The following is a 70,754-nucleotide window of genomic DNA, read 5'->3' as shown; positions in this document are numbered from 1 at the left end:
CCCGCATTCGAGACGAGGACTGACTCCCCTGGGGAGACTCCAGAAGTACCCCAAGATCCATGTCAGCACTGGAGAGGAATCCTCAAGTTCCGGCCCCGACTCCACACAAGGTCGTAGGCCCCGGCATCGACGGGAGAGGAATCCCGAGAGGCCCCCCAGGAACTCACATGGGGACTGGCCTTTCCTGAGGCCACCAGAGCGAGTCCCCGAGGTCCCCGTCGTAAGTCGAGAGCTCCTGCCGCAACTCGAGAAAATCCAGCAGGTTTTGCCCTCCAGGCGAGATGAGGCCCATTTAAGCTGAAGCTTCTCGAGGCTAATCACATCTAACCACTGGAATTTTCAAAGGGCCCTTCACACCCTTGCTGCAACTCAAGAAGTTCCCCGACATACCCGTCTCCACTAGATAGGAAGCACGAGGGTCCCGCACACATCCAGGGGAGCCCCGTTTCCGCCTCCTAGCTCGAGATGAGGGATCCTATCCCTGTTTTGTAGGGAAAGAATTCCCGGGGTTACCGTCGCATCTCAAGAGGAGGCGCTCTCCACAGGAAAGGCGAGAGGAACTCCAGGGTCGTGCCACCATTCCACGAGTCCCCCAGATGGGTCAGTCCATTCCAGAGGAACCTCTTTTCCCTGCAAGGCCTTGACGTTCAAACCGAGGATCGACTCCCACCACGTGTGCACGTGGGACAGACCTGTGGGAAAGCCTCGTGGGAAAGCCTCGTGGGAAAGACTCGAGGGAAAACCAGAGATCCTTTGATCCACGCGGCGGCCTGCGTGACACTGCTGCTACCGCTCTGGAGGAAAGGGAAAGTGCATGCCCGCATTCGAGATGAGGACTGACTCCCCTGGGGAGACTCCAGAAGTACCCCAAGATCCATGTCAGCACTGGAGAGGAATCCTCAGGTTCCGGCCCCGACTCCACACAAGGTCTTAGGCCCCGGCATCGACGGGAGAGGAATCCCGAGAGGCCCCCGAGGAACTCGCATGGGGACTGGCCTTTCCTGAGGCCACCAGAGCGGGTCCCTGAGGTCCCCGTCTTAAGTCGAGAGCACCTGCCGCAACTCGAGAAAATCCAGGAGGTTTTGCCCTCCAGGCGAGATGAGGCCCAATTCCGCTGAGGCTTCTCGTGGCTAATCACGTCTAACCACTGGAACTTCCAAAGGGTCCTTCACACCCTTGCTGCAACTCAAGAAGTTTCCCGACATACCCGTCTCCACTCGAGAGGAAGCACGAGGTTCCCGCACACATCCAGGGGAGCCCCGTTTCCGCCGCCTAGCTCGAGATGAGGGATCCTTTCCCTGATTCATAGGGAAAGAATTCCCGGCGTTCCCGTCGCATCTCAAGAGGGGGCGCTCTCCACAGGAAAGGCGAGAGGAACTCCAAAGTCGTGCCGCCATTCCAAGAGACCCCCAGATGTGTCAGTCCATTCCAGAGGAACCTGTTTTCCCTGCACTGCCTTGACGTTCAAGCCGAGGATCGAGTCCCACCACGTGTGCACGTGGGACAGCCCTGTGGGAAAGCCTCGTGGGAAAGCCTCGTGGGAAAGACTCGAGGGAAAACCATAGATCCTTTGATCCACGCGGCGGACTGCGTGACACTGCTGCTACCGCTCTGGAGGAAAGCGCAAGTGCATGCCCGCATTCGAGACGAGGACTGACTCCCCTGGGGAGACTCCAGAAGTACCCCAAGATCCATGTCAGCACTGGAGAGAAATTCTCAGGTTCCGGCCCCGACTCCACACAAGGTCTTAGGCCCCGGCATCGACGGGAGAGGAATCCCGAGAGCCCCCTGAGGAACTCGCATGGGGACTGGCCTTTCCTGAGGCCACCAGAGCGGGTCCCTGAGGTCCCAGTCGTAAGTCGAGAGCACCTGCCGCAACTCGAGAAAATCCAGGAGGTTTTGCCCTCCAGGCGAGATGAGGCCCATTTCCGCTGAGGCTTCTCGAGGCTAATCACGTCTAACCACTGGAACTTCCAAGGGTCCTTCACAACCTTGCTGCAACTCAAGAAGTTCCCCGACATACCCGTCTCCACTCGAGAGGAAGCACGTGGGGTCCCGCACACATCCAGGGGAGCCCCGTTTCCGCCTCCTAGCTCGAGATGAGGGATCCTTTCCCTGTTTCGTAGGGAAAGAATTCCCGGCGTTCCCGTCGCATCACAAGAGGAGGCGCTCTCCACAGGAAAGGCGAGAGGAACTCCAGGGTCGTGCCACCATACCAAGAGTCCCCCAGATGTGTCAGTCCATTCCAGAGGAACCTGTTTTCCCTGCACTGCCTTGACGTTCAAGCCGAGGATTGACTCCCACCACGTGTGCACGTGGACAGCCCTGTGGGAAAGCCTCGTGGGAAAGCCTCGTGGGAAAGACTCGAGGGAAAACCAGAGATCCTTTGATCCACGCGGCGGACTGCGTGACACTGCTGCTACCGCTCTGGAGGAAAGGGAAAGTGCATGCCCGCATTCGAGACGAGGACTGACTCCCCTGGGGAGACTCCAGAAGTACCCCAAGATCCATGTCAGCACTGGAGAGGAATCCTCAGGTTCCGGCCCCGACTCCACACAAGGTCTTAGGCCCCGGCATCGACGGGAGAGGAATCCCGAGAAGCCCCCGAGGAACTCGCATGGGGACTGGCCTTTCCTGAGGCCACCAGAGCGGGTCCCTGAGGTCCCCGTCTTAAGTCGAGAGCACCTGCCGCAACTCGAGAAAATCCAGGAGGTTTTGCCCTCCAGGCGAGATGAGGCCCAATTCCGCTGAGGCTTCTCGTGGCTAATCACATCTAACCACTGGAACTTCCAAAGGGTCCTTCACACCCTTGCTGCAACTCAAGAAGTTTCCCGACATACCCGTCTCCACTCGAGAGGAAGCACGAGGTTCCCGCACACATCCAGGGGAGCCCCGTTTCCGCCGCCTAGCTCGAGATGAGGGATCCTTTCCCTGATTCATAGGGAAAGAATTCCCGGCGTTCCCGTCGCATCTCAAGAGGGGGCGCTCTCCACAGGAAAGGCGAGAGGAACTCCAAAGTCGTGCCGCCATTCCAAGAGACCCCCAGATGTGTCAGTCCATTCCAGAGGAACCTGTTTTCCCTGCACTGCCTTGACGTTCAAGCCGAGGATCGAGTCCCACCACGTGTGCACGTGGGACAGCCCTGTGGGAAAGCCTCGTGGGAAAGCCTCGTGGGAAAGACTCGAGGGAAAACCATAGATCCTTTGATCCACGCGGCGGACTGCGTGACACTGCTGCTACCGCTCTGGAGGAAAGCGCAAGTGCATGCCCGCATTCGAGACGAGGACTGACTCCCCTGGGGAGACTCCAGAAGTACCCCAAGATCCATGTCAGCACTGGAGAGAAATTCTCAGGTTCCGGCCCCGACTCCACACAAGGTCTTAGGCCCCGGCATCGACGGGAGAGGAATCCCGAGAGCCCCCTGAGGAACTCGCATGGGGACTGGCCTTTCCTGAGGCCACCAGAGCGGGTCCCTGAGGTCCCAGTCGTAAGTCGAGAGCACCTGCCGCAACTCGAGAAAATCCAGGAGGTTTTGCCCTCCAGGCGAGATGAGGCCCATTTCCGCTGAGGCTTCTCGAGGCTAATCACGTCTAACCACTGGAACTTCCAAGGGTCCTTCACAACCTTGCTGCAACTCAAGAAGTTCCCCGACATACCCGTCTCCACTCGAGAGGAAGCACGTGGGGTCCCGCACACATCCAGGGGAGCCCCGTTTCCGCCTCCTAGCTCGAGATGAGGGATCCTTTCCCTGTTTCGTAGGGAAAGAATTCCCGGCGTTCCCGTCGCATCACAAGAGGAGGCGCTCTCCACAGGAAAGGCGAGAGGAACTCCAGGGTCGTGCCACCATACCAAGAGTCCCCCAGATGTGTCAGTCCATTCCAGAGGAACCTGTTTTCCCTGCACTGCCTTGACGTTCAAGCCGAGGATTGACTCCCACCACGTGTGCACGTGGACAGCCCTGTGGGAAAGCCTCGAGGGAAAGCCTCGTGGGAAAGACTCGAGGGAAAACCAGAGATCCTTTGATCCACGCGGCGGACTGCGTGACACTGCTGCTACCGCTCTGGAGGAAAGGGAAAGTGCATGCCCGCATTCGAGACGAGGACTGACTCCCCTGGGGAGACTCCAGAAGTACCCCAAGATCCATGTCAGCACTGGAGAGGAATCCTCAGGTTCCGGCCCCGACTCCACACAAGGTCTTAGGCCCCGGCATCGACGGGAGAGGAATCCCGAGAAGCCCCCGAGGAACTCGCATGGGGACTGGCCTTTCCTGAGGCCACCAGAGCGGGTCCCTGAGGTCCCCGTCTTAAGTCGAGAGCACCTGCCGCAACTCGAGAAAATCCAGGAGGTTTTGCCCTCCAGGCGAGATGAGGCCCAATTCCGCTGAGGCTTCTCGAGGCTAATCACATCTAACCACTGGAACTTCCAAAGGGTCCTTCACACCCTTGCTGCAACTCAAGAAGTTCCCCGACATACCCGTCTCCACTCGAGAGGAAGCACGAGGTTCCCGCACACATCCAGGGGAGCCCCGTTTCCGCCTCCTAGCTCGAGATGAGTGATCCTTTCCCTGTTTCGTAGGGAAAGAATTCCCGGCGTTCCCGTCGCATCTCAAGAGGGGGCGCTCTCCACAGGAAAGGCGAGAGGAACTCCAGAGTCGTGCCGCCATTCCAAGAGACCCCCAGATGTGTCAGTCCATTCCAGAGGAACCTGTTTTCCCTGCACTGCCTTGACGTTCAAGCCGAGGATCGAGTCCCACCACGTGTGCACGTGGGACAGCCCTGTGGGAAAGCCTCGTGGGAAAGCCTCGTGGGAAAGACTCGAGGGAAAACCATAGATCCTTTGATCCACGCGGCGGACTGCGTGACACTGCTGCTACCGCTCTGGAGGAAAGCGAAAGTGCATGCCCGCATTCGAGACGAGGACTGACTCCCCTGGGGAGACTCCAGAAGTACCCCAAGATCCATGTCAGCACTGGAGAGGAATTCTCAGGTTCCGGCCCCGACTCCACACAAGGTCTTAGGCCCTGGCATCGACGGGAGAGGAATCCCGAGAGCCCCCTGAGGAACTCGCATGGGGACTGGCCTTTCCTGAGGCCACCACAGCGGGTCCCTGAGGTCCCAGTCGTAAGTCGAGAGCACCTGCCCCAACTCGAGAAAATCCAGGAGGTTTTGCCCTCCAGGCGAGATGAGGCCCATTTCCGCTGAGGCTTCTCGAGGCTAATCACGTCTAACCACTGGAACTTCCAAGGGTCCTTCACAACCTTGCTGCAACTCAAGAAGTTCCCCGACATACCCGTCTCCACTCGAGAGGAAGCACGTGGGGTCCCGCACACATCCAGGGGAGCCCCGTTTCCGCCTCCTAGCTCGAGGTGAGGGATCCTTTCACTGTTTCGTAGGGAAAGAATTCCCGGCGTTCCCATCGCATCTCAAGAGGAGGCATCTCCACAGGAAAGGCGAGAGGAACTCCAGGGTCGTGCCACCATTCCAAGAGTCCCCCAGATGTGTCAGTCCATTCCAGAGGAACCTGTTTTCCCTGCACTGCCTTGACTTTCAAGCCGAGGATCGACTCCCACCACGTGTGCACGTGGGACAGCCCTGTGGGAAAGCCTCGTGGGAAAGCCTCGTGGGAAAGACTCGAGGGAAAACCATAGATCCTTTGATCCACGCGGCGGACTGCGTGACACTGCTGCTACCGCTCTGGAGGAAAGGGAAAGTGCATGCCCGCATTCGAGACGAGGACTGACTCCCCTGGGGAGACTCCAGAAGTACCCCAAGATCCATGTCAGCACTGGAGAGGAATCCTCAGGTTCCGGCCCCGACTCCACACAAGGTCTTAGGCCCCGGCATCGACGGGAGAGGAATCCCGAGAAGCCCCCGAGGAACTCGCATGGGGACTGGCCTTTCCTGAGGCCACCAGAGCGGGTCCCTGAGGTCCCCGTCTTAAGTCGAGAGCACCTGCCGCAACTCGAGAAAATCCAGGAGGTTTTGCCCTCCAGGCGAGATGAGGCCCAATTCCGCTGAGGCTTCTCGAGGCTAATCACATCTAACCACTGGAACTTCCAAAGGGTCCTTCACACCCTTGCTGCAACTCAAGAAGTTCCCCGACATACCCGTCTCCACTCGAGAGGAAGCACGAGGTTCCCGCACACATCCAGGGGAGCCCCGTTTCCGCCTCCTAGCTCGAGATGAGGGATCCTTTCCCTGTTTCGTAGGGAAAGAATTCCCGGCGTTCCCTTCGCATCTCAAGAGGGGGCGCTCTCCACAGGAAAGGCGAGAGGAACTCCAGAGTCGTGCCGCCATTCCAAGAGACCCCCAGATGTGTCAGTCCATTCCAGAGGAACCTGTTTTCCCTGCACTGCCTTGACGTTCAAGCCGAGGATCGACTCCCACCACGTGTGCACGTGGGACAGCCCTGTGGGAAAGCCTCGTGGGAAAGCCTCGTGGGAAAGACTCGAGGGAAAACCATAGATCCTTTGATCCACGCGGCGGACTGCGTGACACTGCTGCTACCGCTCTGGAGGAAAGCGAAAGTGCATGCCCGCATTCGAGACGAGGACTGACTCCCCTGGGGAGACTCCAGAAGTACCCCAAGATCCATGTCAGCACTGGAGAGGAATTCTCAGGTTCCGGCCCCGACTCCACACAAGGTCTTAGGCCCCGGCATCGACGGGAGAGGAATCCCGAGAGCCCCCTGAGGAACTCGCATGGGGACTGGCCTTTCCTGAGGCCACCAGAGCGGGTCCCTGAGGTCCCAGTCGTAAGTCGAGAGCACCTGCCGCAACTCGAGAAAATCCAGGAGGTTTTGCCCTCCAGGCGAGATGAGGCCCATTTCCGCTGAGGCTTCTCGAGGCTAATCACATCTAACCTCTGGAACTTCCAAAGGGTCCTTCACACCCTTGCTGCAACTCAAGAAGTTCCCCGACATACACGTCTCCACTCGAGAGGAAGCACGAGGGTCCCGCACACATCCAGGGGAGCCCCGTTTCCGCCTCCTAGCTCGAGATGAGGGATCCTTTCCCTGTTTCGTAGGGAAAGAATTCCCGGCGTTCCCGTCGCATCTCAAGAGGAGGCGCTCTCCACAGGAAAGGCGAGAGGAACTCCAGGGTCCTGCCACCATTCCAAGAGTCCCCCAGATGTGTCAGTCCATTCCAGAGGAACCTGTTTTCCCTGCACTGCCTTGACGTTCAAGCTGAGGATCGACTCCCACCACGTGTGCACGTGGGACAGCCCTGTGGGAAAGCCTCTTGGGAAAGCCTCGTGGGAAAGACTCGAGGGAAAACCATAGATCCTTTGATCCACGCGGCGGAATGCGTGACACTGCTGCAACCGCTCTGGAGGAAAGCGCAAATGCATGCCCGCATTCGAGACGAGGACTGACTCCCCTGGGGAGACTCCAGAAGTACCCCAAGATCCATGTCAGCACTGGAGAGGAATCCTCAAGTTCCGGCCCCGACTCCACACAAGGTCGTAGGCCCCGGCATCGACGGGAGAGGAATCCCGAGAGGCCCCCCAGGAACTCACATGGGGACTGGCCTTTCCTGAGGCCACCAGAGCGAGTCCCCAGGTCCCCGTCGTAAGTCGAGAGCTCCTGCCGCAACTCGAGAAAATCCAGCAGGTTTTGCCCTCCAGGCGAGATGAGGCCCAATTCCGCTGAGGCTTCTCGAGGCTAATCACATCTAACCACTGGAACTTCCAAAGGGTCCTTCACACCCTTGCTGCAACTCAAGAAGATTCCCGACATACCCGTCTCCACTCGAGAGGAAGCACGAGGTTCCCGCACACATCCAGGGGAGCCCCGTTTCCGCCTCCTAGCTCGAGATGAGAGATCCTTTCCCTGTTTCGTAGGGAAAGAATTCCCGGCGTTCCCGTCGCATCTCAAGAGGGGGCGCTCTCCACAGGAAAGGCGAGAGGAACTCCAGAGTCGTGCCGCCATTCCAAGAGACCCCCAGATGTGTCAGTCCATTCCAGAGGAACCTGTTTTCCCTGCACTGCCTTGACGTTCAAGCCGAGGATCGAGTCCCACCACGTGTGCACGTGGGACAGCCCTGTGGGAAAGCCTCGTGGGAAAGCCTCGTGGGAAAGACTCGAGGGAAAACCATAGATCCTTTGATCCACGCGGCGGACTGCGTGACACTGCTGCTACCGCTCTGGAGGAAAGCGCAAGTGCATGCCCGCATTCGAGACGAGGACTGACTCCCCTGGGGAGACTCCAGAAATACCCCAAGATCCATGTCAGCACTGGAGAGAAATTCTCAGGTTCCGGCCCCGACTCCACACAAGGTCTTAGGCCCCGGCATCGACGGGAGAGGAATCCCGAGAGCCCCCTGAGGAACTCGCATGGGGACTGGCCTTTCCTGAGGCCACCAGAGCGGGTCCCTGAGGTCCCAGTCGTAAGTCGAGAGAACCTGCCGCAACTCGAGAAAATCCAGGAGGTTTTGCCCTCCAGGCGAGATGAGGCCCATTTCCGCTGAGGCTTCTCGAGGCTAATCACGTCTAACCACTGGAACTTCCAAGGGTCCTTCACAACCTTGCTGCAACTCAAGAAGTTCCCCGACATACCGGTCTCCACTCGAGAGGAAGCACGTGGGGTCCCGCACACATCCAGGGGAGCCCCGTTTCCGCCTCCTAGCTCGAGGTGAGGGATCCTTTCCCTGTTTCGTAGGGAAAGAATTCCCGGCGTTCCCGTCGCATCTCAAGAGGAGGCGCTCTCCACAGGAAAGGCGAGAGGAACTCCAGGGTCGTGCCACCATTCCAAGAGTCCCCCAGATGTGTCAGTCCATTCCAGAGGAACCTGTTTTCCCTGCACTGCCTTGACGTTCAAGCCGAGGATCGACTCCCACCACGTGTGCACGTGGGACAGCCCTGTGGGAAAGCCTCGTGGGAAAGCCTCGTGGGAAAGACTCGAGGGAAAACCATAGATCCTTTGATCCACGCGGCGGACTGCGTGACACTGCTGCTACCGCTCTGGAGGAAAGGGAAAGTGCATGCCCGCATTCGAGACGAGGACTGACTCCCCTGGGGAGACTCCAGAAGTACCCCAAGATCCATGTCAGCACTGGAGAGGAATCCTCAGGTTCCGGCCCCGACTCCACACAAGGTCTTAGGCCCCGGCATCGACGGGAGAGGAATCCCGAGAAGCCCCCGAGGAACTCGCATGGGGACTGGCCTTTCCTGAGGCCACCAGAGCGGGTCCCTAAGGTCCCCGTCTTAAGTCGAGAGCACCTACCGCAACTCGAGAAAATCCAGGAGGTTTTGCCCTCCAGGCGAGATGAGGCCCAATTCCGCTGAGGCTTCTCGAGGCTAATCACATCTAACCACTGGAACTTCCAAAGGGTCTTTCACACCCTTGCTGCAACTCAAGAAGTTCCCCGACATACCCGTCTCCACTCGAGAGGAAGCACGAGGTTCCCGCACACATCCAGGGGAGCCCCGTTTCCGCCTCCTAGCTCGAGATGAGGGATCCTTTCCCTGTTTCGTAGGGAAAGAATTCCCGGCGTTCCCGTCGCATCTCAAGAGGGGGCGCTCTCCACAGGAAAGGCGAGAGGAACTCCAGAGTCGTGCCGCCATTCCAAGAGACCCCCAGATGTGTCAGTCCATTCCAGAGGAACCTGTTTTCCCTGCACTGCCTTGACGTTCAAGCCGAGGATCGACTCCCACCACGTGTGCACGTGGGACAGCCCTGTGGGAAAGCCTCGTGGGAAAGCCTCGTGGGAAAGACTCGAGGGAAAACCATAGATCCTTTGATCCACGCGGCGGACTGCGTGACACTGCTGCTACCGCTCTGGAGGAAAGCGCAAGTGCATGCCCGCATTCGAGACGAGGACTGACTCCCCTGGGGAGACTCCAGAAGTACCCCAAGATCCATGTCAGCACTGGAGAGGAATTCTCAGGTTCCGGCCCCGACTCCACACAAGGTCTTAGGCCCCGGCATCGACGGGAGAGGAATCCCGAGAGCTCCCTGAGGAACTCGCATGGGGACTGGCCTTTCCTGAGGCCACCAGAGCGGGTCCCTGAGGTCCCAGTCGTAAGTCGAGAGCACCTGCCGCAACTCGAGAAAATCCAGGAGGTTTTGCCCTCCAGGCGAGATGAGGCCCATTTCCGCTGAGGCTTCTCGAGGCTAATCACGTCTAACCACTGGAACTTCCAAGGGTCCTTCACACCCTTGCTGCAACTCAAGAAGTTCCCCGACATACCCGTCTCCACTCGAGAGGAAGCACGTGGGGTCCCGCACACATCCAGGGGAGCCCCGTTTCCGCCTCCTAGCTCGAGGTGAGGGATCCTTTCCCTGTTTCGTAGGGAAAGAATTCCCGGCGTTCCCGTCGCATCTCAAGAGGAGGCGCTCTCCAGAGGAACGGCGAGAGGAACTCCAGGGTCGTGCCACCATTCCAAGAGTCCCCCAGATGTGTCAGTCCATTCCAGAGGAACCTGTTTTCCCTGCACTGCCTTGACGTTCAAGCCGAGGATCGACTCCCACCACGTGTGCACGTGGGACAGCCCTGTGGGAAAGCCTCGTGGGAAAGCCTCGAGGGAAAACCATAGATCCTTTGATCCACGCGGCGGACTGCGTGACACTGCTGCTACCGCTCTGGAGGAAAGCGCAAGTGCATGCCCGCATTCGAGACGAGGACTGACTCCCTTGGGGAGACTCCAGAAGTACCCCAAGATCCATGTCAGCACTGGAGAGGAATCCTCAGGTTCCGGCCCCGACTCCACACAAGGTCTTAGGCCCCGGCATCGACGGGGGAGGAATCCCGAGAGGCCCCGAGGAACTCGCATGGGGACTGGCCTTTCCTGAGGCCACCAGAGCGGGTCCCTGAGGTCCCCGTCTTAAGTCGAGAGCACCTGCCGCAACTCGAGAAAATCCAGGAGGTTTTGCCCTCCAGGTGAGATGAGGCCCATTTCCGCTGAGGCTTCTCGAGGCTAATCACATCTAACCACTGGAACTTCCAAAGGGTCCTTCACACCCTTGCTGCAACTCAAGAAGTTCCCCGATATACCCGTCTCCACTCGAGAGGAAGCACGAGGTTCCCGCACACATCCAGGGGAGCCCCGTTTCCGCCTCCTAGCTCGAGATGAGGGATCCTTTCCCTGTTTCGTAGGGAAAGAATTCCCGGCGTTCCCGTCGCATCTCAAGAGGGGGCGCTCTCCACAGGAAAGGCGAGAGGAACTCCAGAGTCCTACCGCCATTCCAAGAGACCCCCAGATGTGTCAGTCCATTCCAGAGGAACCTGTTTTCCCTGCACTGCCTTGACGTTCAAGCCGAGGATCGAGTCCCACCACGTGTGCACGTGGGACAGCCCTGTGGGAAAGCCTCGTGGGAAAGCCTCGTGGGAAAGACTCGAGGGAAAACCATAGATCCTTTGATCCACGCGGCGGACTGCGTGACACTGCTGCTACCGCTCTGGAGGAAAGCGAAAGTGCATGCCCGCATTCGAGACGAGGACTGACTCCCCTGGGGAGACTCCAGAAGTACCCCAAGATCCATGTCAGCACTGGAGAGGAATTCTCAGGTTCCGGCCCCGACTCCACACAAGGTCTTAGGCCCCGGCATCGACGGGAGAGGAATCCCGAGAGCCCCCTGAGGAACTCGCATGGGGACTGGCCTTTCCTGAGGCCACCAGAGCGGGTCCCTGAGGTCCCAGTCGTAAGTCGAGAGCACCTGCCGCAACTCGAGAAAATCCAGGAGGTTTTGCCCTCCAGGCGAGATGAGGCCCATTTCCGCTGAGGCATCTCGAGGCTAATCACGTCTAACCACTGGAACTTCCAAGGGTCCTTCACAACCTTGCTGCAACTCAAGAAGTTCCCCGACATACCCGTCTCCACTCGAGAGGAAGCACGTGGGGTCCCGCACACATCCAGGGGAGCCCCGTTTCCGCCTCCTAGCTCGAGGTGAGGGATCCTTTCCCTGTTTCGTAGGGAAAGAATTCCCGGCGTTCCCGTCGCATCTCAAGAGGAGGCGCTCTCCACAGGAAAGGCGAGAGGAACTCCAGGGTCGTGCCACCATTCCAAGAGTCCCCCAGATGTGTCAGTCCATTCCAGAGGAACCTGTTTTCCCTGCACTGCCTTGACGTTCAAGCCGAGGATCGACTCCCACCACGTGTGCACGTGGGACAGCCCTGTGGGAAAGCCTCGTGGGAAAGCCTCGTGGGAAAGACTCGAGGGAAAACCATAGATCCTTTGATCCAGGCGGCGGACTGCGTGACACTGCTGCTACCCCTCTGGAGGAAATTGCAAGTGCATGCCCGCATTCGAGACGAGGACTGACTCCCCTGGGGAGACTCCAGAAGTACCCCAAGATCCATGTCAGCACTGGAGAGGAATCCTCAGGTTCCGGCCCCGACTCCACACAAGGTCTTAGGCCCCGGCATCGAAGGGAGAGGAATCCCGAGAGGCCCCCGAGGAACTCGCATGGGGACTGGCCTTTCCTGAGGCCACCAGAGCGGGTCCCTGAGGTCCCAGTCGTAAGTTGAGAGCAACTGCCGCAACTCGAGAAAATCCAGGAGGTTTTGCCCTCCAGGCGAGATGAGGCCCATTTCCGCTGAGGCTTCTCGAGGCTAATCACATCTAACCACTGGAACTTCCAATGGGTCCTTCACACCCGTGCTGCAACTCAAGAAGTTCCCCGACATACCCGTCTCCACTCGAGAGGAAGCACGTGGGGTCATGCACACATCCAGGGGAGCACCGTTTCCGCTTCCTAGCTCGAGATGAGGGATCCTTTCCCTGTTTCGTAGGGAAAGAATTCCCGGCGTTCCCGTCGCATCTCAAGAGGAGGCGCTCTCCACAGGAAAGGCGAGAGGAACTCCAGGGTCGTGCCACCATTCCTAGAGTCCCCCAGATGTGTCAGTCCATTCCAGAGGAACCTGTTTTCCCTACACTGCCTTGACGTTCAAGCCGAGGATCGACTCCCACCACGTGTGCACGTGGGACAGCCCTGTGGGAAAGCCTCGTGGGAAAGCCTCGAGGGAAAACCATAGCTCCTTTGATCCACGCGGCGGACTGCGTGACACTGCTGCTACTGCTCTGGAGGAAAGCGCAAGTGCATGCCCGCATTCGAGACGAGGACTGACTCCCCTGGGGAGACTCCAGAAGTACCCCAAGATCCATGTCAGCACTGGAGAGGAATCCTCAGGTTCCGGCCCCGACTCCACACAAGGTCTTAGGCCCCGGCATCGACGGGAGAGGAATCCCGAGAGGCCCCCGAGGAACTCGCATGGGGACTGGCCTTTCCTGAGGCCACCAGAGCGGGTCCCTGAGGTCCCCGTCTTAAGTCGAGAGCACCTGCCGCAACTCGAGAAAATCCAGGAGGTTTTGCCCTCCAGGCGAGATGAGGCCCATTTCCGCTGAGGCTTCTCGAGGCTAATCACATCTAACCTCTGGAACTTCCAAAGGGTCCTTCACACCCTTGCTGCAACTCAAGAAGTTCCCCGATATACCCGTCTCCACTCGAGAGGAAGCACGAGGGTCCCGCACACATCCAGGGGAGCCCCGTTTCCGCCTCCTAGCTCGAGATGAGGGATCCTTTCCCTTTTTCGTAGGGAAAGAATTCCCGGCGTTCCCGTCGCATCTTAAGAGGAGGCGCTTTCCACAGGAAAGGGGAGAGGAACTCCAGGGTCGTGCCACCATTCCAAGAGTCCCCCAGATGTGTCAGTCCATTCCAGAGGAACCTGTTTTCCCTGCACTGCCTTGACGTTCAAGCCGAGGATCGACTCCCACCACGTCTGCACGTGGGACAGCCCTGTGGGAAAGCCTCGTGGGAAAGCCTCGTGGGAAAGACTCGAGGGAAAACCATAGATCCTTTGATCCACGCGGCGGACTGCGTGACACTGCTGCTACCGCTCTGGAGGAAAGCGCAAGTGCATGCCCGCATTCGAGACGAGGACTGACTCCCCTGGGGAGACTCCAGAAGTACCCCAAGATCCATGTCAGCACTGGAGAGGAATCCTCAGGTTCCGGCCCCGACTCCACACAAGGTCTTAGGCCCCGGCATCGACGGGAGAGGAATCCCGAGAGGCCCCCGAGGAACTCGCATGGGGACTGGCCTTTCCTGAGGCCACCAGAGCGGGTCCCTGAGGTCCCCGTCTTAAGTCGAGAGCACCTGCCGCAACTCGAGAAAATCCAGGAGGTTTTGCCCTCCAGGCGAGATGAGGCCCAATTCCGCTGAGGCTTCTCGAGGCTAATCACGTCTAACCACTGGAACTTCCAAGGGTCCTTCACACCCTTGCTGCAACTCAAGAAGTTCCCCGACATACCCGTCTCCACTCGAGAGGAAGCACGTGGGGTCCCGCACACATCCAGGGGAGCCCCGTTTCCGCCTCCTAGCTCGAGATGAGGGATCCTTTCCCTGTTTCGTAGGGAAAGAATTCCCGGCGTTCCCGTCGCATCTCAAGAGGAGGCGCTCTCCACAGGAAAGGCGAGAGGAACTCCAGGGTCGTGCCACCATACCAAGAGTCCCCCAGATGTGTCAGTCCATTCCAGAGGAACCTGTTTTCCCTGCACTGCCTTGACGTTCAAGCCGAGGATTGACTCCCACCACGTGTGCACGTGGACAGCCCTGTGGGAAAGCCTCGTGGGAAAGCCTCGTGGGAAAGACTCGAGGGAAAACCAGAGATCCTTTGATCCACGCGGCGGACTGCGTGACACTGCTGCTACCGCTCTGGAGGAAAGGGAAAGTGCATGCCCGCATTCGAGACGAGGACTGACTCCCCTGGGGAGACTCCAGAAGTACCCCAAGATCCATGTCAGCACTGGAGAGGAATCCTCAGGTTCCGGCCCCGACTCCACACAAGGTCTTAGGCCCCGGCATCGACGGGAGAGGAATCCCGAGAAGCCCCCGAGGAACTCGCATGGGGACTGGCCTTTCCTGAGGCCACCAGAGCGGGTCCCTGAGGTCCCCGTCTTAAGTCGAGAGCACCTGCCGCAACTCGAGAAAATCCAGGAGGTTTTGCCCTCCAGGCGAGATGAGGCCCAATTCCGCTGAGGCTTCTCGAGGCTAATCACGTCTAACCACTGGAACTTCCAAGGGTCCTTCACAACCTTGCTGCAACTCAAGAAGTTCCCCGACATACCCGTCTCCACTCGAGAGGAAGCACGTGGGGTCCCGCACACATCCAGGGGAGCCCCGTTTCCGCCTCCTAGCTCGAGGTGAGGGATCCTTTCACTGTTTCGTAGGGAAAGAATTCCCGGCGTTCCCGTCGCATCTCAAGAGGAGGCATCTCCACAGGAAAGGCGAGAGGAACTCCAGGGTCGTGCCACCATTCCAAGAGTCCCCCAGATGTGTCAGTCCATTCCAGAGGAACCTGTTTTCCCTGCACTGCCTTGACTTTCAAGCCGAGGATCGACTCCCACCACGTGTGCACGTGGGACAGCCCTGTGGGAAAGCCTCGTGGGAAAGCCTCGTGGGAAAGACTCGAGGGAAAACCATAGATCCTTTGATCCACGCGGCGGACTGCGTGACACTGCTGCTACCGCTCTGGAGGAAAGGGAAAGTGCATGCCCGCATTCGAGACGAGGACTGACTCCCCTGGGGAGACTCCAGAAGTACCCCAAGATCCATGTCAGCACTGGAGAGGAATCCTCAGGTTCCGGCCCCGACTCCACACAAGGTCTTAGGCCCCGGCATCGACGGGAGAGGAATCCCGAGAAGCCCCCGAGGAACTCGCATGGGGACTGGCCTTTCCTGAGGCCACCAGAGCGGGTCCCTGAGGTCCCCGTCTTAAGTCGAGAGCACCTGCCGCAACTCGAGAAAATCCAGGAGGTTTTGCCCTCCAGGCGAGATGAGGCCCAATTCCGCTGAGGCTTCTCGAGGCTAATCACATCTAACCACTGGAACTTCCAAAGGGTCCTTCACACCCTTGCTGCAACTCAAGAAGTTCCCCGACATACCCGTCTCCACTCGAGAGGAAGCACGAGGTTCCCGCACACATCCAGGGGAGCCCCGTTTCCGCCTCCTAGCTCGAGATGAGGGATCCTTTCCCTGTTTCGTAGGGAAAGAATTCCCGGCGTTCCCGTCGCATCTCAAGAGGGGGCGCTCTCCACAGGAAAGGCGAGAGGAACTCCAGAGTCGTGCCGCCATTCCAAGAGACCCCCAGATGTGTCAGTCCATTCCAGAGGAACCTGTTTTCCCTGCACTGCCTTGACGTTCAAGCCGAGGATCGAGTCCCACCACGTGTGCACGTGGGACAGCCCTGTGGGAAAGCCTCGTGGGAAAGCCTCGTGGGAAAGACTCGAGGGAAAACCATAGATCCTTTGATCCACGCGGCGGACTGCGTGACACTGCTGCTACCGCTCTGGAGGAAAGCGAAAGTGCATGCCCGCATTCGAGACGAGGACTGACTCCCCTGGGGAGACTCCAGAAGTACCCCAAGATCCATGTCAGCACTGGAGAGGAATTCTCAGGTTCCGGCCCCGACTCCACACAAGGTCTTATTCCCCGGCATCGACGGGAGAGGAATCCCGAGAGCCCCCTGAGGAACTCGCATGGGGACTGGCCTTTCCTGAGGCCACCAGAGCGGGTCCCTGAGGTCCCAGTCGTAAGTCGAGAGCACATGCCGCAACTCGAGAAAATCCAGGAGGTTTTGCCCTCCAGGCGAGATGAGGCCCATTTCCGCTGAGGCTTCTCGAGGCTAATCACATCTAACCTCTGGAACTTCCAAAGGGTCCTTCACACCCTTGCTGCAACTCAAGAAGTTCCCCGACATACACGTCTCCACTCGAGAGGAAGCACGAGGGTCCCGCACACATCCAGGGGAGCCCCGTTTCCGCCTCCTAGCTCGAGATGAGGGATCCTTTCCCTGTTTCGTAGGGAAAGAAGTCCCGGCGTTCCCGTCGCATCTCAAGAGGGGGCGCTCTCCACAGGAAAGGCGAGAGGAACTCCAGAGTCGTGCCGCCATTCCAAGAGACCCCCAGATGTGTCAGTCCATTCCAGAGGAACCTGTTTTCCCTGCACTGCCTTGACGTTCAAGCCGAGGATCGACTCCCACCACGTGTGCACGTGGGACAGCCCTGTGGGAAAGCCTCGTGGGAAAGCCTCGTGGGAAAGACTCGAGGGAAAACCATAGATCCTTTGATCCACGCGGCGGACTGCGTGACATTGCTCCTACCGCTCTGGAGGAAAGCGAAAGTGCATGCCCGCATTCGAGACGAGGACTGACTCCCCTGGGGAGACTCCAGAAGTACCCCAAGATCCATGTCAGCACTGGAGAGGAATTCTCAGGTTCCGGCCCCGACTCCACACAAGGTCTTAGGCCCCGGCATCGACGGGAGAGGAATCCCGAGAGCCCCCTGAGGAACTCGAATGGGGACTGGCCTTTCCTGAGGCCACCAGAGCGGGTCCCTGAGGTCCCCGTCGTAAGTCGAGAGCACCTGCCGCAACTCGAGAAAATCCAGGAGGTTTTGCCCTCCAGGCGAGATGAGGCCCATTTCCGCTGAGGCTTCTCGAGGCTAATCACGTCTAACCACTGGAAATTCCAAGGGTCCTTCACAACCTTGCTGCAACTCAAGAAGTTCCCCGACATACCCGTCTCCACTCGAGAGGAAGCACGTGGGGTCCCGCACACATCCATGGGAGCCCCGTTTCCGCCTCCTAGCTCGAGATGAGGGATCCTTTCCCTGTTTCGTAGGGAAAGAATTCCCGGCGTTCCCGTCGCATCTCAAGAGGAGGCGCTCTCCACAGGAAAGGCGAGAGGAACTCCAGGGTCGTGCCACCATACCAAGAGTCCCCCAGATGTGTCAGTCCATTCCAGAGGAACCTGTTTTCCCTGCACTGCCTTGACGTTCAAGCCGAGGATCGACTCCCACCACGTGTGCACGTGGGACAGCCCTGTGGGAAAGCCTCGTGGGAAAGCCTCGTGGGAAAGACTCGAGGGAAAACCATAGATCCTTTGATCCACGCGGCGGACTGCGTGACACTGCTGCTACCGCTCTGGAGGAAAGGGAAAGTGCATGCCCGCATTCGAGACGAGGACTGACTCCCCTGGGGAGACTCCAGAAGTACCCCAAGATCCATGTCAGCACTGGAGAGGAATCCTCAGGTTCCGGCCCCGACTCGACACAAGGACTTAGGCCCCGGCATCGACGGGAGAGGAATCCCGAGAAGCCCCCGAGAAACTCGCATGGGGACTGGCCTTTCCTGAGACCACCAGAGCGGGTCCCTGAGGTCCCCGTCTTAAGTCGAGAGCACCTGCCGCAACTCGAGAAAATCCAGGAGGTTTTGCCCTCCAGGCGAGATGAGGCCCAATTCCGCTGAGGCTTCTCGAGGCTAATCACATCTAACCACTGGAACTTACAAAGGGTCCTTCACACCCTTGCTGCAACTCAAGAAGTTCCCCGACATACCCGTCTCCACTCGAGAGGAAGCACGAGGTTCCCGCACACATCCAGGGGAGCCCCGTTTCCGCCTCCTAGCTCGAGATGAGGGATCCTTTCCCTGTTTCGTAGGGAAAGAATTCCCGGCGTTCCCGTCGCATCTCAAGAGGGGGCGCTCTCCACAGGAAAGGCGAGAGGAACTCCAGAGTCGTGCCGCCATTCCAAGAGACCCCCAGATGTGTCAGTCCATTCCAGAGGAACCTGTTTTCCCTGCACTGCCTTGACGTTCAAGCCGAGGATCGAGTCCCACCACGTGTGCACGTGGGACAGCCCTGTGGGAAAGCCTCGTGGGAAAGCCTCGTGGGAAAGACTCGAGGGAAAACCATAGATCCTTTGATCCACGCGGCGGACTGCGTGACACTGCTGCTACCGCTCTGGAGGAAAGCGAAAGTGCATGCCCGCATTCGAGACGAGGACTGACTCCCCTGGGGAGACTCCAGAAGTACCCCAAGATCCATGTCAGCACTGGAGAGGAATTCTCAGGTTCCGGCCCCGACTCCACACAAGGTCTTATTCCCCGGCATCGACGGGAGAGGAATCCCGAGAGCCCCCTGAGGAACTCGCATGGGGACTGGCCTTTCCTGAGGCCACCAGAGCGGGTCCCTGAGGTCCCAGTCGTAAGTCGAGAGCACATGCCGCAACTCGAGAAAATCCAGGAGGTTTTGCCCTCCAGGCGAGATGAGGCCCATTTCCGCTGAGGCTTCTCGAGGCTAATCACATCTAACCTCTGGAACTTCCAAAGGGTCCTTCACACCCTTGCTGCAACTCAAGAAGTTCCCCGACATACACGTCTCCACTCGAGAGGAAGCACGAGGGTCCCGCACACATCCAGGGGAGCCCCGTTTCCGCCTCCTAGCTCGAGATGAGGGATCCTTTCCCTGTTTCGTAGGGAAAGAATTCCCGGCGTTCCCGTCGCATCTCAAGAGGGGGCGCTCTCCACAGGAAAGGCGAGAGGAACTCCAGAGTCGTGCCGCCATTCCAAGAGACCCCCAGATGTGTCAGTCCATTCCAGAGGAACCTGTTTTCCCTGCACTGCCTTGACGTTCAAGCCGAGGATCGACTCCCACCACGTGTGCACGTGGGACAGCCCTGTGGGAAAGCCTCGTGGGAAAGCCTCGTGGGAAAGACTCGAGGGAAAACCATAGATCCTTTGATCCACGCGGCGGACTGCGTGACATTGCTCCTACCGCTCTGGAGGAAAGCGAAAGTGCATGCCCGCATTCGAGACGAGGACTGACTCCCCTGGGGAGACTCCAGAAGTACCCCAAGATCCATGTCAGCACTGGAGAGGAATTCTCAGGTTCCGGCCCCGACTCCACACAAGGTCTTAGGCCCCGGCATCGACGGGAGAGGAATCCCGAGAGCCCCCTGAGGAACTCGAATGGGGACTGGCCTTTCCTGAGGCCACCAGAGCGGGTCCCTGAGGTCCCCGTCGTAAGTCGAGAGCACCTGCCGCAACTCGAGAAAATCCAGGAGGTTTTGCCCTCCAGGCGAGATGAGGCCCATTTCCGCTGAGGCTTCTCGAGGCTAATCACGTCTAACCACTGGAAATTCCAAGGGTCCTTCACAACCTTGCTGCAACTCAAGAAGTTCCCCGACATACCCGTCTCCACTCGAGAGGAAGCACGTGGGGTCCCGCACACATCCATGGGAGCCCCGTTTCCGCCTCCTAGCTCGTGATGAGGGATCCTTTCCCTGTTTCGTAGGGAAAGAATTCCCGGCGTTCCCGTCGCATCTCAAGAGGAGGCGCTCTCCACAGGAAAGGCGAGAGGAACTCCAGGGTCGTGCCACCATACCAAGAGTCCCCCAGATGTGTCAGTCCATTCCAGAGGAACCTGTTTTCCCTGCACTGCCTTGACGTTCAAGCCGAGGATCGACTCCCACCACGTGTGCACGTGGGACAGCCCTGTGGGAAAGCCTCGTGGGAAAGCCTCGTGGGAAAGACTCGAGGGAAAACCATAGATCCTTTGATCCACGCGGCGGACTGCGTGACACTGCTGCTACCGCTCTGGAGGAAAGGGAAAGTGCATGCCCGCATTCGAGACGAGGACTGACTCCCCTGGGGAGACTCCAGAAGTACCCCAAGATCCATGTCAGCACTGGAGAGGAATCCTCAGGTTCCGGCCCCGACTCGACACAAGGACTTAGGCCCCGGCATCGACGGGAGAGGAATCCCGAGAAGCCCCCGAGAAACTCGCATGGGGACTGGCCTTTCCTGAGACCACCAGAGCGGGTCCCTGAGGTCCCCGTCTTAAGTCGAGAGCACCTGCCGCAACTCGAGAAAATCCAGGAGGTTTTGCCCTCCAGGCGAGATGAGGCCCAATTCCGCTGAGGCTTCTCGAGGCTAATCACATCTAACCACTGGAACTTACAAAGGGTCCTTCACACCCTTGCTGCAACTCAAGAAGTTCCCCGACATACCCGTCTCCACTCGAGAGGAAGCACGAGGTTCCCGCACACATCCAGGGGAGCCCCGTTTCCGCCTCCTAGCTCGAGATGAGGGATCCTTTCCCTGTTTCGTAGGGAAAGAATTCCCGGCGTTCCCGTCGCATCTCAAGAGGGGGCGCTCTCCACAGGAAAGGCGAGAGGAACTCCAGAGTCGTGCCGCCATTCCAAGAGACCCCCAGATGTGTCAGTCCATTCCAGAGGAACCTGTTTTCCCTGCACTGCCTTGACGTTCAAGCCGCGGATCGAGTCCCACCACGTGTGCACGTGGGACAGCCCTGTGGGAAAGCCTCGTGGGAAAGCCTCGTGGGAAAGACTCGAGGGAAAACCATAGATCCTTTGATCCACGCGGCGGACTGCGTGACACTGCTGCTACCGCTCTGGAGGAAAGCGAAAGTGCATGCCCGCATTCGAGACGAGGACTGACTCCCCTGGGGAGACTCCAGAAGTACCCCAAGATCCATGTCAGCACTGGAGAGGAATTCTCAGGTTCCGGCCCCGACTCCACACAAGGTCTTAGGCCCTGGCATCGACGGGAGAGGAATCCCGAGAGCCCCCTGAGGAACTCGCATGGGGACTGGCCTTTCCTGAGGCCACCAGAGCGGGTCCCTGAGGTCCCAGTCGTAAGTCGAGAGCACCTGCCGCAACTCGAGAAAATCCAGGAGGTTTTGCCCTCCAGGCGAGATGAGGCCCATTTCCGCTGAGGCTTCTCGAGGCTAATCACGTCTAACCACTGGAACTTCCAAGGGTCCTTCACAACCTTGCTGCAACTCAAGAAGTTCCCCGACATACCCGTCTCCACTCGAGAGGAAGCACGTGGGGTCCCGCACACATCCAGGGGAGCCCCGTTTCCGCCTCCTAGCTCGAGGTGAGGGATCCTTTCCCTGTTTCGTAGGGAAAGAATTCCCGGCGTTCCCGTCGCATCTCAAGAGGAGGCGCTCTCCACAGGAAAGGCGAGAGGAACTCCAGGGTCGTGCCACCATTCCAAGAGTCCCCCAGATGTGTCAGTCCATTCCAGAGGAACCTGTTTTCCCTGCACTGCCTTGACGTTCAAGCCGAGGATCGACTCCCACCACGTGTGCACGTGGGACAGCCCTGTGGGAAAGCCTCGTGGGAAAGCCTCGTGGGAAAGACTCGAGGGAAAACCATAGATCCTTTGATCCACGCGGCGGACTGCGTGACACTGCTGCTACCGCTCTGGAGGAAAGGGAAAGTGCATGCCCGCATTCGAGACGAGGACTGACTCCCCTGGGGAGACTCCAGAAGTACCCCAAGATCCATGTCAGCACTGGAGAGGAATCCTCAGGTTCCGGCCCCGACTCCACACAAGGTCTTAGGCCCCGGCATCGACGGGAGAGGAATCCCGAGAAGCCCCCGAGGAACTCGCATGGGGACTGGCCTTTCCTGAGGCCACCAGAGCGGGTCCCTGAGGTCCCCGTCTTAAGTCGAGAGCACCTACCGCAACTCGAGAAAATCCAGGAGGTTTTGCCCTCCAGGCGAGATGAGGCCCAATTCCGCTGAGGCTTCTCGAGGCTAATCACATCTAACCACTGGAACTTCCAAAGGGTCTTTCACACCCTTGCTGCAACTCAAGAAGTTCCCCGACATACCCGTCTCCACTCGAGAGGAAGCACGAGGTTCCCGCACACATCCAGGGGAGCCCCGTTTCCGCCTCCTAGCTCGAGATGAGGGATCCTTTCCCTGTTTCGTAGGGAAAGAATTCCCGGCGTTCCCGTCGCATCTCAAGAGGGGGCGCTCTCCACAGGAAAGGCGAGAGGAACTCCAGAGTCGTGCCGCCATTCCAAGAGACCCCCAGATGTGTCAGTCCATTCCAGAGGAACCTGTTTTCCCTGCACTGCCTTGACGTTCAAGCCGAGGATCGACTCCCACCACGTGTGCACGTGGGACAGCCCTGTGGGAAAGCCTCGTGGGAAAGCCTCGTGGGAAAGACTCGAGGGAAAACCATAGATCCTTTGATCCACGCGGCGGACTGCGTGACACTGCTGCTACCGCTCTGGAGGAAAGCGCAAGTGCATGCCCGCATTCGAGACGAGGACTGACTCCCCTGGGGAGACTCCAGAAGTACCCCAAGATCCATGTCAGCACTGGAGAGGAATTCTCAGGTTCCGGCCCCGACTCCACAGAAGGTCTTAGGCCCCGGCATCGACGGGAGAGGAATCCCGAGAGCCCCCTGAGGAACTCGCATGGGGACTGGCCTTTCCTGAGGCCACCAGAGCGGGTCCCTGAGGTGCCGTCTTAAGTCGAGAGCACCTGCCGCAACTCGAGAAAATCCAGGAGGTTTTGCCCTCCAGGCGAGATGAGGCCCATTTCCGCTGAGGCTTCTCGAGGCTAATCACATCTAACCACTGGAACTTCCAAAGGGTCCTTCACACCCTTGCTGCAACTCAAGAAGTTCCCCGACATACCCGTCTCCACTCGAGAGGAAGCACGAGGTTCCCGCAAACATCCAGGGGAGCCCCGTTTCCGCCTCCTAGCTCGAGATGAGGGATCCTTTCCCTGTTTCGTAGGGAAAGAATTCCCGGCGTTCCCGTCGCATCTCAAGAGGGGGCGCTCTCCACAGGAAAGGCGAGAGGAACTCCAGAGTCATGCCGCCATTCCAAGAGACCCTCAGATGTGTCAGTCCATTCCAGAGGAACCTGTTTTCCCTGCACTGCCTTGACGTTCAAGCCGAGGATCGACTCCCACCACGTGTGCACGTGGGACAGCCCTGTGGGAAAGCCTCGTGGGAAAGCCTCGTGGGAAAGACTCGAGGGAAAACCATAGATCCTTTGATCCACGCGGCGGACTGCGTGACACTGCTGCTACCGCTCTGGAGGAAAGCGCAAGTGCATGCCCGCATTCGAGACGAGGACTGACTCCCCTGGGGAGACTCCAGAAGTACCCCAAGATCCATGTCAGCACTGGAGAGGAATTCTCAGGTTCCGGCCCCGACTCCACACAAGGTCTTAGGCCCCGGCATCGACGGGAGAGGAATCCCGAGAGCCCCCTGAGGAACTCGCATGGGGACTGGCCTTTCCTGAGGCCACCAGAGCGGGTCCCTGAGGTCCCAGTCGTAAGTCGAGAGCACCTGCCGCAACTCGAGAAAATCCAGGAGGTTTTGCCCTCCAGGCGAGATGAGGCCCATTTCCGCTGAGGCTTCTCGAGGCTAATCACGTCTAACCACTGGAACTTCCAAGGGTCCTTCACACCCTTGCTGCAACTCAAGAAGTTCCCCGACATACCCGTCTCCACTCGAGAGGAAGCACGTGGGGTCCCGCACACATCCAGGGGAGCCCCGTTTCCGCCTCCTAGCTCGAGGTGAGGGATCCTTTCCCTGTTTCGTAGGGAAAGAATTCCCGGCGTTCCCGTCGCATCTCAAGAGGAGGCGCTCTCCAGAGGAACGGCGAGAGGAACTCCAGGGTCGTGCCACCATTCCAAGAGTCCCCCAGATGTGTCAGTCCATTCCAGAGGAACCTGTTTTCCCTGCACTGCCTTGACGTTCAAGCCGAGGATCGACTCCCACCACGTGTGCACGTGGGACAGCCCTGTGGGAAAGCCTCGTGGGAAAGCCTCGAGGGAAAACCATAGCTCCTTTGATCCACGCGGCGGACTGCGTGACACTGCTGCTACCGCTCTGGAGGAAAGCGCAAGTGCATGACCGCATTCGAGACGAGGACTGACTCCCCTGGGGAGACTCCAGAAGTACCCCAAGATCCATGTCAGCACTGGAGAGGAATCCTCAGGTTCCGGCCCCGACTCCACACAAGGTCTTAGGCCCCGGCATCGACGGGAGAGGAATCCCGAGAGGCCCCAGAGGAACTCGCATGGGGACTGGCCTTTCCTGAGGCCACCAGAGCGGGTCCCTGAGGTCCCCGTCTTAAGTCGAGAGCACCTGCCGCAACTCGAGAAAATCCAGGAGGTTTTGCCCTCCAGGTGAGATGAGGCCCATTTCCGCTGAGGCTTCTCGAGGCTAATCACATCTAACCACTGGAACTTCCAAAGGGTCCTTCACACCCTTGCTGCAACTCAAGAAGTTCCCCGATATACCCGTCTCCACTCGAGAGGAAGCACGAGGTTCCCGCACACATCCAGGGGAGCCCCGTTTCCGCCTCCTAGCTCGAGATGAGGGATCCTTTCCCTGTTTCGTAGGGAAAGAATTCCCGGCGTTCCCGTCGGATCTCAAGAGGGGGCGCTCTCCACAGGAAAGGCGAGAGGAACTCCAGAGTCCTACCGCCATTCCAAGAGACCCCCAGATGTGTCAGTCCATTCCAGAGGAACCTGTTTTCCCTGCACTGCCTTGACGTTCAAGCCGAGGATCGAGTCCCACCACGTGTGCACGTGGGACAGCCCTGTGGGAAAGCCTCGTGGGAAAGCCTCGTGGGAAAGACTCGAGGGAAAACCATAGATCCTTTGATCCACGCGGCGGACTGCGTGACACTGCTGCTACCGCTCTGGAGGAAAGCGAAAGTGCATGCCCGCATTCGAGACGAGGACTGACTCCCCTGGGGAGACTCCAGAAGTACCCCAAGATCCATGTCAGCACTGGAGAGGAATTCTCAGGTTCCGGCCCCGACTCCACACAAGGTCTTAGGCCCCGGCATCGACGGGAGAGGAATCCCGAGAGCCCCCTGAGGAACTCGCATGGGGACTGGCCTTTCCTGAGGCCACCAGAGCGGGTCCCTGAGGTCCCAGTCGTAAGTCGAGAGCACCTGCCGCAACTCGAGAAAATCCAGGAGGTTTTGCCCTCCAGGCGAGATGAGGCCCATTTCCGCTGAGGCATCTCGAGGCTAATCACGTCTAACCACTGGAACTTCCAAGGGTCCTTCACAACCTTGCTGCAACTCAAGAAGTTCCCCGACATACCCGTCTCCACTCGAGAGGAAGCACGTGGGGTCCCGCACACATCCAGGGGAGCCCCGTTTCCGCCTCCTAGCTCGAGGTGAGGGATCCTTTCCCTGTTTCGTAGGGAAAGAATTCCCGGCGTTCCCGTCGCATCTCAAGAGGAGGCGCTCTCCACAGGAAAGGCGAGAGGAACTCCAGGGTCGTGCCACCATTCCAAGAGTCCCCCAGATGTGTCAGTCCATTCCAGAGGAACCTGTTTTCCCTGCAGTGCCTTGACGTTCAAGCCGAGGATCGACTCCCACCACGTGTGCACGTGGGACAGCCCTGTGGGAAAGCCTCGTGGGAAAGCCTCGTGGGAAAGCCTCGAGGGAAAACCATAGCTCCTTTGATCCACGCGGCGGACTGCGTGACACTGCTGCTACTGCTCTGGAGGAAAGCGCAAGTGCATGCCCGCATTCGAGACGAGGACTGACTCCCCTGGGGAGACTCCAGAAGTACCCCAAGATCCATGTCAGCACTGGAGAGGAATCCTCAGGTTCCGGCCCCGACTCCACACAAGGTCTTAGGCCCCGGCATCGACGGGAGAGGAATCCCGAGAGGCCCCCGAGGAACTCGCATGGGGACTGGCCTTTCCTGAGGCCACCAGAGCGGGTCCCTGAGGTCCCCGTCTTAAGTCGAGAGCACCTGCCGCAACTCGAGAAAATCCAGGAGGTTTTGCCCTCCAGGCGAGATGAGGCCCATTTCCGCTGAGGCTTCTCGAGGCTAATCACATCTAACCTCTGGAACTTCCAAAGGGTCCTTCACACCCTTGCTGCAACTCAAGAAGTTCCACGACATACACGTCTCCACTCGAGAGGAAGCACGAGGGTCCCGCACACATCCAGGGGAGCCCCGTTTCCGCCTCCTAGCTCGAGATGAGGGTTCCTTTCCCTTTTTCGTAGGGAAAGAATTCCCGGCGTTCCCGTCGCATCTTAAGAGGAGGCGCTCTCCACAGGAAAGGGGAGAGGAACTCCAGGGTCGTGCCACCATTCCAAGAGTCCCCCAGATGTGTCAGTCCATTCCAGAGGAACCTGTTTTCCCTGCACTGCCTTGACGTTCAAGCCGAGGATCGACTCCCACCACGTCTGCACGTGGGACAGCCCTGTGGGAAAGCCTCGTGGGAAAGCCTCGTGGGAAAGACTCGAGGGAAAACCATAGATCCTTTGATCCACGCGGCGGACTGCGGGACACTGCTGCTACTGCTCTGGAGGAAAGCGCAAGTGCATGCCCGCATTCGAGACGAGGACTGACTCCCCTGGGGAGACTCCAGAAGTACCCCAAGATCCATGTCAGCACTGGAGAGGAATCCTCAGATTCCGGCCCCGACTCCACACAAGGTCTTAGGCCCCGGCATCGACGGGAGAGGAATCCCGAGATGCCCCCGAGGAACTCGCATGGGGACTGGCCTTTCCTGAGGCCACCAGAGCGTGTCCCTGAGGTCCCCATCGTAAGTCGAGAGCACCTGCCGCAACTCGAGAAAATCCAGGAGTTTTTGCCCTCCAGTCGAGATGAGGCCCATTTCCGCTGAGGCTTCTCGAGGCTAATCACATCTAACCACTGGAACTTCCAAAGGGTCCTTCACACCCTTGCTGCAACTCAAGAAGTTCCCCGACATTCCCGTCTCCACTCGAGAGGAAGCACGTGGGGTCCCGCACACATCCAGGGGAGCCCCGTTTCCGCCTCCTAGCTCGAGGTGAGGGATCCTTTCCCTGTTTCGTAGGGAAAGAATTCCCGGCGTTCCCGTCGCATCTCAAGAGGAGGCGCTCTCCACAGGAACGGCGAGAGGAACTCCAGGGTCGTGCCACCATTCCAAGAGTCCCCCAGATGTGTCAGTCCATTCCAGAGGAACCTGTTTTCCCTGCACTGCCTTGACGTTCAAGCCGAGGATCGACTCCCACCACGTGTGCACGTGGGACAGCCCTGTGGGAAAGCCTCGTGGGAAAGCCTCGAGGGAAAATCATTGCTCCTTTGATCCACACGGCGGACTGCGTGACACTGCTGCTACCGCTCTGGAGGAATGCGCAAGTGCATGCCCGCATTCGAGACGAGGACTGACTCCCCTGGGGAGACTCCAGAAGTACCCCAAGATCCATGTCAGCACTGGAGAGGAATCCTCAGGTTCCGGCCCCGACTCCACACAAGGTCTTAGGCCCCGGCATCGACGGGAGAGGAATCCCGAGAGGCCCCCGAGGAACTCGCATGGGGACTGGCCTTTCCTGAGGCCACCAGAGCGGGTCCCTGAGGTCCCCGTCTTAAGTCGAGAGCACCTGCCGCAACTCGAGAAAATCCAGGAGGTTTTGCCCTCCAGGAGAGATGAGGCCCATTTCCGCTGAGGCTTCTCGAGGCTAATCACATCTAACCACTGGAACTTCCAAAGGGTCCTTCACACCCTTGCTGCAACTCAAGAAGTTCCCCGATATACCCGTCTCCACTCGAGAGGAAGCACGAGGTTCCCGCACACATCCAGGGGAGCCCCGTTTCCGCCTCCTAGCTCGAGATGAGGGATCCTTTCCCTGTTTCGTAGGGAAAGAATTCCCGGCGTTCCCGTCGGATCTCAAGAGGGGGCGCTCTCCACAGGAACGGCGAGAGGAACTCCAGAGTCGTACCGCCATTCCAAGAGACCCCCAGATGTGTCAGTCCATTCCAGAGGAACCTGTTTTCCCTGCACTGCCTTAACGTTCAAGCCGAGGATCGAGTCCCACCACGTCTGCACGTGGGACAGCCCTGTGGGAAAGCCTCGTGGGAAAGCCTCGTGGGAAAGACTCGAGGGAAAACCATAGATCCTTTGATCCACGCGGCGGACTGCGGGACACTGCTGCTACTGCTCTGGAGGAAAGCGCAAGTGCATGCCCGCATTCGAGACGAGGACTGACTCCCCTGGGGAGACTCCAGAAGTACCCCAAGATCCATGTCAGCACTGGAGAGGAATCCTCAGATTCCGGCCCCGACTCCACACAAGGTCTTAGGCCCCGGCATCGACGGGAGAGGAATCCCGAGATGCCCCCGAGGAACTCGCATGGGGACTGGCCTTTCCTGAGGCCACCAGAGCGTGTCCCTGAGGTCCCCATCGTAAGTCGAGAGCACCTGCCGCAACTCGAGAAAATCCAGGAGGTTTTGCCCTCCAGGCGAGATGAGGCCCATTTCCGCTGAGGCTTCTCGAGGCTAATCACATCTAACCACTGGAACTTCCAAAGGGTCCTTCACACCCTTGCTGCAACTCAAGAAGTTCCCCGACATTCCCGTCTCCACTCGAGAGGAAGCACGAGGTTCCCGCACACATCCAGGGGAGCCCCGTTTCCGCCTCCTAGCTCGAGATGAGGGATCCTTTCCCTGTTTCATAGGGAAAGAATTCCCGGCGTTCCCGTCGCATCTCAAGGGAAGGCGCTCTCCACAGGAAAGGCGAGAGGAACTCCAGGGTCGTGCCACCATTCCAAGAGTCCCCCAGATGTGTCAGTCCATTCCAGAGGAACCTGTTTTCCCTGCACTGCCTTGACGTTCAAGCCGAGGATCGACTCCCACCACGTGTGCACGAGGGACAGCCCTGTGGGAAAGCCTCGTGGGAAAGCCTCTTGGGAAAGCCTCGTGGGAAAGACTCGAGGGAAAACCATAGATCCTTTGATCCACGCGGCGGACTGCGTGACACTGCTGCAACCGCTCTGGAGGAAAGCGCAAATGCCTGCCCGCATTCGAGACGAGGACTGACTCCCCTGGGGAGACTCCACAAGTACCCCAAGATCCATGTCAGCACTGGAGAGGAATCCTCAAGTTCCGGCCCCGACTCCACACAAGGTCGTAGGCCCCGGCATCGACGGGAGAGGAATCCCGAGAGGCCCCCCAGGAACTCACATGGGGACTGGCCTTTCCTGAGGCCACCAGAGCGAGTCCCCGAGGTCCCCGTCGTAAGTCGAGAGCTCCTGCCGCAACTCGAGAAAATCCAGCAGGTTTTGCCCTCCAGGCGAGATGAGGCCCATTTAAGCTGAAGCTTCTCGAGGCTAATCACATCTAACCACTGGAATTTTCAAAGGGCCCTTCACACCCTTGCTGCAACTCAAGAAGTTCCCCGACATACCCGTCTCCACTAGATAGGAAGCACGAGGGTCCCGCACACATCCAGGGGAGCCCCGTTTCCGCCTCCTAGCTCGAGATGAGGGATCCTTTCCCTGTTTCGTAGGGAAAGAATTCCCGGCGTTCCCGTCGCATCTCAAGAGGAGGCGCTCTCCACAGAAAAGGCGAGAGGAACTCCAGGGTCGTGCCACCATACCAAGAGTCCCCCAGATGTGTCAGTCCATTCCAGAGGAACCTGTTTTCCCTGCACTGCCTTGACGTTCAAGCCGAGGATCGACTCCCACCACGTGTGCACGTGGGACAGCCCTGTGGGAAAGCCTCGTGGGAAAGCCTCGTGGGAAAGACTCGAGGGAAAACCATAGATCCTTTGATCCACGCGGCGGACTGCGTGACACTGCTGCTACCGCTCTGGAGGAAAGGGAAAGTGCATGCCCGCATTCGAGACGAGGACTGACTCCCCTGGGGAGACTCCAGAAGTACCCCAAGATCCATGTCAGCACTGGAGAGGAATCCTCAGGTTCCGGCCCCGACTCCACACAAGGTCTTAGGCCCCGGCATCGACGGGAGAGGAATCCCGAGAAGCCCCCGAGGAACTCGCATGGGGACTGGCCTTTCCTGAGGCCACCAGAGCGGGTCCCTGAGGTCCCCGTCTTAAGTCGAGAGCACCTGCCGCAACTCGAGAAAATCCAGGAGGTTTTGCCCTCCAGGCGAGATGAGGCCCAATTCCGCTGAGGCTTCTCGAGGCTAATCACATCTAACCACTGGAACTTCCAAAGGGTCCTTCACACCCTTGCTGCAACTCAAGAAGTTCCCCGACATACCCGTCTCCACTCGAGAGGAAGCACGAGGTTCCCGCACACATCCAGGGGAGCCCCGTTCCCGCCTCCTAGCTCGAGATGAGGGATCCTTTCCCTGTTTCGTAGGGAAAGAATTCCCGGCGTTCCCGTCGCATCTCAAGAGGGGGCGCTCTCCACAGGAAAGGCGAGAGGAACTCCAGAGTCGTGCCGCCATTCCAAGAGACCCCCAGATGTGTCAGTCCATACCAGAGGAACCTGTTTTCCCTGCACTGCCTTGACGTTCAAGCCGAGGATCGACTCCCACCACGTGTGCACGTGGGACAGCCCTGTGGGAAAGCCTCGTGGGAAAGCCTCGTGGGAAAGACTCGAGGGAAAACCATAGATCCTTTGATCCAGGCGGCGGACTGCGTGACACTGCTGCTACCGCTCTGGAGGAAAGCGCAAGTGCATGCCCGCATTCGAGACGAGGACTGACTCCCCTGGGGAGACTCCAGAAGTACCCCAAGATCCATGTCAGCACTGGAGAGGAATTCTCAGGTCCCGGCTCCGACTCCACACAAGGTCTTAGGCCCCGGCATCGACGGGAGAGGAATCCCGAGAGCCCCCTGAGGAACTCGCATGGTTACTGGCCTTTCCTGAGGCCACCAGAGCGGGTCCCTGAGGTCCCAGTCGTAAGTCGAGAGCACCTGCCGCAACTCGAGAAAATCCAGGAGGTTTTGCCCTCCAGGCGAGATGAGGCCCATTTCCGCTGAGGCTTCTCGAGGCTAATCACGTCTAACCACTGGAACTTCCAAGGGTCCTTCACAACCTTGCTGCAACTCAAGAAGTTCCCCGACATACCCGTCTCCACTCGAGAGGAAGCACGTGGGGTCCCGCACACATCAAGGGGAGCCCCGTTTCCGCCTCCTAGCTCGAGATGAGGGATCCTTTCCCTGTTTCGTAGGGAAAGAATTCCCGGCGTTCCCGTCGCATCTCAAGAGGAGGCGCTCTACACAGGAAAGGCGAGAGGAACTCCAGGATCGTGCCACCATTCCAAGAGTCCCCCAGATGTGTCATTCCATTCCAGAGGAACCTGTTTTCCCTGCACTGCCTTGACGTTCAAGCCGAGGATCGACTCCCACCACGTGTGCACGTGGGACAGCCCTGTGGGAAAGCCTCGTGGGAAAGCCTCGTGGGAAAGACTCGAGGGAAAACCATAGATCCTTTGATCCACGCGGCGGACTGCGTGACACTGCTGCTACCGCTCTGGAGGAAAGGGAAAGTGCATGCCCGCATTCGAGACGAGGACTGACTCCCCTGGGGAGACTCCAGAAGTACCCCAAGATCCATGTCAGCACTGGAGAGGAATCCTCAGGTTCCGGCCCCGACTCCACACAAGGTCTTAGGCCCCGGCATCGACGGGAGAGGAATCCCGAGAAGCCCCCGAGGAACTCGCATGGGGACTGGCCTTTCCTGAGGCCACCAGAGCGGGTCCCTGAGGTCCCCGTCTTAAGTCGAGAGCACCTGCCGCAACTCGAGAAAATCCAGGAGGTTTTGCCCTCCAGGCGAGATGAGGCCCATTTCCGCTGAGGCTTCTCGAGTCTAATCACGTCTAACCACTGGAACTTCCAAGGGTCCTTCACACCCTTGCTGCAACTCAAGCAGTTCCCCGACATACCCGTCTCCACTCGAGAGGAAGCACGTGGGGTCCCGCACACATCCAGGGGAACCCCGTTTCCGCCTCCTAGCTCGAGATGAGGGATCCTTTCCCTGTTTCGTAGGGAAAGAATTCCCGGCGTTCCCGTCGCATCTCAAGAGGAGGCGCTCTCCACAGGAAAGGCGAGAGGAACTCCAGGGTCGTGCCACCATACCAAGAGTCCCCCAGATTTGTCAGTCCATCCAGAGGAACCTGTTTTCCCTGCACTGCCTTGAAGTTCAAGCCGAGGATCGACTCCCACCACGTGTGCACGTGGAATAGCCCTGTGGGAAAGCCTCGTGGGAAAGCCTCGAGGGAAAACCATAGCTCCTTTGATCCACGCTGTGGACTGCGTGACACTGCTGCTACCACTCTGGAGGAAAGCGCAAGTGCATGCCCGCATTCGAGACGAGGACTGACTCCCCTGGGGAGACTCCAGAAGTACCCCAAGGTCCATGTCATCACTGGAGAGGAATCCTCAGGTTCCGGCCCCGACTCCACACAAGGTCTTAGGCCCCGGCATCGACGGGAGAGGAATCCCGAGAGGCCCCGAGGAACTCGCATGGGGACTAGCCTTTCCTGCGGCCACCAGAGCGGGTCCCCGAGGTCCCCGACGTAAGTCGAGAGCACCTGCCGCAACTCGAGAAAATCCATGAGGTTTTGCCCTCCAGGCGAGATGAGGCCCATTTCCGCTGAGGCTTCTCGAGGCTAATCACATCTAACCACTGGAATTTCCAAAGGGTCTTTCACACCCTTGCTGCAACTCAAGCAGTTCCGCGACATACCCGTCTCCACTCGAGAGGAAGCACGAGGGTCCCGCACACATCCAGGGGAGCCCCGTTTCCGCCTCCTAGCTCGAGATGAGGGAACCTTTCACTGTTTCGTAGGGAAAGAATTCCCGGCATTCCCGTCGCATCTCAAGAGGAGGCGCTCTCCACAGGAAAGGCGAGAGGAACTCCAGGGTCCTGCCACCATTCCAAGAGTCCCCCAGATGTGTCAGTCCATTCCAGAGGAACCTGTTTTCCCTGCACTGCGTTGACGTTCAAGCCGAGGATCGACTCCCACCACGTGTGCACGTGGGACAGCCCTGTGGGAAAGCCTCGTGGGAAAGCCTCGTGGGAAAGACTCGAGGGAAAACCACAGATCCTTTGATCCACGCGGCGAACTGCGTGACACTGCTGCTACCGCTCTGGAGGAAAGCGCAAGTTCATGCCCGCATTCGAGACGAGGACTGACTCCCCTGGGGAGACTTCAGAAGTACCCCAAGATCCATGTCAGCACTGGAGAGGAATCCTCAGGTTCCGGCCCCGACTCCACACAAGGTCTTAGGCCCCGGCATCGACGGGAGAGGAATCCCGAGAGGCCCCCGAGGAACTCGCATGGGGACTGGCCTTTCCTGAGGCCACCAGAGCGTGTCCCTGAGGTCCCCGTCGTAAGTCGAGAGCACTTGCCGCAACTCGAGAAAATCCAGGAGGTTTTGCCCTCCAGGCGAGATGAGGCCCATTTCCGCTGAGGCTTCTCGAGGCTAATCACGGCTAACCACTGGAACTTCCAAAGGGTCCTTCACACCCTTGCTGCAACTCAAGAAGTTCCCCGACATACCTGTCTCCACTCGAGAGGAAGCACGTGGGGTCCCGCACACATCCAGGGGAGCCCCGTTTCCGCCTCCTAGATCGAGATGAGGGATCCTTTCCCTGTTTCGTAGGGAAAGAATTCCCGGCGTTCCTGTCGCATTTCAAGAGGAGGCGCTCTCCACAGGAAAGGCGAGAGGAACTCCAGGGTCGTGCCACCATTCCAAGAGTCCCCCAGATGTGTCAGTCCATTCCAGAGGAACCTGTTTTCCCTGCACTGCCTTGACGTTCAAGCCGAGGATCGACTCCCACCACGTGTGCACGTGGGACAGCCCTGTGGGAAAGCCTCGTGGGAAAGCCTCATGGGAAAGACTAGAGGGAAAACCATAGATCCTTTGATCCACGCGGCGGACTGCGTGACACTGCTGCTACCGCTCTGGAGGAAAGCGCAAGTGCATGCCCGCATTCGAGACGAGGACTGACTCCCCTGGGGAGACTCCAGAAGTACCCCAAGATCCATGTCAGCACTGGAGAGGAATCCTCAGGTTCCGGCCCCGACTCCACACAAGGTCTTAGGCCCCGGCATCGACGGGAGAGGAATCCCGAGAGCTCCCTGAGGAACTCGCATGGGGACTGGCCTTTCCTGAGGCCACCAGAGCGGGTCCCTGAGGTCCCAGTCGTAAGTCGAGAGCACCTGCCGCAACTCGAGAAAATCCAGGAGGTTTTGCCCTCCAGGCGAAATGAGGCCCATTTCCGCTGAGGCTTCTCGAGGCTAATCACGTCTAACCACTGGAACTTCCAAGGGTCCTTCACAACCTTGCTGCAACTCAAGAAGTTCCCCGACATACCCGTCTCCACTCGAGAGGAAGCACGTGGGGTCCCGCACACATCCAGGGGAGCCCCGTTTCCGCCTCCTAGCTCGAGGTGAGGGATCCTTTCCCTGTTTCGTACGGAAAGAATTCCCGGCGTTCCCGTCGCATCTCAAGAGGAGGCGCTCTCCACAGGAAAGGCGAGAGGAACTCCAGGGTCGTGCCACCATTCCAAGAGTCCCCCAGATGTGTCAGTCCATTCCAGAGGAACCTGTTTTCCCTGCTCTGCCTTGACGTTCAAGCCGAGGATCGACTCCCACCACGTGTGCACGTGGGACAGCCCTGTGGGAAAGCCTCGCGGGAAAGCCTCGTGGGAAAGACTCGAGGGAAAACCATAGATCCTTTGATCCACGCGGCGGACTGCGTGACACTGCTGCTACCGCTCTGGAGGAAAGCGCAAGTGCATGCCCGCATTAGAGACGAGGACTGACTCCCCTGGGGAGACTCCAGAAGTACCCCAAGATCCATGTCAGCACTGGAGAGGAATTCTCAGGTTCCGGCCCCGACTCCACAGAAGGTCTTAGGCCCCGGCATCGACGTGAGAGGAATCCCGAGAGCCCCCTGAGGAACTCGCATGGGGACTGGCCTTTCCTGAGGCCACCAGAGCGGGTCCCTGAGGTCCCAGTCGTAAGTCGAGAGCACCTGCCGCAACTCGAGAAAATCCAGGAGGTTTTGCCCTCCAGGCGAGATGAGGCCCATTTCCGCTGAGGCTTCTCGAGGCTAATCACGTCTAACCACTGGAACTTCCAAGGGTCCTTCACACCCTTGCTGCAACTCAAGAAGTTCCCCGACATACCCGTCTCCACTCGAGAGGAAGCACGTGGGGTCCCGCACACATCCAGGGGAGCCCCGTTTCCGCCTCCTAGCTCGAGGTGAGGGATCCTTTCCCTGTTTCGTAGGGAAAGAATTCCCGGCGTTCCCGTCGCATCTCCAGAGGAGGCGCTCTCCACAGGAACGGCGAGAGGAACTCCAGGGTCGTGCCACCATTCCAAGAGTCCCCCAGATGTGTCAGTCCATTCCAGAGGAACCTGTTTTCCCTGCACTGCCTTGACGTTCAAGCCGAGGATCGACTCCCACCACGTGTGCACGTGGGACAGCCCTGTGGGAAAGCCTCGTGGGAAAGCCTCGAGGGAAAACCATAGCTCCTTTGATCCACGCGGCGGACTGCGTGACACTGCTGCTACCGCTCTGGAGGAAAGCGCAAGTGCATGCCCGCATTCGAGACGAGGACTGACTCCCCTGGGGAGACTCCAGAAGTACCCCAAGATCCATGTCAGCACTGGAGAGGAATCCTCAAGTTCCGGCCCCGACTCCACACAAGGTCTTAGGCCCCGGCATCGACGGGAGAGGAATCCCGAGAGGCCCCCGAGGAACTCGCATGGGGACTGGCCTTTCCTGAGGCCACCAGAGCGGGTCCCTGAGGTCCCCGTCTTAAGTCGAGAGCACCTGCCGCAACTCGAGAAAATCCAGGAGGTTTTGCCCTCCAGGTGAGATGAGGCCCATTTCCGCTGAGGCTTCTCGAGGCTAATCACATCTAACCACTGGAACTTCCAAAGGGTCCTTCACACCCTTGCTGCAACTCAAGAAGTTCCCCGATATACCCGTCTCCACTCGAGAGGAAGCACGAGGTTCCCGCACACATCCAGGGGAGCCCCGTTTCCGCCTCCTAGCTCGAGATGAGGGATCCTTTCCCTGTTTCGTAGGGAAAGAATTCCCGGCGTTCCCGTCGGATCTCAAGAGGGGGCGCTCTCCACAGGAAAGGCGAGAGGAACTCCAGAGTCGTACCGCCATTCCAAGAGTCCCCCAGATGTGTCAGTCCATTCCAGAGGAACCTGTTTTCCCTGCACTGCCTTGACGTTCAAGCCGAGGATCGAGTCCCACCACGTGTGCACGTGGGACAGCCCTGTGGGAAAGCCTCGTGGGAAAGCCTCGTGGGAAAGACTCGAGGGAAAACCATAGATCCTTTGATCCACGCGGCAGACTGCGTGACACTGCTGCTACCGCTCTGGAGGAAAGCGCAAGTGCATGCCCGCATTCGAGACGAGGACTGACTCCCCTGGGGAGACTCCAGAAGTACCCCAAGGTCCATGTCATCACTGGAGAGGAATCCTCAGGTTCCGGCCCCGACTCCACACAAGGTCTTAGGCCCCGGCATCGACGGGAGAGGAATCCCGAGAGGCCCCGAGGAACTCGCATGGGGACTAGCCTTTCCTGCGGCCACCAGAGCGGGTCCCCGAGGTCCCCGACGTAAGTCGAGAGCACCTGCCGCAACTCGAGAAAATCCATGAGGTTTTGCCCTCCAGGCGAGATGAGGCCCATTTCCGCTGAGGCTTCTCGAGGCTAATCACATCTAACCACTGGAATTTCCAAAGGGTCTTTCACACCCTTGCTGCAACTCAAGCAGTTCCGCGACATACCCGTCTCCACTCGAGAGGAAGCACGAGGGTCCCGCACACATCCAGGGGAGCCCCGTTTCCGCCTCCTAGCTCGAGATGAGGGAACCTTTCACTGTTTCGTAGGGAAAGAATTCCCGGCGTTCCCGTCCCATCTCAAGAGGAGGCGCTCTCCACAGGAAAGGCGAGAGGAACTCCAGGGTCGTGCCACCATTCCAAGAGTCCCCCAGATGTGTCAGTCCATTCCAGAGGAACCTGTTTTCCCTGCACTGCGTTGACGTTCAAGCCGAGGATCGACTCCCAACACGTGTGCACGTGGGACAGCCCTGTGGGAAAGCCTCGTGGGAAAGCCTCGTGGGAAAGACTCGAGGGAAAACCATAGATCCTTTGATCCACGCGGCGGACTGCGTGACACCTCTGCTACCGCTCTGGAGGAAAGCGCAAGTGCATGCCCGCATTCGAGACGAGGACTGACTCCCCTGGGGAGACTCCAGAAGTACCCCAAGATCCATGTCAGCACTGGAGAGGAATCCTCAGGTTCCGGCCCCGACTCCACACAAGGTCTTAGGCCCCGGCATCGACGGGAGAGGAATCCCGAGAGGCCCCCGAGGAACTCGCATGGGGACTGGCCTTTCCTGAGGCCACCAGAGCGGGTCCCCGAGGTCCCCATCGTAAGTCGAGAGCACCTGCCGCAACTCGAGAAAATCCAGGAGGTTTTGCCCTCCAGGCGAGATGAGGCCCATTTCCGCTGAGGCTTCTCGAGGCTAATCACATCTAACCACTGGAACTTCCAAAGGGTCCTTCACACCCTTGCTGCAACTCAAGAAGTTCCGCGACATACCCGTCTCCACTCGAGAGGAAGCACGTGGGGTCCCGCACACATCCAGGGGAGCCCCGTTTCCGCCTCCTAGCTCGAGATGAGGGATCCTTTCCCTGTTTCGTAGGGAAAGAATTCCGGGCGTTCCCGTCGCATTTCAAGAGGAGGCGCTCTCCACAGGAAAGGGGAGAGGAACTCCAGGGTCGTGCCACCATTCCAAGAGTCCCCCAGATGTGTCAGTCCATTCCAGAGGAACCTGTTTTCCCTGCACTGCCTTGACGTTCAAGCCGAGGATCGACTCCCACCACGTGTGCACGTGGGACAGCCCTGTGGGAAAGCCTCGTGGGAAAGCCTCGTGGGAAAGACTCGAGGGAAAACCACAGATCCTTTGATCCACGCGGCGAACTGCGTGACACTGCTGCTACCGCTCTGGAGGAAAGCGCAAGTTCATGCCCGCATTCGAGACGAGGACTGAGTCCCCTGGGGAGACTTCAGAAGTACCCCAAGATCCATGTCAGCACTGGAGAGGAATCCTCAGGTTCCGGCCCCGACTCCACACAAGGTCTTAGGCCCCGGCATCGACGGGAGAGGAATCCCGAGAGGCCCCCGAGGAACTCGCATGGGGACTGGCCTTTCCTGAGGCCACCAGAGCGTGTCCCTGAGGTCCCCGTCGTAAGTCGAGAGCACTTGCCGCAACTCTAGAAAATCCAGGAGGTTTTGCCCTCCAGCGAGATGAGGCCCATTTCCGCTGAGGCTTCTCGAGGCTAATCACGGCTAACCACTGGAACTTCCAAAGGGTCCTTCACACCCTTGCTGCAACTCAAGAAGTTCCCCGACATACCTGTCTCCACTCGAGAGGAAGCACGTGGGGTCCCGCACACATCCAGGGGAGCCCCGTTTCCGCCTCCTAGATCGAGATGAGGGATCCTTTCCCTGTTTCGTAGGGAAAGAATTCCCGGCGTTCCTGTCGCATTTCAAGAGGAGGCGCTCTCCACAGGAAAGGCGAGAGGAACTCCAGGGTCGTGCCACCATTCCAAGAGTCCCCCAGATGTGTCAGTCCATTCCAGAGGAACCTGTTTTCCCTGCACTGCCTTGACGTTCAAGCCGAGGATCGACTCCCACCACGTGTGCACGTGGGACAGCCCTGTGGGAAAGCCTCGTGGGAAAGCCTCATGGGAAAGACTAGAGGGAAAACCATAGATCCTTTGATCCACGCGGCGGACTGCGTGACACTGCTGCTACCGCTCTGGAGGAAAGCGCAAGTGCATGCCCGCATTCGAGACGAGGACTGACTCCCCTGGGGAGACTCCAGAAGTACCCCAAGATCCATGTCAGCACTGGAGAGGAATCCTCAGGTTCCGGCCCCGACTCCACACAAGGTCTTAGGCCCCGGCATCGACGGGAGAGGAATCCCGAGAGGCCCCCGAGGAACTCGCATGGGGACTGGCCTTTCCTGAGGCCACCAGAGCGGGTCCCTGAGGTCCCCGTCGTAAGTCGAGAGCACCTGCCGCAACTCGAGAAAATCCAGGAGGTTTTGCCCTCCAGGCGAGATGAGGCCCATTTCCGCTGAGGCTTCTCGAGGCTAATCACGGCTAACCACTGGAACTTCCAAAGGGTCCTTCCCACCCTTGCTGCAACTCAAGAAGTTCCCCGACATACCCGTCTCCACTCGAGAGGAAGCACGTGGGGTCCCGCACACATCCAGGGGAGCCCCGTTTCCGCCTCCTAGATCGAGATGAGGGATCCTTTCCCTGTTTCGTAGGGAAAGAATTCCCGGCGTTCCTGTCGCATTTCAAGAGGAGGCGCTCTCCACAGGAAAGGCGAGAGGAACTCCAGGGTCGTGCCACCATTCCAAGAGTCCCCCAGATGTGTCAGTCCATTCCAGAGGAACCTGTTTTCCCTGCACTGCCTTGACGTTCAAGCCGAGGATCGACTCCCACCACGTGTGCACGTGGGACAGCCCTGTGGGATAGCCTCGTGGGAAAGCCTCATGGGAAAGACTAGAGGGAAAACCATAGATCCTTTGATCCACGCGGCGGACTGCGTGACACTGCTGCTACCGCTCTGGAGGAAAGCGCAAGTGCATGCCCGCATTCGAGACGAGGACTGACTCCCCTGGGGAGACTCCAGAAGTACCCCAAGATCCATGTCAGCACTGGAGAGGAATCCTCAGGTTCCGGCCCCGACTCCACACAAGGTCTTAGGCCCCGGCATCGACGGGAGAGGAATCCCGAGAGGCCCCCGAGGAACTCGCATGGGGACTGGCCTTTCCTGAGGCCACCAGAGCGGGTCCCTGAGGTCCCCGTCGTAAGTCGAGAGCACCTGCCGCAACTCGAGAAAATCCAGGAGGTTTTGCCCTCCAGGCGAGATGAGGCCCATTTCCGCTGAGGCTTCTCGAGGCCAATCACGTCTAACCACTGGAACTTCCAAAGGGTCCTTCACACCCTTGCTGCAACTCAAGAAGTTCCCCGACATACCCGTCTCCACTCGAGAGGAAGCACGTGGGGTCCCGCACACATCCAGGGGAGCCCTGTTTCCGCCTCCTAGTTCGAGATGACGGATCCTTTCCCTGTTTCGTAGGAAAAGAATTCCCGGCGTTCCTGTCGCATCTCAAGAGGAGGCGCTCTCCACAGGAAAGGCGAGAGGAACTCCAGGGTCGTGCCACCATTCCAAGAGTCCCCCAGATGTGTCAGTCCATTCCAGAGGAACCTGTTTTCCCTGCACTGCCTTGACGTTCAAGCCGAGGATCGACTCCCACCACGTGTGCACGTGGGACAGCCCTGTGGGAAAGCCTCGTGGGAAAGCCTCGTGGGAAAGACTCGAGGGAAAACCATAGATCCTTTGATCCACGCGGCGGACTGCATGACAATGCTGCCTCCGCTCTGGAGGATGGCGCAAGTGCATGCCCGCATTCGAGACGAGGACTGACTCCCCTGGGGAGACTCCAGAAGTACCCCAAGATCCATGTCAGCACTGGAGAGGAATCCTCAGGTTCCGGCCCCGACTCCACACAAGGTCTTAGGCCCCGGCATCGACGGGAGAGGAAACCCGAGAGGCCCCCGAGGAACTCGCATGGGGACTGGCCTTTCCTCAGGCCACCAGAGCGGGTCCCTTAGGTCCGCGTTGTAAGTCGAGAGAACCTGCCGCAACTCGAGAAAATGCAGGAGGTTTTGCCCTCCAGGCGAGATGAGGCCCATTTCCGCTGAGGCTTCTCGAGGCTAATCACATCTAACCACTGGAACTTCCAAAGGGTCCTTCACACCCTTGCTGCAACTCAAGAAGTTCCGCGACATACCCGTCTCCACTCGAGAGGAAGCACGTGGGGTCCCGCACACATCCAGGGGAGCCACGTTTCCGCCGCCTAGCTCGAGATGAGGGATCCTTTCCCTGTTTCGTAGTGAAAGAATTCCCGGCGTTCCCGTCGCATCTCAAGAGGAGGCGCTCTCCACAGGAAAGGCGAGAGGAACTCCAGGGTCGTGCCACTATTCCAAGAGTCCCCCAGATGTGTCAGTCCATTCCAGAGGAACCTGTTTTCCCTGCACTGCCTAGACGTTCAAGCCGAGGATCGACTCCCACCACGTGTGCACGTGGGATAGCCCTGTGGGAAAGCCTCGTGGGAAAGCCTCGTGGGAAAAACGCGAGGGAAAACCATAGATCTTTCATCTACGCAGCGGACTGCGTGACACTGCTGCTACCGCTCTGGAGGAATGCGCAAGTGCATTCCCGCATTCGAGACGAGGACTGACTCCCCTGGGGAGACTCCAGAAGTACCCCAAGATCCATTTCAGCACTGGAGAGGAATCCTCAGGTTCCGGCCCCGACTCCGCACAAGGTCTTAGGCCCCGGCATCGACGGGAGAGGTATTCCGAGAGGCCCCCGAGGAACTCGCATGGGGACTGGCCTTTCCTGAGGCCACCAGAGCGGGTCCCCGAGGTCCCCGTCGTAAGTCGAGAGCACCTGCCGCAACTCGAGAAAATCCAGGAGGTTTTGCCCTCCAGGAGAGATGAGGCCCATTTCCGCTGAGGCTTCTCGAGGCTAATCACATCTAACCACTGGAACTTCCAAAGGGTCCTTCACACCCTTGCTGCAACTCAAGAAGTTCCCCGACATACCCGTCTCCACTAGAGAGGAAGCACGAGGGTCGCGCACACATCCAGTGGAGCCCCGTTTCCGCCGCCTAGCTCGAGATGAGGGATCCTTTCCCTGTTTCGTAGGGAAAGAATTCCCGGCGTTCCGTCGCATCTCAAGAGGAGGCGCTCTCCACAGGAAAGGCGAGAGGAACTCCAGGGTCGTGCCACCATTCCAAGAGTCCCCCAGATGTGTCAGTCCAATAAAGAGCAACCTGTTTTCCCTGCACTGCCTTGACGTTCAAGCCGAGGATCGACTCCCACCACGTGTGCACGTGGGACAGCCCTGTGGGAAAGCCTCTTTTGAAAGCCTCGTGGGAAAGACTCGAGGGAAAACCATAGATCCTTTGATCCACGCGGCGGACTGCGTGACACTGCTGCTACCGCTCTGGAGGAAAGCGCAAGTGCATGCCCGCATTCGAGACGAGGACTGACTCCCCTGGGGAGACTCCAGAAGTACCCCAAGATCCATGTCAGCACTGGAGAGGAATCCTCAGGTTCCGGCCCCGACTCCACACAAGGTCTTAGGCCCCGGCATCGACGGGAGAGGAATCCCGAGAGGCCCCCGAGGAACTCGCATGGGGACTGGCCTTTCCTGAGGCCACCAGAGCGAGTCCCTGAGGTCCCCGTCGTAAGTCGAGAGCACCTGCCGCAACTCGAGAAATTCCAGGAGGTTTTGCCCTCCAGGCGAGATGAGGCCCATTTCCGCTGAGGCTTCTCGAGGCTAATCACATCTAACCACTGGAACTTCCAAAGGGTCCTTCACACCCTTGCTGCAACTCAAGAAGTTCCCGACATACCCGTCTCCACTCGAGAGGAAGCACGAGGGTCGCGCACACATCCAGGGGAGCCCCGTTTCCGCCTCCTAGCTCGAGATGAGGGATCCTTTCCCTGTTTCGTAGGGAAAGAATTCCCGGCGTTCCCGTCGCATCTCAAGAGGAGGCGCTCTCCACAGGAAAGGCGAGAGGAACTCCAGGGTCGTGCCACCATTCCAAGAGTCCCCCAGATGTGTCAGTCCATTCCAGAGGAACCTGTTATCCCTGCACTGCCTTGACGTTCAAGCTGAGGATGGACTCGCACCACGTGTGCACGTGGGACAGCCCTGTGGGAAAGCCTCGTGGGAAAGCCTCGTGGGAAAGGCTCGAGGGAAAACCATAGATCATTTAATCCACGCGGCGGACTGCGTGACACTGATGCTACCGCTCTGGAGGAAAGCGCAAGTGCATGCCCGCATTCGAGACGAGGACTGACTCCCCTGGGGAGACTCCAGAAGTACCCCAAGATCCATGTCAGCACTGGAGAGGAATCCTCAGGTTCCGACCCCGACTCCACACAAGGTCTTAGGCCCCGGCATCGACGGGAGAGGAATCCCGAGAGGACCGCGAGGAACTCGCATGGGGACTGGCCTTTCCTGAGGCCACCAGAGCGGGTCCCTGAGGTCCCCGTCGTAAGTCGAGAGCACCATCCGCAACTCGAGAAAATCCAGGAGGTTTTGCCCTCCAGGCGAGATAAGGCCCATTTCCGCTGAGGCTTCTCGAGGCTAATCACATCTAACCACTGGAACTTCCAAAGGGTCCTTCACACCCTTGCTGCAACTCAAGAAGTTCCCCGACATACCCGTCTCCACTCGAGAGGAAGCACGTGGGGTCCCGCACACATCCAGGGAATCCCCGTTTCCGCCTCCTAGCTCGATATGAGGGATCCTTTCCCTGTTTCGAAGGGAAAGAATTCCCGGCGTTCCCGTCGCATCTCAACAGGAGGCGCTCTCCACAGGAAAGGCGAGAGGAACTCCAGGGTCGTGCTACCATTCCAAGAAACCCCAGATGTGTCAGTCCATTCCAGAGGAACCACTTTTCCCTGTAGTGCCTTGAGGTTCAAGCCGAGGATCGACTCCCACCACGTGTGCACGTGGGACAGCCCTGTGGAAAAGCCTCGTGGGAAAGCCTCGTGGGAAAGACTAGAGGGAAAACCATAGATCCTTTGATCCACGCGGCGGACTGCGTGACACTGCTGCTACCGCTCTGGAGGAAAGCGCAAGTGCATGCCCGCATTCGAGACGAGGACTGACTCCCCTGGGGAGACTCCAGAAGTACCCCAAGATCCATGTCCGCACTGGAGAGGAATCCTCAGTTTCCGGCCGCGACTCCACACAAGGTCTTCGGCCCCGGCATCGACGGGAGAGGAATCCCGAGAGGCCCCCGAGGAACTCGCATGGGGACTGGCCTTTCCTGAGCCCTCCAGAGCGGGTCCCTGAGGTCCCCGTCGTAAGTCGAGAGCACCTGCCGCAACTCGAGAAAATCCAGGAGGTTTTGCCCTCCAGGCGAGATGAGGCCCATTTCCGCTGAGGCTTCTCGAGGCTAATCACATCTAACCACTGGAACTTCCTAAGGGTCCTTCACACCCTTGCTGCAACTCAAGAAGTTCCCCGACATATCCGTCTCCACTCGAGAGTAAGCACGTGGGGTCCCGCACACATCCAGGGGAGCCCCGTTTCCGCCTCCTAGCTCGATATGAGGGATCCTTTCCCTGTTTCGTAGGGAAAGAATTCCCGGCGTTCCCGTCGCAACTCAACAGGAGGCGCTCTCCACAGGAAAGGCGAGAGGAACTCCAGGGTCGTGCCACCATTCCAAGAGACCCCCAGATGTGTCAGTCCATTACAGAGGAACCTGTTTTCCCTGCACTGTCTTGACCTTCAAGCCGAGTATCGACTCCCAAAACGTGTGCACGTGGGACAGCCCTGTGGGAAAGCCTCGTGGGAAAGCCTCGTGGGAGAGACTCGAGGGAAAACCATAGATCCTTTGATCAACGCGGCGGACTGCGTGACACTGCTGCTACCGCTCTGGAGGAAAGCGCAAGTGCATGCCCGCATTCGAGACGAGGACTGACTCCCCTGGGGAGACTCCAGAAGAACCCCAAGATCCATGTCAGCACTGGAGAGGAATCCTCAGGTTCCGGCCCCGACTCCACACAAGGTCTTAGGCCCCGGCATCGACGGGAGAGGAATCCCGAGAGGCCCCCGAGGAACTCGCATGGGGACTGGCCTTTCCTGAGGCCACCAGAGCGGGTCCCTGAGGTCCCCGTCGTAAGTCGAGAGCACCTGCCGCAACTCGAGAAAATCCAGGAGGTTTTGCCCTCCAGGCGAGATGAGGCCCATTTCCGCTGAGGCTTCTCGAGGCTAATCACGGCTAACCACTGGAACTTCCAAAGGGTCCTTCACACCCTTGCTGCAACTCAAGAAGTTCCCCGACATACCCGACTCCACTCGAGAGGAAGCACGTGGGGTCCCGCACACATCCAGGGGAGCCCCGTTTCCGCCTCCTAGATCGAGATGAGGGATCCTTTCCCTGTTTCGTAGGGAAAGAATTCCCGGCGTTCCTGTCGCATCTCAAGAGGAGGCGCTCTCCACAGGAAAGGCGAGAGGAACTCCAGGGTCGTGCCACCATTCCAAGAGTCCCCCAGATGTGTCAGTCCATTCCAGAGGAACCTGTTTTCCCTGCACTGCCTTGACGTTCAAGCCGAGGATCGACTCCCACCACGTGTGCACGTGGGACAGCCCTGTGGGAAAGCCTCGTGGGAAAGCCTCATGGGAAAGACTAGAGGGAAAACCATAGATCCTTTGATCCACGCGGCGGACTGCGTGACACTGCTGCTACCGCTCTGGAGGAAAGCGCAAGTGCATGCCCGCATTCGAGACGAGGACTGACTCCCCTGGGGAGACTCCAGAAGTACCCCAAGATCCATGTCAGCACTGGAGAGGAATCCTCAGGTTCCGGCCCCGACTCCACACAAGGTCTTAGGCCCCGGCATCGACGGGAGAGGAATCCCGAGAGGCCCCCGAGGAACTCGCATGGGGACTGGCCTTTCCTGAGGCCACCAGAGCGGGTCCCTGAGGTCCCCGTCGTAAGTCGAGAGCACCTGCCGCAACTCGAGAAAATCCAGGAGGTTTTGCCCTCCAGGCGAGATGAGGCCCATTTCCGCTGAGGCTTCTCGAGGCCAATCACGTCTAACCACTGGAACTTCCAAAGGGTCCTTCACACCCTTGCTGCAACTGAAGAAGTTCCCCGACATACCCGTCTCCACTCGAGAGGAAGCACGTGGGGTCCCGCACACATCCAGGGGAGCCCCGTTTCCGCCTCCTAGCTCGAGATGACGGATCCTTTCCCTGTTTCGTAGGAAAAGAATTCCCAGCGTTCCTGTCGCATCTCAAGAGGAGGCGCTCTCCACAGGAAAGGCGAGAGGAACTCCAGGGTCGTGCCACCATTCCAAGAGTCCCCCAGATGTGTCAGTCCATTCCAGAGGAACCTGTTTTCCCTGCACTGCCTTGACGTTCAAGCCGAGGATCGACTCCCACCACGTGTGCACGTGGGACAGCCCTGTGGGAAAGCCTCGTGGGAAACCCTCGTGGGAAAGACTCGAGGGAAAACCATAGATCCTTTGATCCACGCGGCGGACTGCGTGACAATGCTGCCTCCGCTCTGGAGGATTGCGCAAGTGCATGCCCGCATTCGAGACGAGGAGTGACTCCCCTGGGGAGACTCCAGAAGTACCCCAAGATCCATGTCAGCACTGGAGAGGAATCCTCAGGTTCCGGCCCCGACTCCACACAAGGTCTTAGGCCCCGGCATCGACGGGAGAGGAAACCGAAGAGGCCCCCGAGGAAATCGCATGGGGACTGGCCTTTCCTCAGGTCACCAGAGCGGGTCCCTTAGGTCCGCGTTGTAAGTCGAGAGAACCTGCCGCAACTCGAGAAAATGCAGGAGGTTTTGCCCTCCAGGCGAGATGAGGCCCATTTCCGCTGAGGCTTCTCGAGGCTAATCACATCTAACCACTGGAACTTCCAAAGGGTCCTTCACACCCTTGCTGCAACTCAAGAAGTTCCGCGACATACCCGTCTCCACTCGAGAGGAAGCACGTGGGGTCCCGCACACATCCAGGGGAGCCACGTTTCCGCCGCCTAGCTCGAGATGAGGGATCCTTTCCCTGTTTCGTAGTGAAAGAATTCCCGGCGTTCCCGTCGCATCTCAAGAGGAGGCGCTCTCCACAGGAAAGGCGAGAGGAACTCCAGGGTCGTGCCACTATTCCAAGAGTCCCCCAGATGTGTCAGTCCATTCCAGAGGAACCTGTTTTCCCTGCACTGCCTAGACGTTCAAGCCGAGGATCGTCTCCCACCACCTGTGCTCGTGGGATAGCCCTGTGGGAAAGCCTCGTGGGAAAGCCTCGTGGGAAAGACTCGAGGGAAAACCATAGATCCTTTGATCCACGCGGTGGACTGCGTGACACTGCTGCTACCGCTCTGGAGAAAAGCGCAAGTGCATGCCCGCATTCGAGAGAAGGACTGACTCCCCTGGGGAGACTGCAGAAGTACCCCAAGATCCATGTCAGCACTGGAGAGGAATCCTCACGTTCTGGCCCGACTCCACACAAGGTCTTAGGCCCCGGCATCGACGGGAGAGGAATCCTGAGAGGCCCCCAAGGAACTCGCATGGGGACTGGCCTTTCCTGAGGCCACCAGAGCGGGTCCCTGAGGTCCCCGTTGTAAGTCGAGAGCACCTGCCGCAACTCTAAAAAATCCAGGAGGTTTTGCCCTCCAGGCGAGATGAGGCCCATTTCCGCTGAGGCTTCTCGAGGCTAATCTCATCTAACCACTGGAAATTTCAAAGGGTCCTTCACACCCTTGCTGCAACTCAAGAAGTTCCCCGACATACCCGTCTCCACTCGAGAGGAAGCACGTGGGGTCCCGCACACATCCAGGGGAGCCCCGTTTCCGCCTCCTAGCTCTAGATGAGGGATCCTTTCCCTGTTTCGTAGGGAAAGAATTCCCGGCGTTCCCGTCGCATCTCAAGAGGAGGCGCTCTCCACAGGAAAGGCGAGAGGAACTCCAGGGTCGTGCCAGCATTCCAAGAGACCCCCAGATGTGTCAGTCCATTCCAGAGGAACCTGTTTTCCCTGCACTGCCTTGACGTTCAAGCCGAGGATCGACTCTGACAAGGTGTGCCCGTGGGACAGCCCTGTGGGAAAGCCTCGTGGGAAAGCCTCGTGGGAAAGACTCGAGGGAAAACCATAGATCCTTTGATCCAGGCGGCGGACTGCGTGACACTGCTGCTACCGCTCTGGAGGAAAGCGCAAGTACATGCCTGCATTCGAGGAGAGGACTGAATCCCCTGGGGAGACTCCAGAAGTACCCCAAGATCCATGTCAGCAATGGAGAGGAATCCTCAGGTTCCGGCCCCGACTCCACACAAGGTCTTAGGCCCCGGCATCGACGGGAGAGGAATCCCGAGAGGCCCCCGAGGAACTCGCATGGGGACTGGCCTTTCCTGAGGCCACCAGAGCGGGTCCCTGTGGTCCCTTCTTAAGTCGAGAGCACCTGCCGCAACTCGAGAAATTCCAGGAGGTTTTGCCCTCCAGGCGAGATGAGGCCCATTTCCGCTGAGGCTTCTCGAGGCCAATCACGTCTAACCACTGGAACTTCCAAAGGGTCCTTCACACCCTTGCTGCAACTCCAGAAGTTCCCCGACATACCCGTCTTCACTCGAGAGGAAGCACGAGGGTCCCGCACACATCCAGAGGAGCCCCGTTTCCGCCTCCGAGCTCGAAATGAGGGATCCTATCCCTGTTTCGTAGGGAAAGAATTCCCGGCGTTCCCGTCGCATCTCAAGAGTAGGCGCTCTCCACAGGAAAGGCGAGAGGAACTCCAGGGTCGTGCTACCTTTCCAAGAGACCCCAGAAGTGTTAGTCCATTCCAGAGGAACCTCTTTTCCCTGTACTGCCTTGACGTTCAAGCCGAGGATCGACCCCCACCACGTGTGCACGTGAGACAGCCCTCTGGAAAAACCTCTTGGGAAAGTCTCGTGGGAAAGACTCGAGGGAAAACCATAGATCCTTTGATCCACGCGGCGGACTGCGTGACTCTGCTGCTACCGCTCTGGAGGAAAGCGCAAGTGCATGCCCGCATTGGAGACGAGGACTGACTCCCCTGGGGAGACTCCAGAAGTACCCCAAGATCCATGTCAGCACTGGAGAGGAATCCTCAGGTTCCGACCCCGACTCCACACAAGGTCTTAGGCCCAGGCATCGACGGGAGAGGAATCCCGAGAGGCCCCCGAGGAACTCGCATGGGGACTGGCCTTTCCTGAGGCCACCACAGCGGGTCCCTGAGGTCCCCGTCGTAAGACGAGAGCACCTGCCGCAAATTGAGAAAATCCAGGAGGTTTTGCCCTCCAGGCGAGATGAGGCCTATTTCCGCTGAGGCTTCTCGAGGCTAATCACGTCTAACCACTGGAACTTCCAAAGGGTCCTTCACACCCTTACTGCAACTCAAAAGTTCCCCGACATACCCGTCTCCACTCGAGAGGAAGCACGAGGGTCCCGCACACATCCAGAGGAGCCCCGATTCCGCCTCCTAGCTCGAAAAGAGGGATCCTTTCCCTGTTTCGTAGGGAAAGAATTCCCGGCGTTCCCGTCGCATCTCAAGAGGAGGCGCTCTCCACAGGAAAGGCGAGAGGAACTCCAGGGTCGTGCCACCATTTCAAGAGACCCCAGATGTGTCAGTCCATTCCAGAGGAACCTGTTTTCCCTGCACTGCCTTGACGTTCAAGCCGAGGATCGACTCCCACCACGTATGCACGTGGGACAGCCCTGTGGAAAAGCCTCGTGGGAATGCCTCGTGGGAAAGACTCGAGGGAAAACCATAGATCCTTTGATCCACGCGGCGGACTGCGTGACACTGCTGCTACCGCTCTGGAGGAAAACGCAAGTGCATGCCCGCATTCGAGACGAGGACTGACTCCCCTGGGGAGACTCCAGAAGTACCCCAAGATCCATGTCAGCACTGGAGAGGAATCCTCAGGTTCCGGCCCCGACTCCACACAAGGTCTTAGTCTCCGGCATCGACGGGAGAGGAATCCCGAGAGGCCCCCGAGGAACTCGCATGGGGACTGGCCTTTCCTGAGGCCACCAGAGCGGGTCCCTGAGGTCCCCGTCATAAGTCGAGAGCACCTGCCGCAACACGAGAAAATCCAGGAGGTTTTGCCCTCCAGGCGAGATGAGGCCCATTTCCGCTGAGGCTTCTCGAGGCTAATCACATCTAACCACTGGAACTTCCAAAGGGTCCTTCACACCCTTGCTGCAACTCAAGAAGTTCCCCGACATACCCGTCTCCACTCGAGAGGAATCACGTGGGGTCCCGCACACAACCAGGGGAGCCCAGTTTCCGCCTCCTAGCTCGAGGTGAGGGATCCTTTCCCTGTTTCGTAGGGAAAGAATTCCCGGCGTTCCCGTCGCATCTCAAGAGGAGGCGTTCTCCACAGGAAAGGGGAGAGGAACTCCAGGGTCGTGCCAGCATTCCAAGAGACCGCCAGATGTGTCAGTCCATTCCAGAGGAATCTGTTTTCCCTGCACTGCCTTGACGTTCAAGCCGAGGATCGACTCCCACCACGTGTGCACGTGGGACAGCCCTGTGGGAAAGCCTCGTGGGACAGCCTCGTGGGAAAGACTCGAGGGAAAACCATAGATCTTTGATCCACGCGGCGGACTGCGTGACACTGCTGCTACCGCTCTGGAGGAAAGCGCCAGTGCATGCCCCCATTCGAGACGAGGACTGACTCCCCTGGGGAGACTCCAGAAGTACCCCAAGATCCATGTCAGCACTGGAGAGGAATCCTCAGGTTCCGGCCCCGAATCCACACAAGGTCTTAGGCCCCGGCATCCACGTGAGAGGAATCCCAAGAGGCCCCCGAGGAACTCGCATGGGGACTGGCCTTTCCTGAGCCCTCCAGAGCGGGTCCCTGAGGTCCCCGTCGTAAGTCGAGAGCACCTGCCGCAACTCGAGAAAATCCAGGAGGTTTTGCCCTCCAGGCGAGATGAGGCCCATTTCCGCTGAAGCTTCTCGAGGCTAATCACATCTAACCACTGGAACTTCCAAAGGGTCCTTCACACCCTTGCTGCATCTCAAGAAGTTCCCCGACATACCCGTCTCCACTCGAGAGGAAGCACGTGGGGTCCCGCACACATCCAGGGGAGCCCCGTTTCCGCCTCCTAGTTCGAGATGAGGGATCCTTTCCCTGTTTCTTAGGGAAAGAATTCCCGGCGTTCCCATCGCATCTCAAGAGGAGGCGCTCTCCACAGGAAAGGCGAGAGGAACTCCAGGGTCGTGCCAGCATTCCAAGAGTCCCATAGATGTGTCAGTCCATTCCAGAGGAACCTGTTTTCCCTGCACTGCCTTGACGTTCAAGCCGAGGATCGACTCCCACCACGTGTGCACGTGGGACAGACCTGTGGGAAAGCCTCGTGGGAAAGCCTCGTGGGAAAGACTCGAGGGAAAACCATAGATCCTTTGATCCACGCGGCGGACTGCGTGACACTGCTGCTACCGCTCTGGAGGAAAGCGCAAGTGCATGCCCGCATTCGAGACGAGGACTGACTACCCTGGGGAGACTCCAGAAGTACCCCAAGATCCATGTCAGCACTGGAGAGGAATCCTCAGGTTCCGGCCCCGACTCCACACAAGGTCTTAGGCCCCGGCATCGACGGGAGAGGAATCCCGAGAGGCCCCCGAGGAACTTGCATGGGGACTGGCTTTTCCTGAGGCCTCCAGAGCGGGTCCCTCTGTTCCCCTTGGTAAGTCGAGAGCACCTGCCGCAACTCGAGAAAATACAGAAGGTTTTACCCTCCAGGCGAGATGAGGCCCATTTCCGCTGAGGCTTCTCGAGGCCAATCACGTCTAACAACTGGAGCTTCCTAAGGGTCCTTCACACCCTTGCTGCAACTCAAGAAGTTCCCCGACATACCCGTCTCCACTCGAGAGGAAGCACGTGGGGTCCCGCACACATCCAGGGGAGCCCCGTTTCCGCCTCCTAGCTCGAGATGAGGGATCCTTTCCCTGTTTCGTAGGGAAAGAATTCCCAGCGTTCCCGTCGCATCTCAAGAGGAGGCGCTCTCCACAGGAAAGGCGAGAGGAACACCAGGGTCGTGCCACCATTCCAAGAGACCCCCAGATGTGTCAGTCCATTCCAGAGGAACCTGTTTTCCCTGCACTGCGTTGACGTTCAAGCCGAGGATCGACTCCCACCACATGTGCACGTGGGACAGCCCTGTGGGAAAGCCTCGTGGGAAAGCCTCGTGGGAAAGACTCGAGGGAAAACCATAGATCCTTTGATCCACGGGCGGACTGCGTGACACTGCTCCTACGGCTCTGGAGGAAAGCGCAAGTGCATGCCCGCATTCGAGACGAGGACTGACTCCCCAGGGGAGACTCCAGAAGTACCCCAAGATCCATGTCAGCACTGGACTGGAATCCTCAGGTTCCGGCCCCGACTCCACGCAAGGTCTTAGTCCCCGGCATCGACGGGAGAGGAATCCCGAGAGGCCCCCGAGGAACTCGCATGGGGACTGGCCTTTCCTGAGGCCACCAGAGCGGGTCCCTGAGGTCCCCGTCGTAAGTCGAGAGCGCCTGCCGCAACTCGAGAAAATCCAGGAGGTTTTGCCCTCCAGGCGAGATGAGGCCCATTTCCGCTGAGGCTTCTCGAGGCTAATCACATCTAACCACTGGAACTTTCAAAGGGTCCTTCACACCCTTGCTGCAACTCAAGAGGTTCCCCGACATACCCGTCTCCACTCGAGAGGAAGCACGAGGGTCCCGCACACATCCAGGGGAGCCCCGTTTCCGCCTCCTAGCTCGAGATGAGGGATCCTTTCCCTGTTTCGTAGGGAAAGAATTCCCGGCGTTCCCGTCGCATCTCAAGAGGAGGCGCTCTCCACAGGAAAGGCGAGAGGAACTCCAGGGTCGTGCCACCATTCCAAGAGTCCCCCAGATGTGTCAGTCCATTCCAGAGGAACCTGTTTTCCCTGCACTGCCTTGACGTTCAAGCCGAGGATCGACTCCCACCACGTGTGCACGTGGGACAGCCCTGTGGGAAAGCCTCGTGGGAAAGCCTCGTGGGAAAGACTGGAGGGAAAACCATAGATCCTTTGATCCAGGCGGCGGACTGCGTGACACTGCTGCTACCGCTCTGGAGGAAAGCGCAAGTGCATACCCGCATTCGAGACGAGGACTGACTCCCCTGGGGAGACTCCAGAAGTACCCCCAGATCCATGTCAGCACTGGAGAGGAATCCTCAGGTTCCGGCCCCGACTCCACACAAGGTCTTAGGCCCCGGCATCGACGGGAGAGGAATCCCGAGAGGCCCCCGAGGAACTCGCATGGGGACTGGCCTTTCCTGAGGCCACCAGAGCGGGTCCCTGAGGTCCCCGTCGTAAGTCGAGAGCACCTGACGCAACTCGAGAAAATCCAGGAGGTTTTGCCCTCCAGGCGAGATGAGGCCAATTTCTGCTGAGGCTTCTCGAGGCTAATCACGTCTAACAACTGGAACTTCCTAATGGTCCTTCACACCCTTGCTGAAACTCAAGAAGTTCCCCGACATACCCGTCTCCACTCGAGAGGAAGCACGTGGGGTCCCGCACACATCCAGGGGAGCCCCGTTTCCGCCTCCTAGCTCGAGATGAGGGATCCTTTCCCTGTTTCTTAGGGAAAAAATTCCCGGCGTTCCCGTCGCATCTCAAGAGGAGGCGCTCTCCACAGGAAAGGCGAGAGGAACTCCAGGGTCGTGCCACCATTCCAAGAGTCCCCCAGATGTGACAGTCCATTCCAGAGGAACCTGTTTTCCCTGCACTGCCTTGACGTTCAAGCCGAGGATGGACTCCCACCACGTGTGCACGTGGGACAGCCCTGTGGGAAAGCCTCGTGGGAAAGCCTCGTGGGAAAGATTCGAGGGAAAACCATAGATCCTTTGATCCACGCGGCGGACTGCGTGACACTGCTGCTACCGCTCTGGAGGAAAGCGCAAGTGCATGCCCACATTCGAGACGAGGACTGACTCCCCTGGTGAGACTCCAGAAGTACCCCAAGATCCATGTCAGCACTGGAGAGGAATCCTCAGGTTCCGGCCCCGACTCCACACAAGGTCTTAGGCCCCGGCATCGACGGGTGAGGAATCCCGAGGGGCCCCCGAGGAACTCGCATGGGGATTGGCCTTTCCTGAGGCCTCCAGAGCGGGTCCCTGAGGTCCCCGTCGTAAGTCGAGAGCACCTGCCGCAACTCGAGAAAATCCAGGAGGTTTTGCCCTCCAGGCGAGATGATGCCCATTTCCGCTGAGGCTTCTCGAGGCTAATCACATCTAACCACTGCAACTTCCAAAGGGTCCTTCACACCCTTGCTGCAACTCAAGCAGTTCCCCGACATACTCGTCTCCACTCGAGAGGAAGCACGTGGGGTCCCGCACACATCCAGGGGAACCCCGTTTCCGCCTCCTAGCTCGAGATGAGGGATCCTTTCCCTGTTTCGTAGGGAAAGAATTCCCGGCGTTCCCGTCGCATCTCAAGAGGAGTCGCTTTCCACAGGAAAGGCGAGAGGATCTCCAGGGTCGAGCCACCATTCGAAGAGTCCCCCAGATGGGTCAGTCCATTCCAGAGGAACCTGTTTTCCCTGCACTGCCTTGACGTTCAAGACGAGGATCGACTCCCAACACGTATGCACGTGGGACAGCCCTGTGGGAAAGCCTCGTGGGAAAGCCTCGTGGGAAAGACTCGAGGGAAAACCATAGATCCTTTGATCCACGCGGCGGACTGCGTGACACTGCTGCTACCACTCTGGAGGAAAGCGCAAGTGCATGCCCGCATTCGAGACGAGGACTGACTCCCCTGGGGAGACTCCAGAAGTACCCCAAGATCCATTTCAGCACTGGAGAGTAATCCTCAGGTTCCGGCCCCGACTCCACACAAGGTCTTAGGCCCCGGCATCAACGGGAGAGGAATCCCGAGAGGCCACCGAGGAACTCGCATGGGGACTGGCCTTTCTTGAGGCCACCAGAGCGGGTCCCTGAGGTCCCCATCGTAAGTCTAGAGCACCTGCCGCAACTCGAGAAAATCCAGGAGGTTTTGCCCTCCAGGCGAGATGAGGCCCATTTCCGCTGAGGCTTCTCTAGGCTAATCACATCTAACCACTGGAACTCCCTTAAGGTCCTTCACACCCTTGCTTCAACTCAAGAGGTTCCCCGACATACCCGTCTCCACTCGAGAGGAAGCACGTTGGGTCCCGCACACATCCAGGGGAGCCCCGTTTCCGCCTCCTAGTTCGAGATGAGGTATCCTTTCCCTGTTTCGTAGAGAAAGAATTCCCGGCGTTCCCGTCGCATCTCAAGAGGAGGCGATCGCCACAGGAAAGGCGAGAGGAACTCCAGGGTCGTGCCACCATTCCAAGAGTCCCCCAGATGTGTCAGTCCATTCCAGAGGAATCTTTTTTCCCTGCACTGCCTTGACGTTCAAGCCGATGATCGACTCCCACCACGTGTGCACGTGGGACAGCCCTGTGGGAAAGCCTCGTGGGAAAGCCTCGTGGGAAAGGCTCGAGGGAAAACCATAGATCCTTTGATCCAGGCGGCGGACTGCGTGACACTTCTGCTACCGCCCTGGAGGAAAGCGCAAGTGCATGCCCGCAATCGAGACGAGGACTGACTCCCCTGGGGAGACTCCAGAAGTACCCCAAGATCCATGTCAGCACTGGAGAGGAATCCTCAGGTTCCGGCCCCGACTCCACACAAGGTCTTAGGCCCCGGCATCGACGGGAGAGGAATCCCGAGAGGCCCCCGCGGAACTCGCATGGGGACTGGCCTTTCCTGAGGCCACCAGAGCGGGTCCCTGAGGTCCCCGTCGTAAGTCGAGAGCACCTGCCGCAACTCGAGAAAATCCAGGAGGTTTTGCCCTCCAGGCGAGATGAGGCCCATTTCCGCTGAGGCTTCTCGAGGCTAATCACATCTAACCACTGGAACTTCCAAAGGGTCCTTCACACCCTTGCTGCAACTCAAGAAGTTCCCCGACATACCCATCTCCACTCGATAGGAAGCACGTGGGGTTCCGCACACATCCAGGGGAGCCCCGTTTCCGCCTCCTAGCTCGAGATGAGGGATCATTTCCCTGTTTCGTAGGGAAAGAATTCCCGGCGTTCCCGTCGCATCTCAAGAGGAGGCGCTCTCCACAGGAAAGGCGAGAGGAACTCCAGGGTCGTGCCACCATTCCAAGAGTCCCCCAGATGGGTCAGTCCATTCCAGAGGAACCTGTTTTCCCTGCACTGCCTTGACGTTCAAGCCGAGGATCGACTCCCACAACGTGTGCACGTGGGACAGCCCTGTGGGAAAGCCTCGTGGGAAAGCCTCGTGGGAAAGACTCGAGGGAAAACCATAGATCCTTTGATCCACGCGGCGGACTGCGTGACACTGCTGCTACCGCTCTGGAGGAAAGCGCAAGTGCATTCCCGCATTCGAGACGAGGACTGACTCCCCTGGGGAGACTCCAGAAGTACCCCAAGATCCATATCAGCACTGGAGAGGAATCCTCAGGTTCCGACCCCGACTCCACACAAGGTCTTAGGCCCCGGCATCCACGGGAGAGGAATCCTGAGAGGCCCCGAGGAACTCGCATGGGGACTGGCCTTTCCTGAGGACACCAGAGCGGGTCCCTGAGGTCCCCGTCGTAAGTCGAGAGCACCCGCCGCAACTCGAGAAAATCCAGGAGGTTTAGCCCTCCAGGCGAGATGAGGCCCATTTCCACTGAGGCTTCTCGAGGCTAATCACATCTAACCACTGGAACTTTCAAAGGGTCCTTCACACCCTTGCTGCAACTCAAGAAGTTCCCCGACATACCCGTCTCCACTCGAGAGGAAGCACGAGGGTCCCGCACACATCCAGGGGAGCCCCGTTTCCGCCTCCTAGCTCGAGATGAGGGATCCTTTCCCTGTTTCGTAGGGAAAGATTTCCCGGCGTTCCTGTCGCATCTCAAAAGGAGGCACTCTCCACAGGAAAGGCGAGAGGAACTCCAGGGTCGTGCCACCATTCAAAGAGACCCCCAGATGTGTCAGTCCATTCCAGAGGAACCTATTTTCCCTGCACTGCCTTGACGTTCAAGCCGAGGATCGACTCCAACCACGTGTGCACGTGGTACAGCCCTGTGGGAAAGCCTCGTGGGAAAACCTCGTGGGAAAGACTCGAGGGAAAACCATACATCCTTTGATCCACGCGGCGGACTGCGTGACACTGCTGCTACCGCTCTGGAGGAAAGCGCAAGTGCATGCCCGCATTCGACACGAGGACTGACTCCCCTGGGGAGACTCCAGAAGTACCCCAAGATCCATGTCAGCACTGGAGAGGAATCCTCAGGTTCCGGCCCCGACTCCACACAAGGTCTTAGGCCCCGGCATCGACGGGAGAGGAATCCCGAGAGGCCCCCGAGGAACTCGCATGGGGACTGGCCTTTCCTGAGGCCACCAGAGCGGGTCCCTGAGGTCCCCGTCGTAAGGCGAGAGCACCTGCCGCAACTCGAGAAAATCCAGGAGGTTTTGCCCTCCAGGGGAGATGAGGCCCATTTCCGCTGAGGCTTCTCGAGGCTAATCACAGCTAACCACTGGAACTTCCAAAGGGTCCTTCACACCCTTGCTGCAACTCAAGAAGTTCCCCGACATACCCGTCTCCACTCGAGAGGAAGCACGTGGGGTCCCGCACACATCCAGGGGAGCCCCGTTTCCGCCTCCTAGCTCGAGATGAGGGATCCTTTCCCTGTTTCGTAGGGAAAGAATTCCCGGCGTTCCCGTCGCATCTCAAGAGGAGGCGCTCTCCACAGGAAAGGCGAGAGGAACTCCAGGGTCGTGCCAGCATTCCAAGAGACCCCCAGATGTGTCAGTCCATTCCAGAGGAACCTGTTTTCCCTGCACTGCCTTGACGTTCAAGCCGAGGATCGACTCTGACAAGGTGTGCCCGTGGGACAGCCCTGTGGGAAAGCCTCGTGGGAAAGCCTCGTGGGAAAGACTCGAGGGAAAACCATAGATCCTTTGATCCAGGCGGCGGACTGCGTGACACTGCTGCTACCGCTCTGGAGGAAAGCGCAGGTACATGCCTGCATTCGAGGAGAGGACTGAATCCCCTGGGGAGACTCCAGAAGTACCCCAAGATCCATGTCAGCAATGGAGAGGAATCCTCAGGTTCCGGCCCCGACTCCACACAAGGTCTTAGGCCCCGGCATCGACGGGAGAGGAATCCCGAGAGGCCCCCGAGGAACTCGCATGGGGACTGGCCTTTCCTGAGGCCACCAGAGCGGGTCCCTGTGGTCCCTTCTTAAGTCGAGAGCACCTGCCGCAACTCGAGAAATTCCAGGAGGTTTTGCCCTCCAGGCGAGATGAGGCCCATTTCCGCTGAGGCTTCTCGAGGCCAATCACGTCTAACCACTGGAACTTCCAAAGGGTCCTTCACACCCTTGCTGCAACTCAAGAAGTTCCCCGACATACCCGTCTTCACTCGAGAGGAAGCACGAGGGTCCCGCACACATCCAGAGGAGCCCCGTTTCCGCCTCCGAGCTCGAAATGAGGGATCCTATCCCTGTTTCGTAGGGAAAGAATTCCCGGCGTTCCCGTCGCATCTCAAGAGTAGGCGCTCTCCACAGGAAAGGCGAGAGGAACTCCAGGGTCGTGCTACCTTTCCAAGAGACCCCAGAAGTGTTAGTCCATTCCAGAGGAACCTCTTTTCCCTGTACTGCCTTGACGTTCAAGCCGAGGATCGACCCCCACCACGTGTGCACGTGAGACAGCCCTCTGGAAAAACCTCTTGGGAAAGTCTCGTGGGAAAGACTCGAGGGAAAACCATAGATCCTTTGATCCACGCGGCGGACTGCGTGACTCTGCTGCTACCGCTCTGGAGGAAAGCGCAAGTGCATGCCCGCATTGGAGACGAGGACTGACTCCCCTGGGGAGACTCCAGAAGTACCCCAAGATCCATGTCAGCACTGGAGAGGAATCCTCAGGTTCCGACCCCGACTCCACACAAGGTCTTAGGCCCAGGCATCGACGGGAGAGGAATCCCGAGAGGCCCCCGAGGAACTCGCATGGGGACTGGCCTTTCCTGAGGCCACCACAGCGGGTCCCTGAGGTCCCCGTCGTAAGACGAGAGCACCTGCCGCAAATTGAGAAAATCCAGGAGGTTTTGCCCTCCAGGCGAGATGAGGCCTATTTCCGCTGAGGCTTCTCGAGGCTAATCACGTCTAACCACTGGAACTTCCAAAGGGTCCTTCACACCCTTACTGCAACTCAAAAGTTCCCCGACATACCCGTCTCCACTCGAGAGGAAGCACGAGGGTCCCGCACACATCCAGAGGAGCCCCGATTCCGCCTCCTAGCTCGAAAAGAGGGATCCTTTCCCTGTTTCGTAGGGAAAGAATTCCCGGCGTTCCCGTCGCATCTCAAGAGGAGGCGCTCTCCACAGGAAAGGCGAGAGGAACTCCAGGGTCGTGCCACCATTTCAAGAGACCCCAGATGTGTCAGTCCATTCCAGAGGAACCTGTTTTCCCTGCACTGCCTTGACGTTCAAGCCGAGGATCGACTCCCACCACGTGTGCACGTGGGACAGCCCTGTGGAAAAGCCTCGTGGGAATGCCTCGTGGGAAAGACTCGAGGGAAAACCATAGATCCTTTGATCCACGCGGCGGACTGCGTGACACTGCTGCTACCGCTCTGGAGGAAAACGCAAGTGCATGCCCGCATTCGAGACGAGGACTGACTCCCCTGGGGAGACTCCAGAAGTACCCCAAGATCCATGTCAGCACTGGAGAGGAATCCTCAGGTTCCGGCCCCGACTCCACACAAGGTCTTAGTCTCCGGCATCGACGGGAGAGGAATCCCGAGAGGCCCCCGAGGAACTCGCATGGGGACTGGCCTTTCCTGAGGCCACCAGAGCGGGTCCCTGAGGTCCCCGTCATAAGTCGAGAGCACCTGCCGCAACACGAGAAAATCCAGGAGGTTTTGCCCTCCAGGCGAGATGAGGCCCATTTCCGCTGAGGCTTCTCGAGGCTAATCACATCTAACCACTGGAACTTCCAAAGGGTCCTTCACACCCTTGCTGCAACTCAAGAAGTTCCCCGACATACCCGTCTCCACTCGAGAGGAATCACGTGGGGTCCCGCACACAACCAGGGGAGCCCAGTTTCCGCCTCCTAGCTCGAGGTGAGGGATCCTTTCCCTGTTTCGTAGGGAAAGAATTCCCGGCGTTCCCGTCGCATCTCAAGAGGAGGCGTTCTCCACAGGAAAGGGGAGAGGAACTCCAGGGTCGTGCCAGCATTCCAAGAGACCGCCAGATGTGTCAGTCCATTCCAGAGGAATCTGTTTTCCCTGCACTGCCTTGACGTTCAAGCCGAGGATCGACTCCCACCACGTGTGCACGTGGGACAGCCCTGTGGGAAAGCCTCGTGGGACAGCCTCGTGGGAAAGACTCGAGGGAAAACCATAGATCTTTGATCCACGCGGCGGACTGCGTGACACTGCTGCTACCGCTCTGGAGGAAAGCGCCAGTGCATGCCCCCATTCGAGACGAGGACTGACTCCCCTGGGGAGACTCCAGAAGTACCCCAAGATCCATGTCAGCACTGGAGAGGAATCCTCAGGTTCCGGCCCCGAATCCACACAAGGTCTTAGGCCCCGGCATCCACGTGAGAGGAATCCCAAGAGGCCCCCGAGGAACTCGCATGGGGACTGGCCTTTCCTGAGCCCTCCAGAGCGGGTCCCTGAGGTCCCCGTCGTAAGTCGAGAGCACCTGCCGCAACTCGAGAAAATCCAGGAGGTTTTGCCCTCCAGGCGAGATGAGGCCCATTTCCGCTGAAGCTTCTCGAGGCTAATCACATCTAACCACTGGAACTTCCAAAGGGTCCTTCACACCCTTGCTGCATCTCAAGAAGTTCCCCGACATACCCGTCTCCACTCGAGAGGAAGCACGTGGGGTCCCGCACACATCCAGGGGAGCCCCGTTTCCGCCTCCTAGTTCGAGATGAGGGATCCTTTCCCTGTTTCTTAGGGAAAGAATTCCCGGCGTTCCCATCGCATCTCAAGAGGAGGCGCTCTCCACAGGAAAGGCGAGAGGAACTCCAGGGTCGTGCCAGCATTCCAAGAGTCCCATAGATGTGTCAGTCCATTCCAGAGGAACCTGTTTTCCCTGCACTGCCTTGACGTTCAAGCCGAGGATCGACTCCCACCACGTGTGCACGTGGGACAGACCTGTGGGAAAGCCTCGTGGGAAAGCCTCGTGGGAAAGACTCGAGGGAAAACCATAGATCCTTTGATCCACGCGGCGGACTGCGTGACACTGCTGCTACCGCTCTGGAGGAAAGCGCAAGTGCATGCCCGCATTCGAGACGAGGACTGACTACCCTGGGGAGACTCCAGAAGTACCCCAAGATCCATGTCAGCACTGGAGAGGAATCCTCAGGTTCCGGCCCCGACTCCACACAAGGTCTTAGGCCCCGGCATCGACGGGAGAGGAATCCCGAGAGGCCCCCGAGGAACTTGCATGGGGACTGGCCTTTCCTGAGGCCTCCAGAGCGGGTCCCTCTGTTCCCCTTGGTAAGTCGAGAGCACCTGCCGCAACTCGAGAAAATACAGAAGGTTTTACCCTCCAGGCGAGATGAGGCCCATTTCCGCTGAGGCTTCTCGAGGCCAATCACGTCTAACAACTGGAGCTTCCTAAGGGTCCTTCACACCCTTGCTGCAACTCAAGAAGTTCCCCGACATACCCGTCTCCACTCGAGAGGAAGCACGTGGGGTCCCGCACACATCCAGGGGAGCCCCGTTTCCGCCTCCTAGCTCGAGATGAGGGATCCTTTCCCTGTTTCGTAGGGAAAGAATTCCCAGCGTTCCCGTCGCATCTCAAGAGGAGGCGCTCTCCACAGGAAAGGCGAGAGGAACACCAGGGTCGTGCCACCATTCCAAGAGACCCCCAGATGTGTCAGTCCATTCCAGAGGAACCTGTTTTCCCTGCACTGCGTTGACGTTCAAGCCGAGGATCGACTCCCACCACATGTGCACGTGGGACAGCCCTGTGGGAAAGCCTCGTGGGAAAGCCTCGTGGGAAAGACTCGAGGGAAAACCATAGATCCTTTGATCCACGGGCGGACTGCGTGACACTGCTCCTACGGCTCTGGAGGAAAGCGCAAGTGCATGCCCGCATTCGAGACGAGGACTGACTCCCCAGGGGAGACTCCAGAAGTACCCCAAGATCCATGTCAGCACTGGACTGGAATCCTCAGGTTCCGGCCCCGACTCCACGCAAGGTCTTAGTCCCCGGCATCGACGGGAGAGGAATCCCGAGAGGCCCCCGAGGAACTCGCATGGGGACTGGCCTTTCCTGAGGCCACCAGAGCGGGTCCCTGAGGTCCCCGTCGTAAGTCGAGAGCGCCTGCCGCAACTCGAGAAAATCCAGGAGGTTTTGCCCTCCAGGCGAGATGAGGCCCGTTTCCGCTGAGGCTTCTCGAGGCTAATCACATCTAACCACTGGAACTTTCAAAGGGTCCTTCACACCCTTGCTGCAACTCAAGAGGTTCCCCGACATACCCGTCTCCACTCGAGAGGAAGCACGAGGGTCCCGCACACATCCAGGGGAGCCCCGTTTCCGCCTCCTAGCTCGAGATGAGGGATCCTTTCCCTGTTTCGTAGGGAAAGAATTCCCGGCGTTCCCGTCGCATCTCAAGAGGAGGCGCTCTCCACAGGAAAGGCGAGAGGAACTCCAGGGTCGTGCCACCATTCCAAGAGTCCCCCAGATGTGTCAGTCCATTCCAGAGGAACCTGTTTTCCCTGCACTGCCTTGACGTTCAAGCCGAGGATCGACTCCCACCACGTGTGCACGTGGGACAGCCCTGTGGGAAAGCCTCGTGGGAAAGCCTCGTGGGAAAGACTGGAGGGAAAACCATAGATCCTTTGATCCAGGCGGCGGACTGCGTGACACTGCTGCTACCGCTCTGGAGGAAAGCGCAAGTGCATACCCGCATTCGAGACGAGGACTGACTCCCCTGGGGAGACTCCAGAAGTACCCCCAGATCCATGTCAGCACTGGAGAGGAATCCTCAGGTTCCGGCCCCGACTCCACACAAGGTCTTAGGCCCCGGCATCGACGGGAGAGGAATCCCGAGAGGCCCCCGAGGAACTCGCATGGGGACTGGCCTTTCCTGAGGCCACCAGAGCGGGTCCCTGAGGTCCCCGTCGTAAGTCGAGAGCACCTGACGCAACTCGAGAAAATCCAGGAGGTTTTGCCCTCCAGGCGAGATGAGGCCAATTTCTGCTGAGGCTTCTCGAGGCTAATCACGTCTAACAACTGGAACTTCCTAATGGTCCTTCACACCCTTGCTGAAACTCAAGAAGTTCCCCGACATACCCGTCTCCACTCGAGAGGAAGCACGTGGGGTCCCGCACACATCCAGGGGAGCCCCGTTTCCGCCTCCTAGCTCGAGATGAGGGATCCTTTCCCTGTTTCTTAGGGAAAAAATTCCCGGCGTTCCCGTCGCATCTCAAGAGGAGGCGCTCTCCACAGGAAAGGAGAGAGGAACTCCAGGGTCGTGCCACCATTCCAAGAGTCCCCCAGATGTGACAGTCCATTCCAGAGGAACCTGTTTTCCCTGCACTGCCTTGACGTTCAAGCCGAGGATGGACTCCCACCACGTGTGCACGTGGGACAGCCCTGTGGGAAAGCCTCGTGGGAAAGCCTCGTGGGAAAGATTCGAGGGAAAACCATAGATCCTTTGATCCACGCGGCGGACTGCGTGACACTGCTGCTACCGCTCTGGAGGAAAGCGCAAGTGCATGCCCACATTCGAGACGAGGACTGACTCCCCTGGTGAGACTCCAGAAGTACCCCAAGATCCATGTCAGCACTGGAGAGGAATCCTCAGGTTCCGGCCCCGACTCCACACAAGGTCTTAGGCCCCGGCATCGACGGGTGAGGAATCCCGAGGGGCCCCCGAGGAACTCGCATGGGGATTGGCCTTTCCTGAGGCCTCCAGAGCGGGTCCCTGAGGTCCCCGTCGTAAGTCGAGAGCACCTGCCGCAACTCGAGAAAATCCAGGAGGTTTTGCCCTCCAGGCGAGATGATGCCCATTTCCGCTGAGGCTTCTCGAGGCTAATCACATCTAACCACTGCAACTTCCAAAGGGTCCTTCACACCCTTGCTGCAACTCAAGCAGTTCCCCGACATACTCGTCTCCACTCGAGAGGAAGCACGTGGGGTCCCGCACACATCCAGGGGAACCCCGTTTCCGCCTCCTAGCTCGAGATGAGGGATCCTTTCCCTGTTTCGTAGGGAAAGAATTCCCGGCGTTCCCGTCGCATCTCAAGAGGAGTCGCTTTCCACAGGAAAGGCGAGAGGAACTCCAGGGTCGAGCCACCATTCGAAGAGTCCCCCAGATGGGTCAGTCCATTCCAGAGGAACCTGTTTTCCCTGCACTGCCTTGACGTTCAAGACGAGGATCGACTCCCAACACGTATGCACGTGGGACAGCCCTGTGGGAAAGCCTCGTGGGAAAGCCTCGTGGGAAAGACTCGAGGGAAAACCATAGATCCTTTGATCCACGCGGCGGACTGCGTGACACTGCTGCTACCACTCTGGAGGAAAGCGCAAGTGCATGCCCGCATTCGAGACGAGGACTGACTCCCCTGGGGAGACTCCAGAAGTACCCCAAGATCCATTTCAGCACTGGAGAGTAATCCTCAGGTTCCGGCCCCGACTCCACACAAGGTCTTAGGCCCCGGCATCAACGGGAGAGGAATCCCGAGAGGCCACCGAGGAACTCGCATGGGGACTGGCCTTTCTTGAGGCCACCAGAGCGGGTCCCTGAGGTCCCCATCGTAAGTCTAGAGCACCTGCCGCAACTCGAGAAAATCCAGGAGGTTTTGCCCTCCAGGCGAGATGAGGCCCATTTCCGCTGAGGCTTCTCTAGGCTAATCACATCTAACCACTGGAACTCCCTTAAGGTCCTTCACACCCTTGCTTCAACTCAAGAGGTTCCCCGACATACCCGTCTCCACTCGAGAGGAAGCACGTTGGGTCCCGCACACATCCAGGGGAGCCCCGTTTCCGCCTCCTAGTTCGAGATGAGGTATCCTTTCCCTGTTTCGTAGAGAAAGAATTCCCGGCGTTCCCGTCGCATCTCAAGAGGAGGCGATCGCCACAGGAAAGGCGAGAGGAACTCCAGGGTCGTGCCACCATTCCAAGAGTCCCCCAGATGTGTCAGTCCATTCCAGAGGAATCTTTTTTCCCTGCACTGCCTTGACGTTCAAGCCGATGATCGACTCCCACCACGTGTGCACGTGGGACAGCCCTGTGGGAAAGCCTCGTGGGAAAGCCTCGTGGGAAAGGCTCGAGGGAAAACCATAGATCCTTTGATCCAGGCGGCGGACTGCGTGACACTTCTGCTACCGCCCTGGAGGAAAGCGCAAGTGCATGCCCGAATTCGAGACGAGGACTGACTCCCCTGGGGAGACTCCAGAAGTACCCCAAGATCCATGTCAGCACTGGAGAGGAATCCTCAGGTTCCGGCCCCGACTCCACACAAGGTCTTAGGCCCCGGCATCGACGGGAGAGGAATCCCGAGAGGCCCCCGCGGAACTCGCATGGGGACTGGCCTTTCCTGAGGCCACCAGAGCGGGTCCCTGAGGTCCCCGTCGTAAGTCGAAAGCACCTGCCGCAACTCGAGAAAATCCAGGAGGTTTTGCCCTCCAGGCGAGATGAGGCCCATTTCCGCTGAGGCTTCTCGAGGCTAATCACATCTAACCACTGGAACTTCCAAAGGGTCCTTCACACCCTTGCTGCAACTCAAGAAGTTCCCCGACATACCCATCTCCACTCGATAGGAAGCACGTGGGGTTCCGCACACATCCAGGGGAGCCCCGTTTCCGCCTCCTAGCTCGAGATGAGGGATCATTTCCCTGTTTCGTAGGGAAAGAATTCCCGGCGTTCCCGTCGCATCTCAAGAGGAGGCGCTCTCCACAGGAAAGGCGAGAGGAACTCCAGGGTCGTGCCACCATTCCAAGAGTCCCCCAGATGGGTCAGTCCATTCCAGAGGAACCTGTTTTCCCTGCACTGCCTTGACGTTCAAGCCGAGGATCGACTCCCACAACGTGTGCACGTGGGACAGCCCTGTGGGAAAGCCTCGTGGGAAAGCCTCGTGGGAAAGACTCGAGGGAAAACCATAGATCCTTTGATCCACGCGGCGGACTGCGTGACACTGCTGCTACCGCTCTGGAGGAAAGCGCAAGTGCATTCCCGCATTCGAGACGAGGACTGACTCCCCTGGGGAGACTCCAGAAGTACCCCAAGATCCATATCAGCACTGGAGAGGAATCCTCAGGTTCCGACCCCGACTCCACACAAGGTCTTAGGCCCCGGCATCCACGGGAGAGGAATCCTGAGAGGCCCCGAGGAACTCGCATGGGGACTGGCCTTTCCTGAGGACACCAGAGCGGGTCCCTGAGGTCCCCGTCGTAAGTCGAGAGCACCCGCCGCAACTCGAGAAAATCCAGGAGGTTTAGCCCTCCAGGCGAGATGAGGCCCATTTCCACTGAGGCTTCTCGAGGCTAATCACATCTAACCACTGGAACTTTCAAAGGGTCCTTCACACCCTTGCTGCAACTCAAGAAGTTCCCCGACATACCCGTCTCCACTCGAGAGGAAGCACGAGGGTCCCGCACACATCCAGGGGAGCCCCGTTTCCGCCTCCTAGCTCGAGATGAGGGATCCTTTCCCTGTTTCGTAGGGAAAGATTTCCCGGCGTTCCTGTCGCATCTCAAAAGGAGGCACTCTCCACAGGAAAGGCGAGAGGAACTCCAGGGTCGTGCCACCATTCAAAGAGACCCCCAGATGTGTCAGTCCATTCCAGAGGAACCTATTTTCCCTGCACTGCCTTGACGTTCAAGCCGAGGATCGACTCCAACCACGTGTGCACGTGGTACAGCCCTGTGGGAAAGCCTCGTGGGAAAACCTCGTGGGAAAGACTCGAGGGAAAACCATACATCCTTTGATCCACGCGGCGGAATGCGTGACACTGCTGCTACCGCTCTGGAGGAAAGCGCAAGTGCATGCCCGCATTCGACACGAGGACTGACTCCCCTGGGGAGACTCCAGAAGTACCCCAAGATCCATGTCAGCACTGGAGAGGAATCCTCAGGTTCCGGCCCCGACTCCACACAAGGTCTTAGGCCCCGGCATCGACGGGAGAGGAATCCCGAGAGGCCCCCGAGGAACTCGCATGGGGACTGGCCTTTCCTGAGGCCACCAGAGCGGGTCCCTGAGGTCCCCGTCGTAAGGCGAGAGCACCTGCCGCAACTCGAGAAAATCCAGGAGGTTTTGCCCTCCAGGGGAGATGAGGCCCATTTCCGCTGAGGCTTCTCGAGGCTAATCACAGCTAACCACTGGAACTTCCAAAGGGTCCTTCACACCCTTGCTGCAACTCAAGAAGTTCCCCGACATACCCGTCTCCACTCGAGAGGAAGCACGTGGGGTCCCGCACACATCCAGGGGAGCCCCGTTTCCGCCTCCTAGCTCGAGATGAGGTATCCTTTCCATGTTTCCTAGGGAAAGAATTCCCGGCGTTCCCGTCGCATCTCAAGAGGAGGCGCTCTCCACAGGAAAGTCGAGAGGAACTCCAGGGTCGTGCCACCATTCCAAGAGTCCCCGAGATGGGTCAGTCCATTCAGAGGAACCTGTTTTCCCTGCACTGCCTTGACGTTCAAGCCGAGGATCGACTCCCACCACGTGTGCACGTGGGACAGCCCTGTGGGAAAGCCTCGTGGGAAAGCCTCGTGGGAAAGACTCGAGGGAAAACCATAGATCCTTTGATCCACGCGGCGGACTGCGTGACACTGCAGCTACCGCTCTGGAGGAAAGCGCAAGTTCATGCCCGCATTCGAGACGAGGACTGACTCCCCTGGGGAGACTCCAGAAGTACCCCAAGATCCATGTCAGCACTGGAGAGGAATCCTCAGGTTCCGGCCCCGACTCCACACAAGGTCTTAGGCCCCGGCATCGACGGGAGAGGAATCCCGAGAGGCCCCCGAGGAACTCGCATGGGGACTGGCCTTTCCTGAGGCCACCAGAGCGGGTCCCTGAGGTCCCCGTCGTAAGACGAGAGCACCTGCCGCAACTCGAGAAAATCCAGGAGGTTTTGCCCTCCAGCCGAGATGAGGCCCATTTCCGCTGAGGCTTCTCGAGGCTAATCACATCTAACCACTGGAACTTTCAAAGGGTCCTTCACACCCTTGCTGCAACTCAAGAAGTTCCCCGACATACCCGTCTCCACTCGAGAGGAAGCACGAGGGTCCCGCACACATCCAGGGGAGCCCCGTTTCCGCCTCCGAGCTCGAGATGAGGGATCCTTTCCCTGTTTCGTAGGGAAAGAATTCCCGGCGTTCCCGTCGCATCTCAAGAGGAGGCGCTCTCCACAGGAAAGGGGAGAGGAACTCCAGGGTCTTGCCAGCATTCCAAGAGACCCCCAGATATGTCAGTCCATTACAGAGGAACCTGTTTCCCTGCACTGCCTTGACGTTCAAGCCGAGGATCAACTCCCACCACGTGTGCACGTGGGACAGCCCTGTGGGAAAGCCTCGTGGGAAAGCCTCGTGGGAAAGACTCGATGGAAAACCATAGATCCTTTGATCCACGCGGCGGACTGCGTGACACTGCTGCTACCGCTCTGGAGGAAAGCGCAAGTGCATGCCCGCATTCGAGACGAGGACTGACTCCCCTGGGGAGACTCCAGAAGTACCCCAAGATCCATGTCAGCACTGGAGAGGAATCCTCAGGTTCCGGCCCCGACTCCACACAAGGTCTTAGGCCTCGGCATCGACGGGAGAGGAATCCCGAGAGGCCCCCGAGGAACTCGCATGGGGACTGGCTTTCCTGAGGCCACCAGAGCGGGTCCCTGAGGTCCCCGTCGTAAGTCGAGAGCACCTGCAGCAACTCGAGAAAATCCAGGAGGTTTTGCCCTCCAGGGGAGATGAGGCCCATTTCCGCTGAGGCTTCTCGAGGCTAATCACATCTAACCACTGGAACTTCCAAAGGGTCCTTCACACCCTTGCTGCAACTCAAGAAGTTCCCCGACATAACCGTCTCCACTCGAGAGGAAGCACGTGGGGTCCCGCACACATCCAGGGGAGCCCCGTTTCCGCCTCCTAGCTCGAGATGAGGGATCCTTTCCCTGTTTCGTAGGGAAAGAATTCCCGGCGTTCCCGTCGCATCTCAAGAGGAGGCGCTCTCCACAGGAAAAGCTAGAGGAACACCAGGGTCGTGCCACCATTCCAAGAGTCCCCCAGATGGGTCAGTCCATTCCAGAGGTACCTGTTTTCCCTGCACTGCCTTGACGTTCAAGCCGAGGATCGACTCCCACCACGTGTGCACGTGGGACAGCCCTGTGGGAAAGCCTCGTGGGAAAGCCTCGTGGGAAAGACTCGAGGGAAAACCAGAGATCCTTTGATCCACGCGGCGGACTGCGTGACACTGCTGCTACCGCTCTGGAGGAAAGCGCAAGTGCATGCCCGAATTCGAGACGAGGACTGACTCCCCTGGGGAGACTCCAGAAGTACCCCAAGATCCATGTCAGCACTGGAGAGGAATCCTCAGGTTCCGGCCCCGACTCTACACAAGGTCTTAGGCCCCGGCATCAATGGGAGAGGAATCCCGAGAGGCCCCCGAGGAACTCGCATGGGGACTGGCCTTTCCTGAGGCCACCAGAGCGGGTCCCTGAGGTCCCCGTCGTAAGACGAGAGCACCTGCCGCAACTCGAGAAAATCCAGGAGGTTTTGCCCTCCAGGCGAGATGAGGCCCATTTCCGCTGAGGCTTCTCGAGGCTAATCACATCTAACCACTGGAACTTTCAAAGGGTCCTTCACACCCTTGCTGCAACTCAAGAAGTTCCCCGACATACCCGTCTCCACTCGAGAGGAAGCACGAGGGTCCCGCACACATCCAGGGGAGCCCCGTTTCCGCCTCTGAGCTCGAGATGAGGGATCCTTTCCCTGTTTCGTAGGGAAAGAATTCCCGGCGTTCCCGTCGCATCTCAAGAGGAGGCGCTCTCCACAGGAAAGGCGAGAGGAACTCCAGGATCGTGGCACCATTCCAAGAGACCCCCAGATATGTCAGTCCATTCCAGAGGAACCTGTTTTCCCTGCACTGCCTTGACTTTCAAGCCGAGGATCGACTCCCACCACGTGTGCACGTGGGACAGCCCTGTGGGAAAGCCTCGTGGGAAAGCCTCGTGGGAAAGACTCGAGGGAAAACCATAGATCCTTTGATCCACGCGGCGGACTGCGTGACACTGCTGCTACCGCTCTGGAGGAAAGCGCAAGTGGATGCCTGCATTCGAGACAAGGACTGACTCCCCTGGGGAGACTCCAGAAGTACCCCAAGATCCATGTCAGCACTGGAGAGGAATCCTCAGGTTCCGGCCCCGACTCCACACAAGGTCTTAGGCCCCGGCATCGACGGGAGAGGAATCCCGAGAGGCCCCCGAGGAACTCGCATGGGGACTGGCCTTTCCTGAGGCCTCCAGAGCGGGTCCCTGAAGTCCCCGTCATAAGTCGAGAGCACCTGCCGCAACTCGAGAAAATCCAAGAGGTTTTGTCCTCCAGGCGAGATGAGGCCCATTTCCGCTGAGGCTTCTCGAGGCTAATCACATCTAACCACTGGAACTTCCAAAGGGTCCTTAACACCCTTGCTGCAACTCAAGCAGTTCCGCGACATACCCGTCTCTACTCGAGAGGAAGCACGTGGGGTCCCGCACACATCCAGGGGAGCCCCGTTTCCGCCTCCTAGCTCGAGATGAGGGAACCTTTCCCTGTTTAGTAGGGAAAGAATTCCCGGCGTTCCCGTCGCATCTCAAGAGGAGGCGCTCTCCACAGGAAAGGCGAGAGGA

Source organism: Ovis canadensis, chromosome 19 (genome assembly GCF_042477335.2).
Source record: "Ovis canadensis isolate MfBH-ARS-UI-01 breed Bighorn chromosome 19, ARS-UI_OviCan_v2, whole genome shotgun sequence".
Lineage (NCBI taxonomy): Eukaryota > Metazoa > Chordata > Mammalia > Artiodactyla > Bovidae > Ovis > Ovis canadensis.
The sequence above is the reverse complement of the archived record's forward strand: the minus strand, read 5'-3'. Positions refer to the sequence as shown.